The 72,089-nt window shown below is 44.7% G+C and overlaps 1 protein-coding gene, 1 long non-coding RNA gene and 1 pseudogene across 2 annotated transcripts; all 3 read left to right on the forward strand.

Moving 5' to 3' along the window:
• The first annotated feature begins 3,753 nt into the window (after positions 1-3,753).
• LOC120695163 lies at positions 3,754-5,943 on the forward strand. Its single transcript, XM_039978469.1, has 4 exons — positions 3,754-4,287; positions 4,391-4,725; positions 4,785-5,259; positions 5,713-5,943. The coding sequence occupies exons 1-4, from the start codon at positions 3,754-3,756 to the stop codon at positions 5,941-5,943; spliced, it is 1,575 nt and encodes a 524-aa protein (XP_039834403.1).
• Positions 5,944-15,619: 9,676 nt separating this feature from the next.
• LOC120695956 lies at positions 15,620-16,881 on the forward strand. Its single transcript, XR_005683958.1, has 4 exons — positions 15,620-15,681; positions 16,130-16,280; positions 16,374-16,704; positions 16,819-16,881. It is a non-coding gene; the product is annotated as an uncharacterized LOC120695956 (long non-coding RNA).
• Positions 16,882-23,129: 6,248 nt separating this feature from the next.
• On the forward strand, positions 23,130-26,744 carry LOC120695164 (annotated as a pseudogene).
• Positions 26,745-72,089: the final 45,345 nt, after the last annotated feature.

Consider the following 72,089-nt stretch of genomic DNA (forward strand, 5'->3'; position numbering starts at 1 on the left):
CTCAGCACACATACAGAAGTAGATTCAGCAAAAATTACATTAAACAGAAGGTAAACAGAGTAATCTTATCCTGTAAAAATCAAACTATTTCATGCTAATATACTCGAGATGAACACTGAGGAATATTTTCATGATTTATAAAGAACAGAAACTATTTACCATAATTAAAGTCTACTAAACAAACATTAAATCATAGAAATAACTACACATGAGAACTGAGCACGAAATTTTTATAGCAACACTATATTCATATGAGTAATTCACCATAAAAATGTCATTGCAAGATAGGGCTTCAAACAGTAGTTAAGAAAAAGATAAAATCAACTAATATTTATGCACTAGCAACACAAATCAAATTCTACAGCAAAAACTCGCAACTAATGCCTAACATATTATGATTCCACTGCATAGATATCTTCAAGAGGATTCCAAAACATCAAGATTTGCTATTTTACGAATTTTCTACGAATTGACTTTGAATTTCAAAGTTCACAGCAAATCATAACAAACAAGTCCCTATAGCACTATTCCACTGAGTCTTGGGGTTTGCAGACAGCCCCCTGGGCTTCTTTGAATTCCAACCCGAGGTCCCTGGCGGACATTGGAGAACAGAGGAGGAATTTTGGCCTGGTTTTCGGCGAGGAGAGGCTCCGGCGGTGGGGGAAAAGTTGGGGAAAAGGGAGAGGGGACTGAGTCGCACCTCTGGGTGTCCTTGGTTCGCGGGGAGGAGGTCCTAGGCAGCGGCTCCACATGTGCCGGCGGCCGGCGGCGGCACTGCGCCGCGGCGGCGGCGTTCCAGCGACTTGGGGCGGCGGTGGAAGGATTGGGGAGAACCAGTGAAGGTCGAGGAAGCTCGCTAGAGGGTTGGTTTTGGGGAAGGAGGGGCGCAGGAGGGAGTTCCACGTGGAGGCCGTGGGCGGCGGCGGTCTGCTCCATGGCGGCAGCTCGCCGGTGAGTCAGGGAGGGGATGGCTGGGCTCGGGAGATTCTCTGGGGCGAGAGGGTTCCGTTCCCGGGGTCAATCGGAGCCGGGGAAGGGCGGAAGTGGGAGCTCGACGTGGAGGCCGCGGGCGGCGGCGCCATGGACGCGACGGCGAGCTCCCTGGCGCAGGGAAAAGCTCGGCTCGGCTCTGGGGAAAGGGAAAGGAGTGGAGAGGGGGTCAAGCACGTCTGCTACACAGGCCAAAGGGGAGGAGATGGCTGAGGGCGCAGGGAGATGGAGATAGGCGCACGGCACGGCGCGTCGTCGCCGTGGCGCTTCGAGCGGCCATCCTCGGCGTATGTGCAGGGAGATGGCGCCGCGTGGAGAGACCGAGAAGCGTCGGGGAGGAACTAGGGAAGGGGCGAGGGCCGGGGCTCGGCGCGTGGCCGACGGCGCAGGCGTGCGGCGGCGAACGGCGCCGGCACGGCGTCACAGCCAAAACAGAGAGGGAGGAGATGGAGTGAGGGCAAAACTGTAATTAACTCGAAATTCTAAAGTTCAGTTTGTAAATTCAATTTTTCTCCTTCTTCTTGGCCTCAAACGAAAAACTTTTGAATACCAAAGTTGTTCAAAATTTCGAGATCTACAACTTTCGTTTAAGGAAAAAGTTCATTTGAAGCTTTGTTTAAAAGATAAAAATTTGAAACTTGAGTACATTTGAAAAGATACTATGTACTTCGAAATTCAAAATTTTCTCCCATTTTTGTGTGATAACTCGAAAAACTTTAAACACGAAAGTTGTTCGTCTTTTGAAAACCTACAACTTTGGTTTTGGACAAAAATTCATTTGAGCTACGATTTGAAATTCATTTTTAAAACCCGTTTGTTTCCATCCGAAAGACATTTTAAACATTTAAAAACATTGTTTCGAAGGACTCGTCATTTCATGCGTAAAATTTTATTTTCTCCCCTTGACATCAACTAAACTTTGGTTTAATTTCTCCTGCTTAATATTTTAAAAACCTGGGCCGTCACATACCCCCCTGGTCGCCCCCAATCCTAGGACGCCCCCTTCTCCTTTAAACTCAGTAGCTGCAGCCGTTTAGACTTGGGTTTTGTTTAGTTCTTGTGTTTTCCTTCGAGAAACAGAGATTGATTCGTTGTAACTGTGGCGACAAGTCCTTTTATAGTGATCCAGGGCCCCCGTTCTTGATCTCCTCCATTGTGTCGATTAGTCCTTTGGAATTGAATTCTCGAACCCCTCTTTGATTCGCTTCATTCATTTTTGCAATATCAGATTGCGTGTTTACATCTTCTTGCTTGTGTTCTTCGATTCGCTTGCAGGAAAAGCCTTCTCGGCGAGGTCAATCAAGTTGTGCTTGGTTGATAACCAACGGAGCAGTAGTCTTGCTTGACTTCAAATCGTGCTGATTAGAAGCTGGATCGCCAACGTCACACACTCCACCAATCGAATTTACCTCTACCTCTCGGAAGATCGGGCCTAGTTCTCATCAAGTGGTATCAGATTTCAGGTTTCCCGTGAGGTATTACCCTTCGTTTTTCCCTTTAGATTTGTTCCGTGTCACTGTTCTAGAGTCCACAAAAATCCTACCAAAATATCACTATCCTAGATCCGTTTTAGCCTTTGCAATTTCATTTCAGATTCGATTTGTTGAGTTTGTGTCCGTGGTCGAGTCTTGTTGCTGGTTTAGTATGTTCGTAGTCGTAGTTCAATCGCCCGTTGCAGTTTGTTTGTTTCCGCCGCTATCCCATCCACTTTTACCCAAACAACAAGTCGATCCACCCCATTACTCGACTTGCCCTCGCTAGCCGCCTTCCGTGAACTCTTGCCGCGCCAGCCCTAGATAGGTTGCAAACCACCTTGTTTTTTTCGCCTTGCATCGCAGCCTTTTTTGATTTCATCTGGCGATACCTATTGCTGCATATACCAGGAATACTTTGCCCTAGCTGAGATGCTTTGCTCAGTCGCTTTGTGTGACAGGGATAAGGAAGCTTTGCCCTAACAGCCGCTGGCCAATCTGCCGAATTGTGCCATTGGAAACGCGTAACTTCAGTTACCTTCGGTAAAACAGGCATAACTTTTCGCTCGGTGCTCCGTTTTGGCTCAATTTTTTACAGCAGAGAAAAGACAAAATTTTGTACATACCATAAAACCGCCTCGCTATTTGGAGCTCAAAAAATTCAAGAAAATTTAGGAAGAAAGAGTTTTGAGGCTTCCAAGTGATTTTCTTGTTTTTCAGAAACGCTCCTGATTTTCTGTAGGCCACATCCCACCTCTGTTTAAAGTGCAAATTTTTGTGATTGGAGCTTGTGTTACATCTGTTCGGTGAAAAATATAAAAAAAATAGTTGAAAAAATAAGAAATCTTGATTTCTACTAGTCCTGGAGGTTTTTCGGGGAAAAGATTAAAAATAAGTGCATAGAGTGTTGTTTTGCTTGTTTTTTGAGTTTTATCCACCGTTCTTTGTTCCAACTTGTTGTGCTATGCCTAGGACACATTTTAGCCAGCAATTGTGACTTGTACTTTGGATACTTATTGAACTTTGCTAATCTGCATTAATTATTTGCTACTCCTTGCTACATATTGTGCCTGTCCCACAGCTCCACATATAATTCGATCAGTACAGGTTCATCTTGCAACTGTTACACCCAGCTCAACAACATATTGTACCATTCTGTTTGGCTTTGGTAAGAACACTTGCAAGACGGTAGTAAGCCGCTTGAGATTTTGCTCTCCACTTTCACCATCACTCAGTACTTGTTAGTTGATAGGGATAATACCTTGGTGTTGTCTTTTGCTGTCTTCTAACCATGACAGGGTCAGGTAAAGGAGGGGAGTCCCCTACGGACTTCAGTGAATGCATCTCCAAGGATGAACTTAAGAAACTTGTTGATGACCAGCGCACCTACATCGATGGGAAGTTCAATGAGATGATGCGCAGTATCAATGGAGTTGTCACACGCCTTGAGCATATTGAACAACATCCCCCTCAACAGCGACACCGACGCCACCCTCCTGATGGTGATGAGGACGAGGATGAGGATGCCGTCCTTGATGATGATGAGGATCGTGATGCGCACCATCTTCGGCGCAATCGTCAAGGTATGGGAGGTAATCATAATCGTGGTAACAATAATTCTTTTGCTAAAACTAAATTTACCATGATTCCTTTTGCTGGTACTGCTGATCCTGAGGCTTATTTAGATTGGGAACTCGCTGTTGAACAAAAGTTTAATTCTCATTTGGTTCCTACTGAGCATAGAGTTAGACTTGCTGCTAGTGAATTTACTAGCTTTGCTTTGTTTTGGTGGAATGATCTTTGCAATGCTGGTAATGCTGCTACTGTGCCTCAAACTTGGCCTATTTTGAAACAATGCATGAAGTCTCGTTTTGTTCCTCCTTATTACCAGCGCGATCTACGTTTAAAATTGTAAAATTTAAAACAAGGTGATAAAAGGAGTAGAGGAATATTATCAGGAATTGCTTATTGGTCTAGCACGTTGTGGTATTCGTGAGGATGATGATGATACTAGTGCTAGGTTCTTTGGTGGTTTAAATCGTGATATACAGGATATTCTTGATTACAAAGACTGGACTCGTTTTTCCCAATTGTACCATCTTGCTCTTAAGGCGAACGGGAAGTACAGGGATGCCGCATTGTCCAACAATCTTTCAGGTCCAACACTGGGAGATCGTTTCAGCAGCGTTCTGATGTTGAGAAGCCCAAGGCGCGTATTGCTAAGCCACCAGCAACACCACCAGCTCATGCGCCAGCTTCTGAGGTAAGCAATGTGTCTACTGTGTAGGCCCAATAACACAAGAAGCATGCTACGCTTGAAAGGGGGTCGTCGAGTAGATCATCTACAAACATCGTGTGCCACCGCTGCAAGGGAATGGGACATGTCATGAAGGATTGTCCAAGTACTCGAGCTTTCATCGCTGCACCTGATGGTAATGGATATGTAAGTGCTAGTGATGTTGAGGATGAATTGGTTCTTGCAGCTAACTTTGTTGCAGATTCGGAGGACGAGGTTGAGGCAATTGATTCTGCGGCTGCGACAAAGGACCTTCCTAGTCTTCCTGTGCAGCGTGTGCTGACTTCTAAAGCGGAACATGAGGATGAGGAGAAAATCCAACGCAAGAATTTGTTCCACATGTTTCTCCAAGTTAAGGATTGCCGTGTTCTCACCATAATTGATAGCGGAAGTTGCAGCAACTTGGTGAGTTCAGATTTGATCAAGAGATTTGGTTTGCCCACTCGTTCTATTTCTCAGCCTTACTACCTTGAATGGTTCAACACTAGTAGTAAGATTAAGGTAACTAAATCAGCACGCATATACTTTTCAGTCGGTTTTTATCATGACTATGCTGATTTTGATGTTGTACCTATGCAATCATCTTCATTGTTGTAAGGACGACCATGGGAATTTGATAATGATGTTGCACACCATGGTAGAACTAATACATACACTTTAATGCATAAGAACAAAAAGATTACTTTGCTTCCTTTATCCCCAGCTGATATTAGGAAACATTTTAATGAGTTTGCTGCAAATGATAAGAAAACACCTCCTAGTAATGATTATTGTGATGCTCAAACTAATGGAATTAAATTGAAGGATGGTGTTTATATTGCTACTACATCTGCTGCTGCGTTATGTGATAACTCTGATGCACCTTGTTATACAATGTTTTGTCGGGATATGTGTTTTATTAACAATGATCCTATGCCACATATTTTGCATCCTGTTGTCACTAACCTTTTGCAGGAATTTGATGCTGGAATGGAGTCGAGGATGACTCCAATTAAAGAAGGGGAGGATGATGAGGACATCGCCACGCTGTACATGCACGAACTGGCCTCATCTCCAAGTTACAAGTCGACTCCAACTCAGTTTTCATGTTCATCTCAGATTCAGCCAACACCCCTGCACGGTTTCGGCAATATCTCCCTCATACGGAGTCGGAATGAGGTGATCTTGGATGCGTTGGAATCGTGACGATGAGTCACTTCTTTTGGTTCTGTTACCAGCTCCAGAAGCTTCGTGGATCATTCTATGCGACCACGGGAATGTGCTGCGACACCTGTTTTGGGCCTTTTTCAGGCTTTATATCATGTCGGGCCTTAAGCCCAAGTTGTGGGTGCCCCCCTAGTCGCCCCCAACCCTAGGACGCCCCCTTCTCCTTTAAACTCAGTAGCCGCCACTGTTTAGACTTGGGTTTTGTTTAGTTTTTTTGTTTTCCTTCGAGAAACGGAGATTGATTCGTTCTAACTGTGGCGACAAGTCCTTTTACAGTGATGCAGGGCCCCCGTTCTTGATCTCCTCCACTGTGTCGATTAGTCCTTTGGAATCGAGTTCTCAAACCCCTCTTTGATTCGCTTCATTCATTTTTGCAATATCAAATTGCGTGTTTACATCTTCTTACTTGTGTTCTTCGATTCGCTTGCAGGAAAAGCCTTCTCGGCGAGGTCAATCAACTTGTGCTTGGTTGATAACCAACGGAGCAGTGGTGTAACAGTTGCTTGACTTCGAATTGTGCTGATTAGAAGCCGGATCGCCAACGTCACACACTCCATCAATCGAATTTATCTCTACCTCTTGGAAGATCGGGCCTAGTTCTCATCAACCTGGGGCCGCAACCACGTGTACGGTTGCGCCTCCGATCAGGGCGCAGAACGGGTTCTAACGGCTTTCTTATCCTCTTTTTCCCATTTTCTCATTTTCTGGATTTTCGGCATTTTGACCACCAAAAATTCGAACATTCTCCCCTTTGGTCTAAAAGCCGATAACTAACGCCATACTTTAAAGTAGAGTTATGCGAGAGACAGTGAGTTACAATGGTGAACTAATCCCACTGCAACACAGTTGTCTACAATGCACAGAACTACTCAAACTAATGGGAGGTGGTTGTCTTACAACCCTTCCAAGATCACTGGTTATCCGATAATCTCATGCCAGCAATAAGCTCATGAAAAATATTGGGAGGTAAGCCTTTGGTTAGTGGATCCTCGAGCATTTCCTTAGTACTTATATGCTCTAACTCAATTGTATGATCTTGGATTCTATCCTTCACAACAAAATACTAAAGTCTCGATGTGCTTAGCAGTGCCACTTGATTTGTTGTTGTTAGCATAGAAAAGTGCAGCTTTATTATCACAGTATAATCTTAGTGGTTTACTTATGCTGTCTACCACTCTTAGTCCGGGAATAAAACCCTTAAGCCACACAGCTTGCCCTATGGCCTCGTAACATGCCACGAACTCTGCTTGCATCGTAGATGCTGCTGTAAGTGATTGTTTGGAACTTTTCCATTAAATCACTCCATTTGCAAGTGTGAAGGCATAACCTGATGTCGACTTCTTAGTGTCGACACATCCTGCAAAGTCGGCGTCTGAATAGCCAACTACTTCTAAATTCTCAGTTCTCTTATATGTGAGCATGTATTCCTTAGTGCCCTGCAAATAACGCAGAACTTTCTTAATCGCTTTCCAATTGTCCATACCTGGATTAGACTGAAATTTGCCAAGCATCCCGGTAATGAATGCTAAGTCAAGACGAGTACACACTTGTGCATACATAATGCTTCCGACAGCTGAAGCATATGGAATTGTTCTCATTTGATCAATTTTTAATTGATTCCTGGGACTTTGAAATTGCCCAAACTTATCGCCCTTAACAGCTGGAGCAGCTGTGCTTGAACATTTGTGCATATTATATCTTTTAAGGACTTTCTCTATATATGCCTTTTGAGATAGTCTTAATGCACCTTTGGACCTGTCTCGATGTATCTCAATGCCTAGAACATAAGAGGCATCACCGAGATCCTTCATGTCAAAGTTCAATGAGAGAAATCCTTTTGTCTCAAACAGCAAGTTCTTATCGCTGCTTGCTAATAGGATGTCATCCACGTAAAGCACGAGAATGATAAAAGAGCTCCCCTTGACCTTAATGTGTATGCAATTGTCCACTACATTTTTAATGAGGCCTGATTTCTTAATTACTTCATCAAACTTAAGGTACCATTGTCTGGACGCTTGTTTTAATCCATAAATGGATTTCTTTAGTTTGCATCCTAACTGTTCTTTGCCTTCCATAACGAAACCTTCTGGTTGCGCCATGTAAACACTCATGCAAATCACTGTTAAGGAACGCAGTCTTAATGTCCGTCTGATGTAACTCGAGATCGAAATGTGCTACAAGAGCCATAACAATTCTGAACGAGTCTTTCTTTGAGACAGGCGAGAAGGTTTCTGTATAATCAATTCCTTCTCTCTGTGTGAATCCCTTAGCCACAAGTCTTGCTTTGAACCGTTCGATTTTTCCTTTGGAGTCATACTTAGTTTTGTAGACCCATTTACAGCCTACTTTCTTGGCTCCATTAGGAATTTCTACCAAGTTCCAAACCTTATTTGTGCTCATGGATTTCAGCTCTTCTTCCATGGCCTCAATCCACTTGTGGGAGTATTCACTACTCATCGCTTCCTTAAATGAGTTCGGATCATCAACCTTCCCCATGTCGTGTCCTTCACTTAAATACATGAAATCTTCTGAGACAGTTGAATTTCTTTCTCATCCTGATCTTCTTAGAGGTTGTGGTTCCACAGCGGGAGCAGGTTCAACTTCTTGCTCTTGTTGAATCTCTGATGTCCCGTCAGTGGTCTGATCCTGTGTGACCTCGGCAGGCTCTTCCATAGTTTCATTTTGATGCTCGATATTTACAGGCACATCCTCATGCTCACTTATGGTGGGTGTTCTCTCCGCATTAACTTCTGGAGGATCAACTACCTAAGTCGATGTTGTAAAACGAGTCATAGGCACATAATAATTTTGAGTCATCGGAGTGGGCTCATGAGTCCGCATTTCCTCAAGATCAATTTGCTTAGGCTCAGTGCATCCATTTTTCTCTAAGAAGACAGCATGCCTTGTCTCAACAAACTTAGTAGTACCCTTAGAACAATAAAATTTATATCCCTTTGATTTTTCCGGATAGCCAATGAAGTAGCAGCTTTCTGTCTTAGGATCTAATTTTCCAAGGGATGGATTAAATAATTTCACCTATGCTGCACAACCTCAAACATGCATATAATTCATGTTGGGTTTCCTACCAGTCCAGAGCTCATAAGGAGTCTTAGGGACTGACTTACTAGGAACACGGTTACTTATGTGTGCAGCAGTATTTAGCGATTCCATCCATAAACTCACTGGCAATGTAGAGTTGCTGAGCATACTGGCACCATGTTCATTAGGGTGCGGTTTCTTCTCTCAGCTACTCCATTTTGCTGAGGTTCACCAGGAGTGGAATACTGAGCTACTATTCCATTTTCTTGAAGGAACTTAGCAAAGGGACCGGGGATTTGTCCATATATGGCATGTCTCCCATAATATTCACCCCCCTCTGTCTAATCTTACCACTTTAATCTTCAACTCATGCTGATTTTCTACTTCAGATTTGAAGATTTTAAACATATCAAGTGCTTCAGACTTTTCTCTTATAGGGTAAATATAACCATAACGGGAGAAATCATCAGTGAAAGTAATGAAATAACTAAACCCGTCCACTGATCTTACATTAAATGGACCGCATATGTCAGTGTGAATTAATTCTAATAATCCTAAACTGCGCTTAGCTCCATCCTTTTTAATTTGTTTTGTAAATTTTCCTTTAATACAATTAATGCATTGATCTAAGTCAAAGAAGTCTAATGTAGGGAAAATAAACAAAGTCTCATTACCTCTCTTGCGCTTATGGTTGAGACGCTCCATTCTCCCCTTCGAAATATGGCCTAAACGTGAGTGCCAAAATTTCGACAAAGTCTCATTACCTCTCTTGCGCTTATGGTTGTTATCACTTACATTCATCACAGAGATATAACTTTGGGACAATAAACAAAGCTCATCATGTAAAGGTGCATAGCAAACTGTATCACCATCACAACTTATTACACATCTATTGTTCCCAAATGTCCACGAATATCCATCTCAATCTAACTTGGAAACAAAAATCAAGTTTCTCTGAATGGATGGAACATAAAGGACATCTAATAAACGAAGAGTGAAGCCGCTGTGAAGTGATAACTGAAGAGTCACAATGGCCTCCACTTTTGCTTCAACCCCATTTGCAACTCGGAGCTTTCGAGTCCCCCTTCTTATAGCCCGCGCGCCAGACAATCTCTGTGCGGAATTAGTAACATGAATAGTGGCACCTGAGTCAATCCACCAAGTACTTAATGGAAAATATGCATAAAAGGACTCATCAACTATAGAAATTAAGTTGTCATTACCATTCTTAATGCCATTGTTCGCCTAAATGATCATTTAGCCCATTTAAACACCATCTAAACGCTACACAGTGGCACACCGTTTCTGTTTAATCAGTTGTTTTGACCGTTTAAATGGTCGTTTTTCCCGTTTAAACACCCGTTTTGCCCGAATAATGGGCTAAACGGAAGGTGACTGACTGTTTACTGTTTAGCGTTTAGGATAACACTGCTTAATGCACCACTCCTTGAAGCGGTCACAGTCCTTTGTGATCTGGCCCTCTGGCTTACAATGGAAACATAAGATGGGCTTAGGGCCATCTCGCTTAGGACCATCACAGGGTTTCCTACCCTTCTTATCCTTCTTGGAGCGGAAGACCCTCTTATTCTTGTTCTTAGGACCATCTTGACTCACATGGTTCACAAGGTCAGGGTGCTGTGAGCGAAGCCTTTGTTCCTCTTGGGCACACTTAGACACAAGTGTGGTTATGTCCCACTGCTTATCATTCCCATTATAGTTTACCTTGAAACGCTCAAAAACTGGTGGGAGGGAGATCATGACGTGGTGAAGCAGTGTAGCATCATTAAGGGGACAATCTAGGTCCTTAAGCTTATCCCGGATGTCCACCATCCCCATAATGTGATCCCTGACATTACCTTGTCCATTGTACTTAGCGTACATGAGCTGGGACAGGAGGGTACTTGCATTGGACTTTGTAGATCCCTTAAAGTACTCCTCAATGCTCGTCATGAAGCTCTTAGCACTCTTAGGCTCCTTCTCAAGAGCTCCCCTAATAGTGGGACTGATGGTCAAACCCATGACCATGAGAGCAACTCTATCAGAGCACTCCCAACGCTCCTTTTCCTTCTCATAAGCAGCAGTGCGCTCAGCAAGGGTGGTGTCATCATTCCCTTGTGCAACTGGTGCTACAAGAGCTTTGTCTCTGATGGAATGATCCTTATCCATCATGACCAAAATCAGCTCGATCTCACGGCTCCACTTTGCGAAGTTATCGCCTGACAGCTTCTCCACACCATTGACATAAGCAATGATGCTGGCGGGAGTGGGATCTGAGTATAAGAAAAATAAATAGAGTTTAATCAGTAATGATGACATAATGAATAAATGAATTAATCAGCGTTGGCCAGAATAAATCATAACGTAAAGCAATTTGCAACACTGTTGGGCAGTAGCAAATAAAGGAACTGAATAACTTATGAATAAACTTTGCATCACCGTTGGGCAGAAACAAAGTAACTTAGCATAATGAATGCAGCGGTGACTTAATTTTGCATCACCGTTGGGCAGAAGCAAAATAAACATAAATTTAAACTAAACATCTCATGGCAATTATTTAATTACAACGTTGGTCAGAAATTAAATAAATACTCAAAATGAACTAAAACAATTCTGAATAAAATTCTCGTTGGTTTCATTTACTCAGAATAGCAACTCACAAAATTCTCATAATTTTCAGTGTTAAATATGCTCAAATTAAATTCATTAAATGCTCATATGAATTTAAACTTCAATACACTGAAAATTAAACTCAGAAATGCAAAAAATGAATAAAATCGGAGGGCCTAAACTTAACTGGGCTAACAGCCCAAAAACCGACGGGCAGGCCGGCCATTCGGCCCGGCACCACCCGCCCCGCCGCCCAACCCGCCTGGGCTGGCGGCCCGACAGCCAATGGTTGGGCTGCCAATTCAGCCCACGCGGCGCCCCACCACCTGGCGGACGAATCTGAACCGTCCGATTGAATCCGACGGTTGGGAGTGGAAATCGGAGCTATAAAAGAGTCAGGCTTTCCCAAAACCCTAACCCTAACTTCATTTCTTCTTCCCTCACTTCTCCACACTGCAACCGCCGGCGCCTCACATGGCGCCGCCCTCCTCACGTTGAACAGCAGCCAAGGGCCGACGGCCGGAGCACCGCCGCCCTCAAGGCAACGCCCGCAGCAACTCATGGCACCATGGTCGTCTCTTAGCCGCGCGGCCGCAGCTCGGCACGCCGGCCTCATGCCGCGTGTCCATGGTGTGCGCCCGGCCGGCCTCTAGCGGCGTCTGATCCGCAGCTTGGTGGGGCGCGGGTATGCCGCCGGACCCGGCGCCTTGCGACAGCCATGGGGCCGACGGCGCATCCGCATCTTGCTTCGCCGCGGCACCATCCTTCTTTTTTTTGTACTGTGCAGCAGTGGGTGCCTTAGGGTTCCATGCATCTTTTGGTGCGCCATCGCGGGAGCCTCTGTGCCCCATGCGGTCTCATTGCGTCGCACCATGCGAGCGCCCAGGAAGTACATTTTTCTTAGCGGAAATCCGGGCGCCCCGTGGGAGCTATGTGCCAAGATCTTATGGCATTCGAGTCTGAGTTGGGGATTTGGTTTTCTCATGGGTGGGAACTATGGATCTAATGTTTCTTTGCATTTCGGAGCTTATTTCCTTTCGGATCTATTCATTCCTTATCTCTGACTCTCAGATCTAGGGGTTTTCATGCGAGATCTAGGCTTAGGATTGGTAGATCTACACTAATCATGAACTAAAACTTGAACCGAGAACTTAAAAAAACCGAATACTAAAACCAACCAAGATCTAAAACTTGACTAGATCTAGGGTTCTAAAGGCTCACAGAGTAGGTGCTTAGGCGAAAGATACCAAATGTAGTAAAAAACATGACTTAGTACTTAAAATTTCTAGGATCTAACACCTAATCAACAAGAGCACAACCCAAATGAAAAGACTAGTTGTAGATCTAGACCGGGAAGCTGTGGCATCGCATACGTAGCAGATGTTCCGGCCATCGTGGTTGGGGACGAGAGCGATGTAGGGGCCATCGGCGTTTTGACCACCAAAAATTCCATCAGAACGTAACCCACAACGCAAGATGGTGGTGGTCAGGATGCGGTCCAGATTCGGGCGGAGGGCACATGGTACCATCGCAAAACTTACGTCGAGGCGAAGTGAAGTTGCGAAGGTGGCATGTTCGCCCGTGGCTTCTAAAAAAGATGGATGAATTTGCCCATGCGTGGGCGTGTATTGTAAATAATTCGTGCTGACCATCTCAATCGTTAGATCTATCAACCCTAATTTTTCTTCCTCCTCCTGTCCCTTCGTCACCCTGCGCCGCCGCAGCCGCCCCTTCCGCATGTCCGGCTGACCGCCGCGCGCGGCGAGCTGCGCGCTGCTGCTGCGGGCGCATGCTGCTGCGGCGGCTGCGCGGCACTGCTGCTGCCACTGCGGCGCAGCGGCTACGGGTGCATGCTACTGCCACCGCGCGCCGCTGCTTGCATCTGCTGTTGCCGCCGCGTGCCGCTCCTTGCGCTGCTGCTGGTGCCGCGTGCCGCTGTGCGCTGCTGCTTGCTGCTGGCGCCGCGTGCCGCTGTGCGCTGCTGCTTGCTGTTGCCGCCGCGTGCTGCTGCTTGCTGCTGCCGCTGGCGCCGTGCGCCGCTGTGCGCTGCTGCTTGCTGCTGCCGCCGCCGCCGCGTGCCGCTGCAGTGCTGCTGCTGCTTCCGCCGTCACGCGCCGCCGCACCCGCATACGCCACTGCCGGAGAAGAAACGCCTAGCTCGCGGAGAAAAAATGTTCAACATTTTTATTTTAGTATATTCAACATTTTAGATTTCCAATTTCAACATTTTAAGTTTACAGTTTCAATTTTTTTCAATTTTTTAAAAGCTAAATGTTGAACGCATTTAATAAAATATTGAGTTAATTTTATCAAAATGTTAAACGTGTTTACAATAGATAATTAGACTAAAGTGGCCTTTAAAAATAAATACCTTATCTATCTTCATAGGAGCCCCCGGCAGAGGCGGCGCCCAGGCCGTTGCTGCCTGCAGCGGCGTGCAATGACGCGCACAGCACGTGGCCCAGGCGCCGGCCCAGCATTCCGAGCGACGTAGCGGCCCAGCGGGGCGGCAGGCAGCTGCACTGGCGAGCCAAGCGGCCCAGCACGCAGCCCACGAGCGCCTTTACTCGGCCCAGCCTGCCGCCGTCCTCTTAATTGCTGTCAACGGGTACAACTATACGCGTGTGTGCAGTGGCCCAACAGACCACGCACCCACAGAGGCAGCCCAGCAGGCCGCGGGGGTCACGTGCAGGTATGCGCGACCAATAAAGTTTGCAGTTTTAGCCACTCAATAAAGGTTCCCCGATGTCGTCGAGTCGACCTCTTTGGGTTTGCTTCCTCCGTGGCGTTTCTCGGAAGGGCGGCAACGACGTCGATGAGTTAGTTTCCGGTGCGATTTGGAGGCTATTTTCCTTCATCCTTTACGCGAAAGGGTGGGAGATCACAGTTTCCCCTACGACGGATTGTTGTTTCGATTCTCTCGCCTCCAACTTAGCATAAATTTAATGTGGCATTTCATTTAGCCCACCTAAATTACCTTATAATACTTGCTTTAAATGAAATGATCTGTCGCGCAAGGTTCCTCAAGACTGATGACTCCCTGCAACTCCGCGTGCGTCACGCTATGCCATCTCCCCGTTCTTTGTGATGCAATTATCTAATATTGATTAACAGTCGCATTGGATGCGATTACACAATCCACATCCACGGGGCCACATTAGAGGCTCCACACCTCTAATGCTCCGCGTAAGAACGATGCCGCCGCAGCTGCGACTTCACAACTGTATTGTGCCTGGCCTGTGCGTGACTCTCGCTAGTCATTCTTTGCTAGGCAGCGTTAAGACCACTCTCGAATACTCTCGCATGCGCTAGATTTCAAATTTCACTTGCTATTTGTTTTTTAATTTTCAAATTTCAAGAAGTATATGTGTGATATTGATTTATATCTTAATTTATGAATTTGCATCTAGAGTTTCAAGAACATATAGAGTTTGTATGTAATATTTACGTCAGATCAATAAAGTACAAACCCTGTTCCTCTAAAAGAAAGGCGAGGGGTAGAGTTTCCAAAAACAAAAAATGGCTTATCTGATTCGCTTTTTTCTAGAATCATCAAATGGCTGATCTGTTATGAAGCACCAGGCCTCCTCGCGGGCTGGACCACATACGACTATGATCCACATAACGAAACGGTACAAGACCATATATAGCGCCTTTTTTATTTTTATATTTTTCGAAAATATTTTTTACAGAAATATATTTTCAATATCACAATTTACAGTTTTGTACCCCTACCGCCCGGCAGGGGGGCGGCAGGGGGCCTGCCGCCCAGCAGCGGGGCGGCAGGGACTTATATGTAAATTTAAAAAAAAATTATTTGTGCGGGAGCTCTTGGCGGGAGCCTGCCGCCCCCCTGGCGGGCGTCAGGCCCCCTGCCGCCAATCCACTGGGCGGCAGGGGGCCTGCCGCCCGCCAGGGGGCGGCAGGCTCCCCAGTCCTGTATAAAATGGTTTCCCTCCCCTCCCCCCTCATTTGCTTCCCACGACATCAAGAGAGCGGGAGGGAGAGAGGAGGGGTGAGGGAGAGAGTTGTAACGGCGAAGCCCTACCGGATTTTGGATCATAACCGCAGGTAATAAATATTTCTCAACTTTCTCAATCTAAATTTATTGTATGTTTCATTCTATAATTAGTGTATGCAGCAGTAATGATATTTTAGCGATTTAGGTAATGTTTTTAATATAATTTAGGTAGAATTAAGATTAGTTTTTAGAAAAACCAATTAGGTTTACCAACAACTTTTGTGGTATTGATTAGTTATTTAATACGAGAAAAAATTTCGAGAAATAGTCAGAAATTGTAGAAAATATTAGAAAAGTATATGAAACATTCAGATAAATTGTAGAAAATGCAGAAAAATTTGGAAAATGTTAGAAAAATATATTTATAAAAATATATTGTAAAAATTTGTAGGAAATGCACGAAAATGTTAGAAAAGTTTATGAAAATTTAAGATAAATTGTAGAAAAATGCAAAAAAATTATAGAAAATGCAGAAAACTTATATTTTTTTTGTGTTAGGTTTGGCCGGAGATACGCCAGCTCTACTTGACGGAGTCATAGACTCGTCGCACCGGTCCTTTCTTGCTGTGGTTCAGCTCGTGAAACTTAACGTGCTGCGTCCACGTCCACCAGCGGAGTTTATTCCTGTTGAGCCACGATGGGTGCCCAGGTGATATGTCGTCGGAATATGTTTCTAAAAATATGTTTGTTTCGTATACGTTTCGTACATAATGTACTTACATTTGATCGTTCTATTTTTCAGGTTGAGTGAGGCTGGTCTTCTTACTATAGGTCGTCTTGCTGAGAGTGGTTTAGTACAGCTGGACAGGTCTCTACTTACGGCTCTAGTTGATAGATGGAGGCTTGAGACAAACACCTTCCACCTCCCTTGTGGGGAGATGACACCGACCCTACAGGACGTTGCGATGCTGCTGGGTCTTCCTATCAGTGGGGATGCCGTAGGGCCTCGTGTCGTCCCGCCTACGTGGTTGGACGATCTAGAAGAGCGTTTTGCAAATATTGACATCGCGATTGATGTAGAAGAGCACCCAAAAGCAACAGGCCCTGCCAAGGCATGGATCCTCCAGTTCCAGGTACATACCTTGTTATGGAACGATTAATGTTAGAGTTATGCTTTTTACTAGTGCAGTTATGGTTTTATTTTATAATTGATCTCGTACTCATAAATGTTCATCATTTCTATGCAGCCCGACAATTTGGCACATGATGCTGATGATGATAGCGTCACTCGATCCCTTGAGGCATACCTGTTGTGGTTGTTTGGATACATAATGTTCAACAACTCACACGGGGCCTATGTGGATAGGGTGCTTGTGCCTTACGCACTGGAGATCGCAGAGGCAGCTGTGGAGGAAATGCCTCAATACAGTTGGGGTGCAGCGGTACTTGCAGCCACGTACCGTGGCCTCTGCAAGGCATCAGTGCAAAATAAGCACAATGCAATTCTTACAGGATGTCCAATTCTGCTACAGCTTTGGTCGTACGAGAGGATAGCAATTGGTCGCCCGCTTGTCGACCACTCACCGTATGAGCTGGATATGTACGGTGACACCGAGGACGATAGGCCCACCATGGGGACTCTCTGGTACGCTCGTCAGGTACGGAAATAACTGCTACTCGTACTATTCTGTTGGCAATTCTGTTGCTTTGTTTTACCCTCTTTGTATTTCTTATTTGTACATATTATTATTAATTTTGTGCAGAATAGGTGGGCCCACGTACAGTCTCGTCGGGCCTATCCTGATTTTGTGGCTGAGTTTGATCGGTTGACACCTGAAGACGTCGTGTGGGAGCCCTACTCCGAGTTGGCTATAAACACTCGTGCACCGATCGGAATATCTTCGGTTTGCTTTCAGGACCAGGCCTTATGGATGACAACTACAGCGTTGGTGTACGACGTTTACATTGAGGCTCACTGCCCGGATAGAGTCAGGAGACAGCTCGGTCAAAGGCAGTTGTATCCTGTGCCGTCAGCATTGGATCGGGTCGAACGCCATTACCACAGGTAACAATTCATATACTATTTCAGTGACTATGCATTGTATAGTTAACTAATCATATTTGACTAAATTGTTTTCAATATTTAGTTTATCGAGGACTGGGCAACCCTTCTCCAACATGTGGGTGACAAGGGTGCAGCCTTGGGTCGATGGCTGGGACCAGGCAGAGGAGAACGTGACGCTTGCGACCCCTGCACACACGGAGGCTTCGTACAGGGCGTACCTGAGCTGGTACCAGCCTCAGACTCGTTGCCGCTTGATATATGCTGACATGCAACCACAGCCGCATGTTGCGACAGCACATGATGGGTACGCACGACATAGGGACGAAGCATTAGCTGGGGTGGTGAGTCAAAGTTATCATCGCTTTTCAAATACTTTGGATTACAGTGTTAATGCCTTTTTTTCTTGCTTGCAGTTTGAAATGTGCAGGTTGATGGACTTAGATGCCAGGGCGAATTTGATGAGGATTCGAGGGGGATCTATGATGGATAGGAACGAGCAAGAGTCGGCCTGGACCCGAGTTTCACAAAGATCCCATTCCATGCTTGAAGCCTTTGGTAGCCGGACATCGTACGATGACTCGTACGGTTCGTCTCAAGCCTCGACGTCGTTTCCTTGTGGTCCCACACAGCAGCAGTCTTCCCAAGCACCTTATTGGTCTCAGCAGCATTATCCAGGTATGTGAGGATACTTACTAACTTCCTACTTTGAAGCCAACAATTAATTCTTAGTCCATACAGGATCGCACCACCAGCTTCCTGATATGGGTCATTCCTCGTATCCACCAAAATATATGACTTATAAGATGATATTAAGATATCTTAATTGCTACTGTATAGGGCCCACACAGGATACCTTTGAGGCGAACTTCGAAGATTGGAGTCGGTTATTTTCTACACCTAACCCGCAGGCCGATATTACCTTCCAGACACCTGTGCCCACCGGACGTCCAGGGAGAGACATAGGGCCTCCAGAGCGACACACCTACTCTACAGACCACGTCCACGCTCAGCGCAAAAGAGGTCGACATGGCCGGGGTGGCCGGGGTGGTTAGGATGTGCTTCTAGTTGTTTCTGTATTTTTGTTATGGACATGTCATCATGTTATACTTATTTCGTTCTCATACATCACCTATTTCGTTCTCATTTGCGTATGTGTGTGAATTGCTAGCTTATACTTTTCATATTCATGTTCTTTATTAATGGTTTTTATTTGTATCCATATCTAAAACACATCTAATGGCCACAGCAAGTTGTCCACAGCAAGTAGCCTGCCGCCCCCCTGGCAGGCGGCAGGCCCCCTGCCGCCTAGTGGATTGGCGACAGGGGGCCTGCCGCCCGCCAGGGGGGCGGCAGGCTCCCGCCAAGGGCTCCTGCGCAAATATTTTTTTTTTAAATTTACATATAAGTCCCTGCCGCCCCGCTGCTGGGCGGCAGGCCCCCTGCCGCCCCCCTGCCAGACGGTAGGGGTACAAAACTGTAAATTGTGATATTGAAAATATATTTTTGTAAAAAATGTTTTCAAAAAATATAAAAATAAAAAGGCGCACCATATATATATATCACGCACAAAACAGACGAGCCCAGCAACAACGGCCGCGGGCCGGCCTAGTGGAAGTTGTAGGACCCTGATCTATCTATATTTTTTATATATACTATAAAGAATCGTAACAATTGAAACACATTTTATCAAGATTAGTCTACCCACTCCTCTCACAAAGCACTCCTTTAAGATCCATATATAAACAAAAAATATTTGACAGGAGGCCTAGTGAACTGAAAACCACCCTCCCGTCCATTCAATTGGGAGGCCGCACTAAATTTTTTTTTGACACCGTGCCCGTCTCTACCCCTTCATTTGTACCCGTGGAATGGTTGGTTTCAATTCTTGCCATAACAAAGCCTACCATCCAATATGCCTCGTCCTGGCAAGAATTGAGTACGCAGCAAATTAGGAAGCGCGGCGAATCAAGTGGCTGTCTTTCCACATTTTATAAATTTCTTTCCTCCTCCCCCACCGCACACCTGCCTCCGACGCCGACACGTCCTGACATACATGTATATACTTCTTAGAATAAGTATATATATGTGTGTAATCCCTAAAAGAAGTTTAGCAAAACCCTAGCCGCTGTTGCCTGTCGCCCGCCTGCCCCCTTCCTTCCCCAAGCACCCACCGCGCCGACGCCTCCGGACGCGGTTAGCTGTCACTTCAAGTGGTGAAATTCTTATTTCATCACCCAAAAGATCCACAAAAATTTTACTTATTTGTTGGTTGGGCCTCACGTACTTTTCTCATTTATTGGACTGCATGCATTCGATTGTGGTTAAAAGCAAGGTACGCATGCAGATGAGGACAAAACCCATTACATCACCTCGCATGCATCTAAATTGGAAACTGAAAAAGTTATATGTATTAAACAGTGAATCCAAAAAAATTCAATTGTACTATTATAATCATCATGATAAGATCTTTAAAACAAAACCACACTTGCCTATTTGCATGATATTTTTTTTTAAAAATATTTTCTTATTACTAAATAATTAATTTCATCTAGTGAGAACAAATATATTAAGAGCACGAACAAATGATTATATTGTACGAACAAAAAAATTAACTATAACGAAGAAATAATAATATACAACGAACAAAATATTACATATCGTGAACATTTAATTGTATAGAATAAACAATAAAAATAAATATCACGAACAAATAAATCAACGCCACGGAACAATTTAATCTATTAAATGAACAAATAATTTGACATTGCAAACAAATTATCTGCACGCAGAAAAATAATTTTATATGTAGATGAATACATCTACAATACAATAATCAGATTTTATAAGTACATATACACGTGCTAAAATAAATTAGCATATAAAGGAAATAATTATCTTCACACACCTTTATAAGTTTACAATACAAACTACAAAGAACCTAATTTGCGTGTGAAAAAAATATACTAAATAATAACAAATATGGTAAGTGTTGTAGAATTTATAATTTTCTATTAAACCCCGAAGCATATCGAGTAGCAGCTTTTACAAGCCACTAGCAGACAGACATGAGGGTCGCGATGACTATACATCGCCCGAGCGATGAAATCGCTTCCCATCACCTGAAGAGGTACAGATGGGCCGGGTCGACGTGAGATTATTTGGCTCAACTAATAAATATTTAACAACCCACTAATCTCATGTCACGCGCGCTATTGGATCCGCTTGCCAAATGCTGGTGTCCTTGGAATTCTGAAGTAGCGTAAGCTTGGCCCGAATGCATGGGCACATGCAAATTGCATCCAAAGTTGCAAAGAGAGTCGCACCTTATTTCTTATTCTTTCTTTTATGTTTCTATTCAATTCCATCTCATTTTTGCATTTTTATTCCCAGTCCTTGATAATTTTTCGTAATATGTTTTTTATTTTTCTTCTCTTTTAATTTATTTACTTTATGTATTCTTTTTTGTTTGCTTTTCTCCCTTCTATTCTTTCTTATATTCATTTCCACTTATTGTTCTTTGCTTTTTCTCCGCTGTAAATTAATAATTTGTAGTCATATCGTACTATGAATAGATCTAGTTGCATATAGTTGCATGCAAAGCTGTTTGAGTGGGTACCTGCATGCTACATGCGTATGCATGCTAACCGACGTACCTTTTCTTTCTTTTTGTTTGTTTCTTTTTCCTTGGTTTTTCTTTTGTACTAATTTTTTTCCTATCCATTTTTTTACTATTTATTTGCAATGCTCCGGTTGATATTTATTTTTCATTTCATTTTGTATGTTGCTTATTTTTTATTCCTTCTAATGTTTTCATTCATTATTCCCTATTTTATTTTTTCTATAGACTAAGTCTATGGGTGCTATAGTCTATAAATATAGTGATGCTTCATGTAAAATTATCTATCCGCGTGTATCTAATTTACATTCCATATTGACTCATTTGGTACGCATATATGCTTTGTCCTTCTTCATTCAAAATTATCTATCTGCGTGTAACTAATTTGTTTGCAATGTCAAATTATTTATTCCCTTTGTAGATTAAATTGTTCCGTGACGTTGATCCATTTGTTCGCGATATTCATTGTCCATTATTTATCATATACAATCAAATGTTCACCATGTTTAATATTTTGTTCATAGTAAATTATTATTTGTTCGTAATGGTTAATTTTTTATTCGTAGAAAATAATTATTTATTCGTAGAAAATAATTATTTATTCGTGGTGTTAAAGTATTTGTTAGTTGAAAGTAATTATTTAGTACTAAAAATATTTTTAAAAAATATTGTGCAAACATAGCCAAGTGTAGTCTTGTTTCGATAATCTTATCATAAAAAAGATAATAGTGTGATCGAAATTTAATTTGGATACAAAGTTTAAGATTTATAGATTTTTTTAATGTGAACTCCCTTTGTATGTGGGTGATATCATCGATTTGTCTTCACCTGCATGTGCGTGGAACAGTTCAAGAGGAAAGCAATACTGTATGCTTCAAAATCGGACTACTGGTTGATGAGTCAAAATCGGAATTTACTAATGTGCGTGGAACAAATCACGGTAATGGGCCTAAAATTCGGCCCAATAGCACTTGCACTCTCTCGGGACTGTCGAGGGAAATTAATCCTGCCTCATGCGATGGCTGGGGCTACTGTCTCTTGCTCCTATTAAGCTCAGCTAGAAGTGGGCAGCGGCACTGGGTGGACCATTTTGACCCCCATTTGAATGCAGAGTCAGAGTATAGACAGGGGCTACTGTCTCCTGTAGCGACACCTAGCCGCATCCGTACTACTACGTACCTTGGACCGCGAGAAATAATAGAGAACGGTTGCTGCAATGTGATAATGGGCCAAATTTATACCAACTCACGTGAGAATTCATTAGGTTACTTGTAACGCAGGTGATATATACATTGTCTCTCCGGCCGCCTCCCCCCTTCCTTACCCTTGATCGAACTAGTCCGCCGCGTCCTACCCACCATCCCCTCTCCATCCTCTGAAGATGACGACTCCCGCCGCCAATATGCCCACGCCACCACCTCCTCCACCACCTCCCTCTCCGAAAATGACGGGTGGGGCGGCGGCGATGCTAAGTCAGAGGCTCCAGTCTCCGAACAAGTCGTCGTCAGTGTGGACAAGTGGACGAGTTTTGCTCATCTCGGCGGGTTGGAGGAGGTGATTGAGAAGCTGCTAGTGGAAGTGGTGGTGCCCCTGTGCTGCCCGGAGCTGCCGCGTAAGCTTGGGGTTAGGCCCGTTGCCGGGCTACTGCTGCACGGGCCGCCCGGTTTGCGGGAAGACCACCCTTGTACATGCCATTGCCAATGTGACTGGGGTGCCGTTCTACAAGATCTCAGCCCCCCACATCGTGTCTGGGATATCTGGTATGTTTTCAACTCTTTCCCATAATCCCATCACAGATTGGGAAAATTAATTCTGACACTCCGTTCGTATTTGTTCATGTTTGATGTTTGATGCTGGAAATGATTAAAATGAGGGCAATGGTTAAGGTGAAACCTGCGATTTGGATGTTCTAGCTTCTGAATCCTTATAGTCTTCATTAGGTGCAATTTGACAAGGCTGCTCATTCTTTTTGTTGCTGTTTCTTCTGAAACCTTTTTTGTATAGTCTTCATTAGGTGCAATAGGTTGCGCATTCTTTTCATTGCTGCTTGAATATAAGCTATAAACTGCTTTTTTACCAGGAACCCAAAATTACTTCAGCTAGAATAAAATCACAAGTTAGAATGTAAAACCAATAATATATATGTGCTGCCCTTTTGGGCAACAGATGTAGCTGCAGAAGATTAGGATTGTTAATTGTCGTGGAAAGTCAGTAGTTGAACGTGTCATATGCATAGTGATTGATCAATAGAATATTGAAAAGGTGTTACCACGGATAAAACTGGCCATTGCAATCATGAAATCATCATCACACTGAATAGTTTCTCAAGGTTCACAAATGATTTGCAGTTAAAGGAAAGGATATGCAGTTTTTCCCCTCAAAATTTATCAATGGTCTCCTGTTTTCCTTCTGATAAGTTGTGATTCCTACGGCCCGCAGATCATCACATAACGCCTGTGTTCTTGCAGGAGGTTCTGAAGAGAACATCAGGGGCTTGTTTTAGAAGGCATATAGGACTGCTCCCTCAATTCTATTCATAGATGAGATAGACGCAATTGCATCAAAGAGGGAGAATCTGCAACGAGAGATGGAGTGACGGATAGTTACTCAACTGATGACATGCATGGATGAATTCCACCAGAATATTGGTGGCGACGATTCTGATGCCGGTTCATCTGAAAAGAATCCAGGTTATGTTATCGTCATTGGAGCTATGAATAGGCCTGATGCCGTGGACCAAGCTCTTCGAAGGCCAGGAAGGTTTGATCGAGAGATATATCTTGGCTTCCAGATGAGACGGCACGGAATCAGATACTGAGGATGCTTGCTTGGAAGCTTCGACTTGAAGGCCATATTGACTTTTTCAAGATAGCAAGGGCCACGGCAGGTTTTGTTGGTGCTGACTTGGAGGCATTAGTCAATAATGTTGGGTATCTGGCAATGAGTAGAATGATTAATGAAAAAAGAGTTCGGTATTGTTGGGAGCATCATGAGGCAAACATGAAATGGTGGAAGCAGCTGTCTTGGGATGCAGGAGAGAGTGTACAATTGTACATGCTACCATGAATGACTTTGAGGTATAACTTTTATATGTAGAGCTTATGCCGAGAATTCTATTTAATTTCAACCAGTGCAAGCTGGATTTAGATTTTAACTTACCTGTTTTTTCCGTAACAATATTTTTTTCCTTCCGCATATTGTTCAGTACAAGAGTTCCACTTTTAATTTTGTGTTGTGTAAGTTGATACATATTGCAAGATTACCATTTCCTTCCTTGGTGTGTTCATGTTTTGTAGACGCTCCTTTCCCTCCAATTTTCTTCTGTTATTGGAATTTTTATAAGATTCCCATGGATTTACATTTTAGCATGCATTTTCAGTTTGCATGTTTTTCTTTTATTTCTTTCCCTGACTAGATTCACTTTACTTTGCTGAAGGAAGCAACAAAATTGGTTCAACCTTCTTTGAGAAGGGAAGGATTTTCTTCTGTTCCTGATGTCACATGGGATGATGTTGGAGGTCTTGATTCATTGAGGAAAGAGTTTGAACGCTACATTGTTAGATGTATTAGGAGCCTTGAGGATTATGATGTGAGTAATTTGCACTTAAAATCCCAACGGACTTTGTTATACTCTTCTTACTTCCTGATTTGTTATGTTGTAGCCTTTAGTGTTTGACACATTAGGAGCTAAGTGCATTTCAGAATTTGTACGACAGACAACTGTGGTGTTTATTTGCTATACTTTGTAATACCTATAAATATTTTAGTACATGAGTTTTGTTTCTTGCCTATAAGGAATTTGGAGTGAGCATGCAAGATGGCTTCCTGCTGTTTGGACCTCCGGGTTGTGGGAAAACACTCATAGCAGAAGCAGTGGCACATGAGGCAGGGGCTAATTTTATTCATATTAAGGTAACTGACGTTTGCTTTTCCATATATTTATTCCACCTTATCAAGTTCACACAGATAATGCTGACATAATTCTCATTCTGGAACTAGGGGCCCGAGCTATTGAACAAGTATGTTGGGGAGAGCGAATCAGAAGTTAGGAAAATATTCAGCCGTGCACGCATTAACTCTCCATGCATAATATTTTTTGATGAGGTAAGGGTTTTTGTGTAGCCTGTCAATACTTTATATTATGTTGAGGTAAAACTGTGTCAAAAATTTTAAACAAGTCTGGATGCTTGATGCCTCTATATACTATCAGAAGCAGTAAACGAAATTCAATGTGTTGGCTGTCAAACTGTTTTTATATGTATATGTTGTTCAAGTGTTTATCCCCTTTCATTTGACAGGTAGATGCGCTGGCAACAAAAAGAGGTAAAGAGGGGGGATGGGTTGTTGAACGCCTCCTTAACCAGGTTTGAATGTTTTGGGACAACCTCTAATAAAGTCTAAACCTTCCTGTTGTTTCCTTGCCATTGCTTTTCTGATGTATGTTATTCTGGTTCTTCTGTCTCCAGTTACTTATTGAACTTGATGGTGCTGGTCAGCGTAGAGGTGTCTATGTGATAGGAGCTACAAACAGGTAACTGTCAATTGACCTATTGTTTAGATATGCATTTAACGCTGAATGGAAGGTGAACTGTAGCCCCTTTCTGGTACAAAATTGATGTGATAGATGATGCTATTCTACGGCCTGGTAGATTCGGGAAGAAACATTATGTACCTTTACCTGGTGCTATCGAACAGGTTTCAATATTAAAGGCACACGCTCGAAACAGGCCCATCTCATCAGGAGTTGATTTGAATGCATTGGCATGCCGAGAAGAGTGCAGCAATCTCACTGGTGCAGACCAAGCATTCCTGGTAATGCATACATGTGATCTCATCAAACAGACCTCTGTTTGAATATGCCCAAAGGGTGCATGAGCGCTTCTGTTTATAAAATTTAGAATCATTTTAGCTCTGAGGATGAGTCCTGTATTATCAAATTGCAGCACTATTGTATTATTGCATTCTGTCTTGATCAGTCCTTTATTATTGCAGCACTATTGTGTGTGAATTTCAGATTGATAATTTGAAAACGTTCAACAAATGGAACTAACATTGCTTTCTTCATCAGGTGGATGAGGCAGCCATGGCTGCTTTGGAAGAGAGACGTGAGTCCCTTGAGAACGGGACATCATCGATGAGTTCGTCTCCTTGTTCGATTGAGCTCGCACACTTCGAACGAGCCTTATCAAAGGTGAAGCCATCAGTATCCGAACAGGTAAGTGCATAAGAGTAACTATGGATGTTCGAAAAAAAATAAGAGTAACTATGCATATATCTTGCTAATCTTTGAGTTCATTGTGACACTGTTTGCTGTTTTCACCATGGCTCTCTTTCCTCTTGGTTACAGCAAAGGAAATATTATGAGGCATTGTCGAAGCTATACTCATCGACCTGATGGATGACATCTTGGCGTGTGTGGCATAAACTTTGTATGTCATCATTGCTACCCACTGCCGGCAATGCGGCATCCTAATTTAGGGAATCAGCGCTCATGCGGTTCAATCTGATAACGGTTTGGGTCAAAACCGGTGTGTACAGTTCAGTTTCTTCATTTGGGCCCTTACGGTTCGGTGGTATTTGGGCTGAAATGCTATTGGGCTGGTTCGGTTAGGGTTTAGGGTTAGGATGGGTCAGTCTAGTCCGGTCTGGTGTGCTACGGGTTGTCCTCGCCCTCGGCGGCGGAGGCAAGAGCGGCGCCGGCGCCTGCTTCCTTCGTGCCCCTCTTGAGTCTCGACACCAAGCTGTGCCGCTGCAGGGGATCGACACCAAGCTGTGCCACTGCAGGGGATCGACACCTCCGTACTCTCCGCTCCCGGCGGCTGCAGCGTAGGGGATCGACACCAAGCGGCGCCAGCGGCTGCAGACGAAGCCCACGCCCGCACCCCCGGCCGCCGCGCCCGTGCAGGTCTCCGTGACCACCATCTCGGTGCAGCCGCCGCCTATCCAGCGGCTCTGCTAGGTATGGAGATCCTCCTCCCCTTCTCCCATGGATCGACCAGGGCGTTTGTTTGTTTAGTGTCACATGGTGATTTGGTTTGTTTCTGGAGCAAACTTGTGGTGCCATTGACCAGTTGGTGTCCGAATTAAGAGTGAGGGCAGCAAGGAAATAGCTAGACGCATCACAAAACATTTTGTTTGACCAAGAAATAAAGCTGAGATCTTTCGGCTGCCCCTTTCGCTTGCACGATCCATTTGATTTTCATAGTGTTTTGAGCTATGTTTTCTTTGGGTAAAAAATTACGTGATGTATTATGCATATGCCGATCTGCTTTTTGTAACTCAGTCATAGCTTCTTTTGCTTGCATGTGCCGATCTGCTACATCGTCCATAGTATTATGCATTTGCGTGATGTATTATGCATGATGCAGCATTGCAGCTTGCAGCTAATACCTGCGCCTATGATCTGCTACATTGTCCATAGCTTCTTTTGTTGTTAGAAACAGTACAACAAAAGAATGGATTGATTATTGAGTTTTTGAGTTAAATACTTCTGTTATTTTATCATCAATATGCTTCAGTTATTTTATTGCCTTGCTGTCCAGATTATTTTGTTTAGTGCCTATCATTACTATTTATGCAGCTAAACATGTCGTCCAACGCTTCTGGGAGTTCAAATCATGGTTCTATAGAGGTATTCACTAGCCAAACACCGCGTCGTACAAGGTCTAATGTTTGGGAACACTTCGAGCCAAATCTTGTGAAAGTGGAGGGTGAATTGAAAGCTATTTGCAAGTACTGTGGAATACATCTAAGCACAAAATCAGGCACAAGCAGTTTAAGAGGTCACACCGCAAATGCTTGCCCAGCAATCCCTACTCCTATCAGACAGAAATTTCAGGCCACCCTCAGCAAGCAACCATCATCGGAGCTTCCTTTTGTATTTGACCCACAACTTTGCTGTAAAGAGATGATTAAGTATATCATACATGCTGAGATTCCATTTCTGAAATTTGAAGACCCTTACCTCCAACCATGGCTAAGGACCTTTCAACCAACTTTTAAAGTTAGGGGTCGTCAATCAATTCGTGATGACTGCTTGAAGAAATATGTAGAGATGAAAAGGGAGCTTCAAGCCGAACTTCGGAGTTTGGATTCTCGTGTTTGCTTGACATCTGATATTTGGACATCGTCACAGGACTTAGGATACATGGTTGTCACAGCACACTACATTGATGCAGAGTTCAAGATTAAGAAAAAGATTATTTGGTTCAAAGAGCTAGAGTATCCTCACTCAGGCTATGCAATTGAAGAAGAACTGTTGAGATGTCTAACAGATTGGGAAATACGAGAGAAGATCTTTACCTTGACTCTAGACAATGCTAGCAACAACACGACTGCATGTGAGTTGTTGGTAACAGACTGCAAGCATGATTTGATGTTTGGCGGAGAACATCTACATGTTAGATGTTGTGGCCACATACTTAACATATTGGTTCAAGATGGGATGAAGATAATACATTCATCAATCAAAATGATACGTGAGCTGTTAAAGCACATTGACTCATCGCCATCAAGACTCCAAGCATTCAATTCAATTGCAAATGGAAAGGGGGTAGCCTCAAAAGCTGGAGTTTATCTTGATGTTCCAACCAGATGGAACTCCACCTATAAAATGATCAGAGAAGCATCAGAGTACAAGGCTGTTTTGAATGCATACGCTTCAAAATATTTGGAAGTTTGTCCTAGTGAAGAAGAATGGATGAAAGCGGAAGCAATTTGTGAGTTTCTCAAAGCTTTTGAAGATCTCACTCTTGCTGTTTCAGCTGACAGGAAACCAACGGCACACATGTTTCTGCCCTTAGTTCTTTGCATCCATCATGCACTAAAGGTGGATCCAGCCTTGCAGTCAACTGACTTGCTGAAGGAGTTGGCATCATCCATGTGTTGTAAGTTTGAGAAGTACTGGGAGCCAGATGAAGCTAACCCTCGAAGTAAAGATCATAACCCCCTTAGAAAGAATAAGGAAATTGCATTTAACCTTGCACTAGTCATTGCCACTTTATTAGATCCAAGAAAGAAAAAACTCTATTTGGATTTCTTTTTCAAGAAGGTCTGCAAAAATGTAGAACAGATTGGTACTCATGTGGAATTTTCCTTGGTGTGGATGAGAAAGTATTTCACATTATATAAGCAACATAATACAAGGACAAGTTGCACAGACACAAGTACTTCACAAAGTATGAGCAGCAGCAATATCATGGGCTCACCAGCTCTAGGGAAAAGAAAAATTGATGCTGAGTTTGCTCAGTACAAATCTGAAGTGATGATTTCACAGTCACAAAAATCCGAGATTGATGTCTACTTAGAAGAAGAGCCTGAAAATAACATAGAAGATTTTGATGTTCTATCCTGGTGGAGAAGCAAAGCAGCGAAGTTTCCAGTTCTTTCAACTATAGCTCGGGACTTCCTTGCAATTCCTCTTAGCACTGTGTCATCCGAATCTGCTTTCAGTTTAGGGGGAAGGATTCTTGGACACCATAGAAGCTCACTAGCTCGGAAATGCTTGAGGCCCTTGTCTGCGGGAAAGATTGGTTATATAAGACCAAAGATCCTGAACTCTGTTATGATGGTGAAGGTATGACATCGCTGCATCTGTTTTTATACTTCCCTGTTGTTACTACTGTTCAGAGTTGTTGGTTACCTACTTGTTTTTTTGCCTGATCAATGTTTACTCTTTTACTGTTTGCAGGTCCTGAGCAAGAGTAAAAGTGTCGCCTCACTGAAGACGTGAAAATGTGAGCAGCCAACAAGTTTGAGGGTGTCTGGTGCAGGTCCTAAGCAAGAGTAAAAGCATTATGTGATCTTCTGATGTGGAACGGAAGCACAACGTGGCATTGTGCTGAATCTGCAATCTTGGAAAGACCACAAATTTCATATTATAGGGTGTGTTCTATTGTATGCCCTATTATCGATGTGTGTGTTGTCTTCCTGATTTTTTTTACTATTTTTTGGACACCCAACTGAAGCGCATCTACTCCTTAAGACGATAAATTGTTGCTTATTTTGAATGGATGAACACTGAATTACTCGTAGGTTTCTGGCAACCCAAGTTAATATCTGTGTAATGATGTCTATGGGATCGATGTGGGCCGGTTTGGTTTGGATTCAAGGATATGCCACAGTCCAGTTTGGTTTGGTCCTGGAAGTTGGTGGTTTGGGGTGGTGTAGAGTGCGACAACGATATCAGTAAAGCGGTTTGGCTCAGTTGTGGGCCAAGTTCCCGGACCATTACCAGATTGACATGCGGTGCCAACATATTTTGGTTTTGCTTATCTTACCTGCTTAACCTACAAATTCTGTCTGACTTTATAACCATAATAAATGAATGTAATACAATCATGTTTGAAATATACAGAAAACTCATTTTGGGGCATTGTGTTCTTTCCCTGATTTTGAGTTGTAATTGTGATTCTACCCTCATTTTTAGGGTTTGTGATTTTATCCTCACTTTTTGAATCTAAAGTCCCTAATCTACTAATCCGTTAGACATTTAACAGAACTCCCTATTTCCTCGTTTTGATAACATTCTTCATCCAATGGCGTCGGGTGTGGTGTAATATCATTTATATTGAAGCTCACACCCGGCTGCTATTAGGTTAGATATCACCGAAAAAACAAAGGATAATGGAACATGACGGCCCAGGCAATGGTTGTGCAGACCGCTGCTATGGAACTCGTATTTGCACGGGGTTTTTAGCTTTTTTGCCCCCATTACCGGATGGCACAGTCCCAAAAGCCCCTCTATAGAATGTCCACTCCCAAATTTCCTGTAAAAATACATTGATACCCATCCTCTTCTTCTTCCTAGCGCTTGCTGACAAAATTTCACCGCCCTTGCGCTTACTGACGAAGTGTCACCGCGGGTGCGCCTCCCCGAAGGTTTGCTGCTCGCCCCGCCTTGCTTTGCTCCTACCCGCTGCGAGAACTGAGCCCCGATGTCGAGCCCCTCCGCGCCGCGCCAAGAACCAAGCGTCGACGCTATGAGGGGGCGAGTTGGCTGGGCGTGACGAGAAAGCTCTTCTATTTTGTGCCAGTCACAAATCGATCCTCTTCCCAGCACTCTCTTAAATCGATCTCTAGCTTTGCTCTTTCCATATTTTTTCAGCCGTGTAGGGGAACCCGTCCATAATCCAATCGTTTTTTTGGATATATGCTTCAAATATTTACTTCATTTGAGACAACCTGAACTTTTCTTTCCTCTGCTATATGCTAATCTTAGTCTTGGCAACCTGGGCTTTGATTTTCAGCTGTGGTGTGTTCGATTGCTGCCAACCTGGATTTGCGGTCCGTCGCCGGCGAGCATTGTTGAAGAAAAAAGGGAGGAGAAAAAAAGCAATCTTATGTGACCAATATACCCTTAATTGTGGGGCCAAGAGTGGCATCTGGGCGAGAAAATCCGAAAGGAGGGCTTTTGGGAGTGTGCCACCCGATAGAGGGGTAAAAAAACTAAAAGCCTCATGCTGGTGATGCTACCAGCAGGACACACTACAGTAGTTTCATCATCTGATGGGATAAACTTCCAATATGATAATAAGAGTTGATTCAAAACAAGATGTAGTACAAATACGATGTAAGTTATCTGTTAAGATTGTGGAGGCCGGGCCTGCAGCCGTGAAAGCCGTGAAGTACACTGTTCACCCAGCCTCCACCGCTCACTCTTCCTCCGCAGCCTGCCATTCGCCGCTACCCCGCGTTGTGCGCAGCATGCCACCCCGCGCGCTGCCCTGCATGGCACAGCCTTCGCGCGTGCCGACCGCTCGCAGCCGCCCCGCACTGGGGCCGCCCGCCCACCGCCGTGTGGCGGAACCACCCAAAACTACTGGGCCCGGGTGCACTGATCTTTGTTGCTAAGCAACTCTGACCCAAATTGGCACTCACCGGTAGTTCCTCGAGTGAAGCCTCGATAAAAGCCACGTTATTCTAGGATCAGCAGACAACACTCACACGAAGGTGAGCCCAGAGATTACAACACAGAACATTTCATACATCTCAGAGTGATTGCAGTGGAAAGAAAATTTATTACAAACCATGTTTAGAGTAGCAAAGTACTACAGAAGTCCGAACTACACAAATTATTCAAGTCTTATTATTGCAGCGGAAAGAGTAAACAACTACTAGCGAAAAGTGTGATGCATCGATAAATCCCGTACGAAAAACGTCACTCAGCGGGAGGGTGGTCAACACCAGCTGAAGGGCCATCCCACTCAACAGACCAGCCCGGAGGCAAGGTACACGGCCAAGTAAGACTCGCAAACAGATCTTCGAAGTTAGTACCTGAAAAACAGTGCCACAAGCAAGGCTGAGTATACTAATACTCAGCAAGACTTACCCGTCACCGGATATAACATAGTCCGATAACTAGACATGCAAGATTTTTTGGTTGGTGGGGTTTATTTTGCCAAAAACGCCGCTAAGAGTTTATTCTTATTTTCAGATTTTATTTAGCCATCTTCTAGTTAGATTAACCGTTCTAAGTTTGCATCTAACTCTACACAAACATGGTAGAGCAATCATTTAACCATACAACAGTATTATCATCATCAAGTTGCACTTGTTACTCTATGTGACCGAAAACGTTAAGCAATCTCATGCCGTGAGGGGCGGACGATTCCGAATCGAATTTCAACCTGGCCAGGGGAACCTAACACACACGCATGGGGATCGACGTCGCTTTCACCCACGCAACTTTTCCCCTTTCTTTCCAGTCCGTGGATCCGGGTCACCCTCCCCGACTACAGAGTCCAACCACTCTGCACCCGTACGTCCGAACAAAAAAATAAAACCTACTTCTACCAAGAGGGTGAATGGTCGTTCCACTCGCCGGTCCAATCAGGTACTTAAGCTTACCGATTATCATATTTCTTGGCATGTGGCTAGTACTTTCAAACGCTTAACGAAATGAGCCACACACCGCGACCTTAACCATTTTCGACTACACCAGCGGGGTATCACAACTACACAACCCCGCCTGTTGTCCTTATATTTCAGCAGGAATTAAAGTCAGTCAACTCCTATAATCTCGCGAAAGGCAGGAAACCTCTCGACTTCTACCGTACCTAGTTAGCGGGACAACTAGTCGAGAAAAAGATCCGGATAACAAACATAGGTACCTAGGGACCATGCACCTAAGGTTTTCGATCAACTCCTATAAAACGTAAATGCGCAATAAAATTATTACAACATATACAAATAGTTAGATGAATATAATGCGTAAAATAATGGGATTATGCACCGGGGCTTGCCTTCTTGGGCACTGTCAGGCAGAGAAACCTTTGTGGCTTGGCCCAGGTCTTGAGATAAGTTAGCACAGTTCAAAATAACCTCCTGATCAACATGAGAGTCCGCGGGCACCAATTCGTATTCACCGTCCACGAGATTAACCGTTTCTATATGCAAATGCAAAGATGTGTTATTATGACATGATATGATTTTTCTTTCCTTCACGATAAAGTTGTAGTCCAACAAAAGTTAATTCAGTGATAATCTCAAAATTTCATTCCATGGGCAGTCATTTATGGAGAAGTAAACACAACTATGTTTCTTCATGATTGAGTGTGGGGTTTGGTTTTTATTTTTACCATTAAAACATAGCATGCTTTCACTATTTCATAACAACAAATTTACACATGAGCTAGTGATGAAAAATTAATGTAACACAAATTAGATACTCTAGCATCTATGGCATAAATTTCAGCATCTAATTATAAAGCAATTAACCATAACAATTCATGTAAATAGATTACTCTAGTTGCTTCACCTTTTTTCACAGAACTTTTGACATGGGTTCTGGTGCTACAAATTTTATGGGAGTATTAACATAGCATCTACTCAGTACTGTAATTTTTACAGATTTTATATACTCATACATCAGAGGTGACAAAAAGAACAAATTTAGTAAGCTATTAAATAAGATTAATTCTACAGAGAGTTATACTAGGGATATGGTTCTCAGATTGTTACCAGAGCCTAGCCATGAGCTAAACATATTCCATAAAAATTATCAAGCTTTATATCAACCATATAAAATTAGTTATGCATTTAACTTAACATGAGTTAGCATAATTTTTCAAAGTTCATTTGATCAGTACTGCATGTGAACTTTTTATTATGGCGAGCATATACTCTAACTAAGAACATGTCCAAAAATCGTGATCAGATATGGCTTAGTTTACTCAGAACAAAAATGGAAATTCTAACCAAGAGATACTAAGCATGATTTTTATCTAAATCAATACTCAGTAACTGTAGCTCAAAATTTTCATTCACGATGACAAAACCAAAGTTAGACTTCAGAAATAAATATAGATTTTTCTGAGCATAAAAACTATATATGATGAATTAAGTTGATTAAACAAGAATTAATCATGGTATATAGCAAATGAACTCTCATAATTCTGAAATTTATGTATTAACATGGTTTCAGTTACACATGCATGTAGTAGAAATTACAGAGCAAGTTCATGTATATGTTTTCCAGTATTAAATCGTGAATGTCATCAACAGATTTGAGAATCTTGATTGTTCCAACAAGATAACAGTTTGAGTTAGGTGCCATCTTTTTACTTTGAGCTTAAAATTCCATCAGTGATAACATATTCAAAAATCAAGGTCGTTTGTTTAGTGGAACTTCCTGAACATGCATGGGTTGGTTTTCTTATTCTTTTTCCTAGATTAAATTTGGCAGCATTTCTGCAGATTTGACTGTTACAAAACTTGTAGATCTTGTTACAAGGATTCCAGATCAGTTGAGTTTGCATTTTTACGATTTTTCTGTGATTTGTTATGCATTTTAGAAGTTCACTGCGATACTCTGGTAAACTTGCAAACACACCCTCGAGCGAAAAAAATAAATTACAACCGGGTCCTTCGCCGGCCTTCTCCGCCGTTGCATCTTGCCGGTGGTGTTTTGCTAGGCAGGACTTACCGGGGCTGCAACGGGGAGGCGCGTGAGAGAGAGAAGGTCAGGGAACACCCACCCTTGCAGACGTTCATGTGGAAGATGGCCGGAGACGAGCTCATCGGCGCTAATGGCGGAGAAGAAGTTCGGTCGCCGGTGGTGTAGGCGAAGCAGGGCACGGGGTAGAGGAACGTCGCGCGCACGAGCACTGCGAGAGCGTGAGGAAGCTCCTGGGGTAGCTGTCATGCACGGTCCCCCCTCTGGTTTAGCCGGTCCGCGGTGAGCCCGAGCTCGCCGGCGGCGGCGTGGAAGGGGTACGGCGACGGGGATGGGTTTGGGCTCGATTCAGCACGCGTGGAGCTTAACTGGAGTGTGGCGAAGCTGCTGGGGTGGTTGGATGGAGCAATGCGGGGCTGTGGTGGCTGGTCCGCGCGAGCTAGATCTCGCCGGCCATGGCGGACGGTGGGAGAAGGGAGAAAGAGAGGAAGTCGCGCGACGGCGGGGTTCTGGGGCTATTTATAGGCCGGAGAGCACCTGGGCGAGGCTATTGGCATCTGGGGAAGGTTGATTTGGTCTGGGGCGACTCGACGGTGAGCCGACGGCACGGCGCATGGCAGGGCGGCGTGGCAGCTCGTGAAGGCCTCAGGGGCGCGTGTCCTCTTGGGGAGGTGCCAAGGGGCAGGTCAGGTGCGCTGGAGAGCTCCCCTGGGTCCACTTGGCCGCGGATGCGCCGTGGACGAGGTCCACTGGCGGCGTACGGCGGGCGGCGGGCGAAACAGAGAGAAACAAAGAGGGGAGATGAAGATGAGGGCCTATTTGTGATTTCTGAAAATTCAGGGACCTCTCGGTAAACTAAAAATATCTGCTTCTTAGAGGGCTCAAAAGAAAAAGTGTTGAATACCAATTTTGCATAACTTTTCAAGATCTACAACATTTGTGTTATGCAAATTTTATTTGAAACTCACATTTTGAACTATTTGCAAATTTTCAAACTTGCACAAAAGGGCTTTGGTTTTATTCAGTTTTTGGGTGATTTTTGGCTGAAGTTCAATTGAGCACATGTCATTTAAAGTACCTCTCATGAGCCAACTAAATTTTTGTGCACATTTTTGAATTGGATTTTGAGTAGTTTTTCACCCCTTTTTCTTTCTCTTTTAATTTCTTTTGTATACTTTGACTTTTATTTGACCTGTCCTCTTTGAATTAACTTCCCACATTTTTCTTTTAAGTTTTAATTGGGTACAATGATATGTATTTAAGTGTGCTGACACCTGAGGTGTCACACGCCATCCCCCTGGCATAGCCTCCGCGCGCCGGCCGACCGCCGCCATCCACGGCCGTGGACGCCGCGCACTCCCACGGCTGCCTCTGGCTCCGACTCAACGCCGCCCCGATCCTCCACTCGCGCGCGCCCACGGAATTCTACCCGAGCGCGTCGACGTCGTAGTCCTCTCACGGACGCTGGTGCAAGCCTCCGACCAGCCACAGAGCTTCCCCACATTTGTTCGCGCCGTCCTGCGACAACGCCAGCTTGGAGCCGGGGTGGCGGAGGCCGTGGCACGGCTGGTGGACCGCTCGCCTGCCCGCTTCGCGGTGCCATTCTAGGATGGCGAGGTTATGCGCGATGTTCCCGCTGGTGCTGCACTCGAGCATGAAGGCGCGCGCCGCGGTCGCAGTCCAGGCGTCGTTGTAGCACGCCGGTACAGGGTGCTCCGCATCGATTGTGACATTCCTGGAGGCGACGCCGGTGGCGGCGTCCACGGAGGGCAGGACCGGGTTGATTGGGAGCAAGCGCTCCACGCGCGCTCGTCCGGCTCGCCTGCGGAGTGGGAGGGGGATGGGATGACGGGGTCGACGGATCACGGGAGCAGCAGCCCGTGCAATCGATGGTGATGTGGAGCAGCCGCACCGAGCCTAGCCAGCCCCATGCTGTCAGACCATGCCAGCTTGTCCGGCCGTGAGAGGAGGCGATGCCGAGGAGGAGATGGGGATGGCGCTGTTGCTGCTACTCGGTGTGCTGGTGGTGGAGAAGAGGTGGAGGGGCTGCTGAAGTGTTGCGCCGTGGCTGCTGAGGAGAGGGCCGTGTTAGAATACTAAGATCACACAGTGCACAGATCGAGTGGGGGTTTCCTTTGAGCTTTCCTTTTCATGAGTACAAAAAGGAGTTCCTAGATCTAGAACGGGAGAAATGAGAGAGTACACAGAGGGAGAGAGAGGGAGACACCATCACCACCAGAGGAGCTTGAGGCGGCCATCACTGGTTCGCTGATGAAGATCTGCTCTAGGGCAGCGGCGAGCGATGCAGCGGCTTCACGGTCGTGGTGGCGTTGTCGTGGACGACGGCGCCAACGGCGACGGACCAGGGTCGACGGCTGCGACGGTGAGACTTCCCGCTGCTCCAGCGCCCCCTCTAGATCGGCTAGGGTTTAGGAAATGTTTGTGAGGGTACTGGCGGCGCGGTGAACGTCGTACCGAGTGCCCCGACCCCTCACCCCTATTTATTTGGCGCTGTACATTGGGGGCCCACCAACCATTAAGGGTTGGGCGCCCCCGACAGGGCGCATGATTAAGGGGCCTAATAGGCCGTTGGGCCTATTAGGAAAGAGATCAATCCAATATTCTCCCCCTTGATCTCACTTTGTACTTTAACTTTGTACTTTAACTTGAACTTTTTTCCTTTAATCATTCCATCACAGATTAATGAATAGAGCATGCTTTATCGTCACGGTCCAAGACCGATAGACTCAACAGCTACCACTCATATCACTGTTTTGAAACCAAATCTTTAACTTTTGGGCCCTTTTATTCTCCAGAAATCACAGGCTTTCCCTTAAACCCATGCCGGCTATGTGTTCCATGAACACATTGGGTGGTAAGCCTTTAGTGAGCGGATCCGCAAGCATTTTCTTTGTACTTATATGCTCGAGAGTAATGGAGTGATTCTGGATTTTCTCTTTCATAACATAAAACTTTATGTCAATATATTTGGCAGCACCACTTGACTTATTGTTGTGAGCATAAAACACTGCTAGTTCATAGTCGCAGTACATTCTAAGTGGTCTTTGAATGCTGTCTACCACTCTTAAACCGGGTATAAATTTCTTTAACCATTCTACCTACCCCGAGGCCTCATAATATGCCACAAATTCAGCGTACATCGTTGATGATGCAGTGACACTTTGTTTAGAGCTTTTCCACGATATAGCTCCCCCTGCAAGTGTGAACACATAACCGGACATGGACTTTCGGTCATCTATGTCCCCCGCAAAATCCGCATCTGAGTACCCTTCTATCTCTAAGAAATCGGATTTTCTGTATGTTAGCATGAGGCCTTTTGTGCCTTGCACATAATGTAAAGCTTTCGTTACCATGATCCAGTGTGCCTGTCCTGGATTACTTTGATATCTGCCAAGTATCCCGGTAACAAATGCTAAGTCAGGGCGTGTACAAACTTGAGCATACTGTAGGCTTCCGACAGCTGAAGCATATGGAACCGCTTTCATTTGATTGATCTCATACTGGTTCCTGGGACATTGAAATTTCCCAAATCTATCGCCCTTGACTATTGGAGCAGGTGAAGGCTTGCACATATGTATACTATACTTCTTTAGTACCTTTTCTAAGTATGCCTTTTGCGATAGTCCTAATACCCATTTGTTCTATCTCGGTGAATTTCAATTCCCAAAACACATGAAGCTTCACCGAGATCTTTCATGTCAAAGTTTGAGGACAAGAATTTCTTTGTCTCCAGCAGCAGACCGACATCGCTACTAGCAAGTAGAATGTCATCCACATACAGGATTAGGAAAATAAAATTTCCACTTCTGAACTTTGCATAAATGCAATTGTCCTCCTCATTTTCTTTAAACACAAATTTCCTTATTGTTTCATCAAACTTTAGATACCACTGCCTAGAGGCTTGCTTTAATCCATAAATGGATTTCTTTAAGCGACATCCCATATGTTCTTTTCCTTCAACAACAAAACCTTTCAGTTGTGTCATGTAAACATTTTCATACAGATCCCCGTTAAGGAATGCCGTCTACACATCAATCTGATGTAACTCTAAGTCATAATGTGCCACTAGTGCCATTATTATCCTGAAGGAATCTTTACACGAAACCGGAGAAAATGTTTCGTTATAATCTATCCCTTCCCTTTGCGTGAAACCTTTTGCCACGAGTCGTGCTTTGAACCTTTCTACATTTCCTTTGGAGTCATGTTTGATCTTGTAGATCCATTTACAGCCTACTGTTTTGGCTCCTTTAGGAATTTCCTCTAAGTCCCAAACACCATTGGAACTCATTGATCTCATCTCATCCTTCATAGCTTCCAGCCATTTAGATGAGTGAACACTTCTCATGGTTTCCTCATATGAAGTAGGATCACTCTCTATATGAATCTCTTAAGTATTATATACTTCATAGTCGCTAGAAATAGCCGACCTTCTTTCTTTTTGTGACCTTCTAAGGGCCACTGCCTGTGGCACATTTTGTGCTTCTAGTACATTTTCTATAGGGGGCTGTAGCTCCTCCTTCTCATGTCCAACCGAGGGTTCAGGCGGTTCCTGGATGACAGGTTCCGAACCTCCACTCACTATTGGTATGGGTGGAGTTGCGACAGGTGTTGACACCTTAATATCTAGAATAGTTGGCTCAGCAACAACCGAAGAAGGTGCTGGCGTCACTATCTCTGGAACTTTTGGTGCAGCATCAACAGGTAGTGAGAAAAATGGCTCTTGAATCATAGGAGTAGGCACATACAACCGCTTCTCCTCAAGGTCAATTTCTCTAGGTACCATGCTCCCCCTGATCATTTCGTCTTCTAGAAAGACAGCATGTCTCATTTCTACAAACTTTGTATGTCTGTCTGAACAGTAGAAATGAAAACCTTTTGACTTTTCAGAATAGCCGATAAAATGGCAGCTTACAGTTTTGGAATCCAGTTTTCCAATACTTGGATTAAACACTTTAGCCTCAGCTGGGCTCCCCCAGACCCGCAGGTGAGTCAATGAGGGTTCTCTTCCTGTCCATAGCTCATACGGTGTTTTGGGCACCGATTTGCTTGGCACTCTGTTGAGAATATAGATGGCGGTTTTTAACGCCTCCATCCACAAACCCAATGGCAGTGTGGAATAACTCATCACACTGCGCACCATATCCATCAGTGTACGGTTGCGTCTTTCAGCTACTCCATTTTGCTGAGGCTCCCCCGGGGTGGAATATTGGGCAAGTATACCATTTTCCTGTAAAAACCTTGCAAAATGTCCAGGAACTTGTCCATAAGGGGTATGTCGACCGTAGTACTCCCCTCCACGGTCTGACCTTACTATTTTAATTCTTTTGTCAAGCTGATTTTCAACTTCAGCTTTGAATATTTTAAATTTATTCAATGCCTCAGATCATTCTTTAATTGGATAAATGTAACCATAGCGGGAGTAATCGTCTATGAATGTTATGAACGAATCATAGCCATCCACACTTTTCACAGGAAACGGGACACATATACCAGTGTGGATTATTTCTAACATTCCTGCACTTCGTTTGGCACCCTTTTTAATTTGCTTTACAAATTTTCTTTTAATGCATTCAACGCATTGTTCAAGATCAGAGAACTCTAGCGGAGGAAGAATTTCACTCTTCATTAATCTTTCAATTCTCCCCCTCGAAATATGGCCTAAACGACAGTGCCATAATTTTGATGAAGTATTTTGAGTTCTCTTTCTTTTCTTTGTTTTTTTCTCTGACAAGGATTCATTCACATTCACATCAAATATAGAATGCACTTTATCACGCATAGATAATAAATAAAGATCATTGTAAAGGAAAGCATCACCAATACAATTATTATCAAACTATAGTTCACATTTGTCATTCGCAAAATGACAACCAAAACCATCTGTGTCTAAGCGTGATACACTGATCAAGTTTCTCTGAAGCGAAGGAACAAATAAAACATCTTTTAATACAAGCATGAAACCATTAACTAGCTCGAGTGAGACATCGTCAACAGCTTCCACATCTGCTTGTACTCCGTTTGCGACTTTAATGTGTCTTTCGCTTCTTAGCGTAGTCCTTGTCGAACGGAACCCCTGTAAAGAAATTGCAACATGCACAGTTGCACCAGAGTCAATCCACCAAGTAGATTTATAAAACTTTATATACAGGGATTCAGTTACAAATGAAATAACATTCTCACCATTCTTTGCCATTATCATCTTTAAATAGTTGGGACAATCTTGCTTGTAATGTCCCTCCTTGAAACAGTAGTGGCATTGATTCTTGCCGGCTGGAGGACGCTGTTGCTGATGCTGATGTGGCATGGGAGCTTTATCTTTTGCCTGGGGAGAAGAAGCAGCATGGAAAGGTCTTTTCTTTTTATTATGCACAAAGTTGATAGACCCACCATTCTGTTTCTTGAGTCTATCTTCCTCTTGTGTACACATGCCAATTGCCTTTTCCATGTTCTATTTTTCTGGCTGCATGTTGTAATAATTTACAACAAATGGTGCAAACTCCTTTGGCAAAGAAGCAAACACCAGGTGAACCAGAAACTCCTCCTTGAGATCCAAGTCCATTGGTTTTAACTTGGAGTTCAAGGTGCTCATCCCTATGATATGATCCCTTATAGTACCGGAACCACCGTGGTACTTCTGTGTGACCAACTGCTCTATGGTCTGTGTGGCATAAGTCTTTGAAGAACCAGTAAACTGGCTCTTTATCTTTTCCAAGTACTCAGCAGCAGTATCACACTCTCCAATTGAGCCCAAAATGTTAGGCTCAATTGTGTTCTTTATAACCGCCATACATTTCTTGTTGGCATTGTTCCACTTTGCATTTGATAAATCAAATGACATCTTTAAGGGAGCATAGTCCCTTTGCTTTTTCTGCCAGTCAACATCTGAGTCATCAGTTCCCCTTACTGGAGCCGGTGGCTCAGTGGGCTTTGGTTCTTTGATTATCTCATCGACCTCTCCACAGACAAAAGCGAGATCAATCTTCTTGATCCACTTGCCATAGTTGTCACCTTTGAGAATCGGGATGTAGCTGATGAAGCCCATCAAGTTCATCCCCGCTGAAAATTTCAAAAAAATAGTGAGAACATGATAACAATAATGGCATGTAATAATTTCAATGTTGGTCAAAATTAAAACATATAACTGTATATGCAATTAAATCTATATCACCGTTGGGCAGAAATAGAAATAAATGCAAAGACCAATAAAATTTACAGTATTGCTATTAACAACGTTGATCAGAAAATAACAATACTATAATGCTAAAAAATAACTCTTTAACCATGGTCTTAAACTTTAATTGTCTCGTTGGTTCGAATTAAAGTAAAGAGCAACAATATGAACTTTGCAGCGGAAACATGTAGGAATTTCTATTTTCAGAAGCAAAACTGTGAACTTTTATCTCTAAACAATAAACACGTTGGTGCAAAATTGAATAGAGATCAAATTATAACAGAATCCATTCAAAATCTATTGAAAATGCCTCTGAAAAATAGAAAAAACAATAAAAATCGCCATTGTTTAAACGGCCCGGTCGCCAAAAGCCGACCCGGCCCACTCAGCGCCCCCCCCCCCCCGCGCGCCCAGGCCACAACCTGGGCCTATCCGGGAAAGCGCCCCCCGCGCAGCTCCCTCTCGGGCTGCTTTTGGCCTGATCGCCGCCCGCCGTTCCCAGTCGTCCATCGCCGCCGATCAAGATCGGACGGCTGGGCGCTCTTCTCGCGGGAACAAAAACTCGACGACGCGACGTCCGCCCCAAACCCTAGGTCATTCGTCCCCCCTTTCTCTCTCCACTGAACAACGGCGGCGGCCACTGCCATGGTGAGCGGGCGGAGCGGACGGGCGGCGCCGCGGCTCGCTCGCCGGCACGCGTGCTCGCCGGAGGGTGAGCGCGCCGCCGTCAAGCTGGCCGTTGACGGCGCCATGCTCTCGAGTCTCGCGCGCGCGACCCCGGCGTCTCGGACCGGCGAGCCGGCGGCTCCTCTGTGCCGTGAAGTCCGGCGAGCGGCGGCGCAAGCGCGTCCCACGCACCGGCGGCGGCGGTAGCGCTGACCAGGTAGGTCCCGTGCCCTTTCTACTCTAGGGTTAGGGTTTGGTGTTCGATTTCGTTCGAAATCCTTTCTTTCTTTCGATTTTCATCGCATTTCTTCCGATTCGTGAACGAATCCAACTTTCCTGATCTCGATCTACATGTGTGTAGGCGTTTGATACCATTGTTAGAACACTAGGATCACACAGTGCACGGATCGAGTGGAGTTTCATTTGAACTTTCCTTTTCATGAGTACAAAAGGGAGTTCCTAGATCTAGAACGGGAGAAATGAGAGAGTACACAGGGAGAGACCATCACCACCGGAGGAGCTTGAGGCGGCCATCACTGGTTCGCTGATGAAGATCTGCTCTAGGGCAGCGGCGAGCGATGCAGCGGCTTCACGGTCGTGGTGGCGTTGTCGTGGACGACGGCGCCAACGGCGACGGACCAGGGTCGACGGCGGCGACGGTGAGACTTCCCGCTGCTCCAGCGCCCCTTCTAGATCGGCTAGGGTTTAGGAAATGTTTGTGAGGGTAATGGCGGCGCGGTGAACTTCGTACCGAGTGCCCCGGCCCCTCACCCCTATTTATTTGGCGCTGTACAGCGGGGGCCCACCAACATTAAGGGTTGGGCGCTCCCAATCAGGACGCGTGATTAAGGAGCCTAATAGGCCGTTGGGCCTATTAGGAAAGAGATCACTCCAACAGGCCGGAGGCTGATGCTTGCGTGGATCTGAAAGAGGAGGCGTGTCGTGCTGCCATGGCTGGAGATGCAAGAGGGCAGGCCTTCACGGCTCCAGGCTCCGTCTGTCACGGCAAAAACGGACTTGACTAACAGACCTCACGGAATTGACTAACAGACCTCACGGTAAGGCCAAGGGAGGGATAGAAAATAAAATTAAGGCTAAAGAAGGAAGTTTGCATTTTTCAGGGCTATAGAACGGTACATACATTTTCAAACTAATTTTCCACGATGAGTTGACGGACCTGTATAGGTCATAGCCGTTGTAAAGCTCTTATCCATGGTGTTAGTGTGACAAAGGAAGACACGTACGCGTGTCTGCCATGAGATGAGCAGATCGACAAATCGTCTCATGCGAGGTACTAGGTGACAAATTGAGATGCCCATTAGCTTCTGTGCAAGAAGTGAAAACGATGACCAGACTCGTGATGACGACACATATGCCCTTTGTGCGCAGGAATCAGAAACTTTGGATCATCGAGAACGATTCCAGTGCTCCAGAGGCTTCCCGTACTCTCGTACTCCAGTCTACTTCTAGTCGTAAGATCAAATATGGACGAACGAGATCTGACAAGTCCATTGCCTTTAAAACTGTATAGATAAGCCCAGATAGCATATTTTTTATTAGCCCCCTAAAGTAGCACACTTTCTAATTGCAGGTCCTCTCTCTAGTGAGTATGATGAGCTTCTGGACCATTAGTGACTCTCACTCTCTCACCTGTTAGGGGAAGGACGACCTCCACCGGAGCCAACCTGTGAGAAATTTCCGCTGCAATTTCAGCTACTATCTATCCCTTCTTGAGGTTAATCATCAATTCTAGTACTTCATAGCCTCCTGTGCTTCCTATTCACCTGCTTGCTCTCTCTGTAGCCTCTCTGTGACACCTCGGCCCAGGGTTTAATAGGATTAATAGGATACTCATACCAACAAGTTGCAACTTCTTTTTCGGAATCTGATCTTCAAAGAACTTCGAGGTTAAGCATGCTTGGCCCGGAGCAATTTGGGGATGGGTGACCGACCGGGAAGTTATTCCCGGGTGCGTACGAGTGAGGACAAAGTGTGCAGAAAAGACATGTGTTGGTCTATGAGGATAGTCTATGTCTTAATTAAATTGCCAGATGTAAGCAGGCCCGGCCTCGAGGAGGCGGGACGTTACACTCTCAACCAGCAGCGACAAACAGGGAAGCAGCACCGCCATTTGCTGGGTCTTTGTCGGCCCTCCTCCGGCGATGAGCATCGACTAGGTGTGCCTGCCCCCCTTCCCTTCCCGGCTTCCCTTCCTGTTGTGTCAAACCGAGCTCAAACTCTAATGGAAGTTGCTCCTTTTATGGCAGCAAAAGGGATTTTCATTTTTGTTCCGATGCTTTCATCCAATCATGTCATGAGCAAAGGTATGTATCCAGAATTTAACTTTGTCACATGAAATTGCTTGGTTATTAAAGTGGGATTTGCGTTTCTTCTTAGCACAGCTATACTGCTAGAAGATTGCACAATTTCACTGTTTCACTTAGAACAATTTTATTTAGTGCTAGGGTTTGAACATGCACATACATGTGCTAAACTATAAAGGGATTATTGTATTCATGCCCTTGATTTGATTTTACCCCTATTTTCTTTCACTTTAGATATTTATCCCTACTGATTCACTGTAAAGTCTCTGTTTACCCCTATTATTAACTCTATTAGCTGCATCAAAGATTTTAGAAATTTTAAGAATAAGAAAACCCTTTGTAATATGGTAAAAATTCCAAAATACCCCTTATCACCTTACCCTTCACCCTGTGCGGTTCCTTTCTTCTCACCCCAACATTGCATCTCTCCGCAACCCCTGCAAACCCTAGCCCGCGAGATTCCTGCAAGCAGGGGCAGCTCGCGCATGGCGGGCAGCTGTGGCCCCTGGTGCGGTGGCTCGTGGCCGGTGCGACAGCTGCAACAGTTGCTTGGGCGCGGCGGCGTGTGGCCAGTGCGCGCCAGGGCACTCGGGCGCGGGCGCGGAGGCAGGGGCACGGAGAGACGGGCGTGGATCAGAGGCTTCACCGTGGTCGACAACATCACGGCCCAAGCCGAGGCCAACATCGACCTGCTAGCTCTGACCTTAGATCTTGCCAATCTCAGCACCGCATTTGCTAGGAACGTGGGCATTCAAGAGTGCACACGATTGTGCTGGTGCAGTGCCTGAATTTTTGGGGTCACATCTACAACGACACCAACGTGTGTGGGAGTAGTGTACGTAATAAGGCTGCCCGTTCTACCACCGCCACTTGTGGTGCTTGTGCTTGTAATGGTTCTTAATTTGGTTATCAACATCAAGTGTGTGAAACGATGACCGAGAAAGTGGCTTGCCTACTCATGTCGATCATGTGTCTGAAACAATGTGAATGGCCCTTATGCAAATTCTTGTTGATATTCTTATTGAAATGCTGCTGAAATATAATAGCAAACAAAGGTATGCTCACAAAGTTCTAAAAAAAGCAGAGGTATATTCGCAAGGGTAAAATTGTCTTCTTTAACACCGTTATGTGCTGCTCACAGAGTAGGGGTAAACTGAGGCTTCATTTCTAAACAGTAAGGGTAAAAATACAAAGTGAAAGAAAGTGTGGGTAAAATTACAATTGAGGTTCAAAACAGGGACAAGAACACAGTTGCCCCAATTATAGTTATTTTGCATCGAAAAAATTGGTAGAACATAGAGGTCCCTTTGAGCCTGGTTGATGGACAAAGGAAACTTATTCGAGAAAATTATCATTGCTCTGTATTGTTGTACATATATGTGCTACTTGTTTGGTGAGTTTATTTGTCTGATCCCTCCCCTAAAGCACCAAGATTTCTTTCCTAAGGACACCCAAGAAATCATCCCCCACTGAGGAAGAGAAATGTTGTGCACCTAGAAAATTCTAACTCTATAAAGATCTGTGGCTCAATGCCATCGGACGATTGTCGTTCTTTGGATCATCCCCCAGCCTCAACGCACCCCTTCCGGCCCCGCCCCCGCACGTCCGCTCCCCGCTTGCACCCATTGCTGCTAGGATTCGAAACCCACCCCGCTCGCTTATTCCAATTATTCCAAAATGAAACAAAAAATCCCACACCTTAGACCATGCCAACACTTTCTCTCCTACCTCCTCATCTCCCTGCCTCCCCTCGAGCCCTCCGCTACTCCGCATCCCGCCGTTGCTGCTAATGTATGCGCCTCCCGCCACCGCCTGCTGCGGGGTTGTGGGATTCGGCTGCCGCCATCGGAGGTGGAGGCGCTGGCGGCGCGTTGGCCAGCGGATTTGGCCGCGGCAGTCAAAGAAGGATCCCTGCGCGGCGCGGCCTCAGCTGCTGGCGGCGAGCGGTGCAAGGGCCCTGGCGGTGAGCGCGGGCGGCCTCAGTAACATGCGGGCACCATCGCGAGCGTCCTCTTTGCGTCGAGCGACGCAGCCCTAAAGATTGGTGCTGCCGACCTCAGTGCAGTTGGCCCCGCCACAGGCTACCTTTGTGGGCGGCACTGCCGACCCAGTGCCCCCCTCCTTGCGCCGACGCTCCTCGGGGTAGCTCACCCCACCAAGGCATTATTGGCTTGGAGGCCCCAATTGGCTTCTTCGGAGGTACGAATTTCTGCTCGGAGGCCCCTATTTGCTTCTTCAGAGGTGTTGATATGCCAAGATATAGTTGTGAAAGGACCTTGATGTCGCATAGAGGGGGGGTGCATAGGCGTTACCTAAAATCATCACCACTTAAAACAAGTTTATTAGAGACTTATGGAATTTTAGGAGAAATGTCCAGAATCTCTGGAGATTCCAGAATATCTGAACAAATCCTTGGAATCTCCGAGAATCGAAAGAACACGCCTTTCACAGCGGATAAAAACACACTGCCTAGAAAAAACCGCTACCACCGGTTTGCAAATCTGGTGCCACCGGTTTTTCCAGGGCAGTGAACCCCCAAACAGAAGAGTGAGGCTAGAGAGCTCCGAATCAAACCAAACTTGGAGATGATGATTGAATTGGCTTCCTTATATATATCTCCAAGTTCCTGCACTCAAAACACAAGCACCACAATATCGAGCAACTTTACAACAAATGTAATTTATGCACAAGGAAAGTCAAACTAGCGGGAATACACAAGATTTGTTTCACCAAAGTTCGAATTCACTGCTTGCTACCAAAGCTTCCACCAAAGCACAGTGAATCCTACTCTCCATTGAGGAACTCTTTAGGATACAAGTCTTTTCAAACCCATTCCACCGAGTCGGGTCACACCGGACCACTACCCTACTTCCACTAGTTTTGTTTCTTCCCTTTCGGAGGTGAAGCACGACCTTCACAAACTGTCCCATAGCTCACCACACCTTGGTAGCTCACGGGCGACACCTAGCCGTCTAGGAGGCAGACCTCCAAGAGTAATAAACACTTCACATGGGCTTGATGATGTCCAACAGTGCTCGAGGGGTTTGAGTGCTCTCAAACTGCTCACTTTGGCTTCTCTCTCTACTACCCAACTCAAAAATCTAAGAAGATCAAGCAACCTCACAAAGAGGGGTTGGGGAGAGCAAGAATGGCTTTGGCTTAGCAAGGAATGACAAGGAAGCACACTAGCAACCTTAGGAACAGCATCATGCCACTGAGGGGGTTGTGGGGGTATAAATAGCCGACTTCCCAAAAACTAGCTGTTACAGATCCATTCCAAAAACCAGTGCCACCGAAATTCAAACTAACTAGTCGTTGAGACGGCTGACACAAAACCGGTCCTACCAGTTTTCCAAACCGGTGCCACCGGGTTTGACTTATCAAGAGTGTAAGTGTGGCTTCTGTGTCTCTCATCAACTCACATAGGATACTTGAGCACTGAGACATTTTCAAGACACCTTGTGATTCATCCCTCTTGATAGTATGGCATTTCTATACTCAAGATTAAATATAAAAGCAATATCATGCACTTGAGTTTGATCAACACGAACCATGCCATACTTAGTATGTCCATCTAAGAGTTACATCCATATCTTTGTCTCTTTGAAATAAGCACTTCAACCTTGAGCTAGTGACTTGAACCTTTGTCTTTGAATGAAATCCACTTCTAGTTCAATTCACTATGTAAGCCATGGAATGATTGACACTTACTTATATGAGCACCATACATGACCAAGATTCATCAAGTTGAATCCAAAGAAAGTTTCTTCACACTAGCATTGATTTCTCGGCACAAACTAATTGCTCTTCTCCAAGCTTAGTTTCTTGAAACACTATCTCGAATTCCAACTCTTCATACTTGTGTCACATAGAGCTCCATCAAAGCTTGTATTACATTTAAATCAACTATGAAAACCATTTTCGTAATTCTTTTGCAACTTAGGTCTTCTTTTGATAGAAAGTCCATTTCTTCGTAAGAGATTCCTTTCTAGTACTATGACCTTCTCAACAAGCTTCATTATGATGTGAGGACAAAATGATTGTCATCAAACACGCGTCTCAATTCAAATAGCACATATTGCTTGCCAACATTATCACTTTGACCATAGCCACTAGTCTTCTCGAATGAGCCTTTTATCTATTCTTTCAATGTCTTTTCATCAAGAATATTTCATTGCTATGGCAATCAATGCCTGCTCATACACTCAACAAGATGATTAGTTCTTTAACCGTGATGTCATTCAATTCACTAAAACCCACTAGGGGCCTAGATGCACTTTCAATCTCTCCCTTTTTTGGTGATTGATGACAACAACGATTAAAGCTTACAAAAGATATATAAAAAAGTCTTTTAAATGTTTAGATTTTGTTAGAGCTCCCCCTCAACATGTGCATTGAATTGAATTCAACAAGTTTTGGCCTCAAATGCCAAGATGCACATTTTCATGGCAATCATGGAGCTCCCCCTAAATCTCAGCATCTGTGGGGTGCAAGATAAGTATGTGAACAAATATTACGTGATGCATGCACTAAATAAATCACTTCAACAATAAAAGTCAGAGAAACTAGTGCTGCTAACTAAATCCGGTGCCACCTGATTACAAATCTAGTGCCATCGAAATTTCTGGGCAACACTGTCAAAAAGCATACATCATCCAGAAAAAAATCACACTAACATGCAAATGAGTCTTAAAAAGATTAAAAAGGTTCAACACACATAGTAGAACTCATTACAATAGATCCCAAGTCCAAAGAAGCTAAGATCCAAATTTTCTTACAAGGGCCTGTTGCATCCAACGGCCAAAACCGGTGCCACCGGTTTTAGAAATTCGGTGACAATGGATTTGCCGGACAGACTGCACTGAGCTGAGCTTAGCTTTAATCATTAAATCTTCTCCCCCTTTGTCATCCATCACACAAAAAGGTCATGTCTTCCACTGCTTCTACTCCTCATCGTCATCACTATTGCCTTGGGCTTGACTTGGAGCACTACCGGGTGGAGGAGGCATAAAATGAGGTGGATGAGGCATAGTCATCCCAGCATAGGGATTAACTGGACCAAAGAATCCACCAAAAGGATCACCAACAGCATTACCGGAACCTCTAGGTGCATAAGGATCCACAGGTGGCATACTAGAAGAAGTGCTTTGTCCTTGTGTACCCATAAGTGGCATCTCCGAATATGAGGCTCCTCCACTTTGCATCCCACCATAAATTGGATTATAGTATGAGTTCCCAATGGCTCTATCCCAATAATCATTTTGAGTGACTGGATCCACTTGTTGAGATCCTTCCCACAAGTTATTAAAGCCCTCCGGCTCACTTTCTTCCTCATCGGACATGGCACAGAGAATAGAAGGTCTATTAGAAGGATCTTCATACATTTGTCCTATCATTCTTGAGTCTGTCTTCCTCCTTTGTCTTTCCTTATAGGCTATGTCATTTGCATTCATGCAAAACACACACAAGAAGTTGAACATCTTTCTAAGTTGAGAAGGGGGCTTGTGTAACTCATGTTGCCCACGTCCATGGCCTCTACTGGATGTAGTCCTTGCTGCCATAGAAGGAGCAGCAGCTGCAGCGGGCTCTCCGGAAACATTTTCATCCTCTACATTAGCTTGCATGTTTGCCAATTGAGCTAGGGATGCACCTTTGACATTATTCTTTATATGGAAGGGCTCATTCACATGATCATATTGAAAAGAATAGTTGCCGATTGCTTCAACGACATGCATGAGATAGTGCATATCCACAACTTTTTTGTGGAGAGTACCAATTGTCATCATCTCCTCCATATATATATATATATATAGTCTATCACACTGAACTCTGGCCTACTGCTAGGAGTCATGTACTTTAATAGATCACGTCCATAGAAGGATATGTTGGATTGATCCCCTACTCTTGGAGCAAGTGTCTTTCTAAACATGTGGTGCAAGTACACATCGAATGGAAGCATGCCATGAACCGTCCCAAAATGATGTTGTTGCCCCGGTATGTACATGTGCTTCATGTCTTTCTTGTCCATATATGGGTTAATGTGAATTCTTACTCTTTTTATATCGTCATCATCAAACTCAAGTCGAAAGGCAAATTTTGTGTATGTCACACCAAACCAATTTCCCTCAGTCCTCCAATGCACAACGTAACCCTCTCATCATCCCTAGAGGTGAAATAACATGTGGCAGAAAACTGTACGAACACCTCACTATTCCACGATTTGTCAAAGCCCATGATCTTGTAGATATTCTTTCTCTTGCACTCATGAATGATCTCCTGAATCCTTGGGTCCTTAAATTCCTTCATGAACTTCCAATCAATGTGCTGAGAGGGAACAATAGGAATTTCTTTTGTGAGAACAGCACTTTCATAGAAGTCTTGATGAAAATCGGTGCTAAACCTATAATCCAAGTAACTCCCACTAATTATATTAGAAATTTAATACTACAATTGTCTAATTTTTAACTAATGCTGCAAATAAAATATTGCTTCGTCGTAAAGAAAAGACATAGTGTATGACGCATGTACAGGTCTTGACCCGACATCGTGCGGACGATGGAAAAGACGATGGAAAAAAATTGGGTGCGGATGGTCCTCACCCGGCATCATGCGGACACAAAATTAGATTATGACACGTGTACAGGTCTTGAACCAGCTGGCCCACTCTCGGTGTTGCTGGCTCGGCTCGCGCAGTGCTGCTCCCTCGCGGTGCTCGACTCCCAGCTCGGCTCGTGTTTCCATCTTCACGCATGCACATTCTCAGGATTTGTTTTTTCCCCACGACAACTCGCACAACACCCGTCTGCCACCCGCGCTCGCTCTTAGGGCCGCGAGTTCGGCTGCCGTCGCCCCGAGCTCTCCCGCTTCCACCGCTGGCACCGAGGTCACCCGCCGCCGCTGTCCTATGGTCGTCCACCACTAGCCTCCTCACCGTTCGCTGCTGTAAGGATCACCGGGGTGCCCGACCCTAGAGGGGGAGGGGGTGAATAGGGTTGCTAATTCGCTTTCGAACCTAGGGCTCAAACTACTTGCATAAGATAAACCTAACACGTCCTACACATGCTAGTTATTACCATGGTTTATCTATGCTACTCTCTACTTACCCCAAAAGACTTGCAACCTATAGCCAATCCTAATCAAACTAACTAGGAAAGTAAAGGCACGCAAGATAGAGTAAATGCGGAAACGTAATAAGGTAAGTAAAGTGGTAAGGGCAAGAGGGATGCAAACTCCCGAGTAGACATGGTCATGTAACGTGGTTCGGCTCAAATGCCTATGTCCACGGGACACCGAGGCTCTTCTGATCACCGTCTTGCACTAGGCCACCAAGGCGCACCGGCAAGCAAAGGCAAGTGCCCACAAGACACCGAGTCTTGTGTACCGCCACCGTCTCTCTCGGTCACCCGGCCGAAATCCACTACGGAGCTTCTCCACCAAGGAGGGGGTCTCCTCTTCCCCCGTACAAAGTGTCGGCACCGCTCCACACCAAGTCGGAGGGTCGTCGACGGGAATGCTTTGCTTGCCTCGGTAAGACTTCTCTTAAGCTAGCTCTCTCAAGAACTAAGCCTATACAAGATGCACAAACCACTCTCTCAAAGCTTCTCACAAGCTACATATGACACTAAGCTTTGCTAGGATGGTTGGAGATGATGATTTGCTTGGGCAACACTTCCTTCAATCTTTTTGGCGTCCAACCATATGCAGCAACCAGCCTTGGGGGGTATATATAGCCCACACACCCCAAAAGAGCTGTTGGGAAAGGCTGACAGAATTCCTGAACGCCGGTTGATCCGACGCTCCAGTTTTGTCATCACCGGTTCAACCGGTGAATGCTTTTTCCCAGCTACTAGCCGTTACTGCTCCAACGGCTACTTGATCAATTGTACCGACGCTCTTGAAATCATCGTCGGTTTAACCGGTGAGTGCAAGCTCAGAAACACCCGAAAAATGGAGTCTCTGGACAACTGCACCGACGCTCAATTTGAGAATCACCGGTCTAACCGGTGCTGAACCCTAGCCTTAGCTTCTGGATCCGTTGCACCAATGATACATCTTTTTCCATTGTTGGTTCATCCGGTGCACTCTGTTGACTTGGTCTCTACTTGCCTCACGTCGGTTTAACCGGTTAGTACAAATTACCTCTGTCTTGGTCCTTTCGACTTGATTTCTTCGGGGTTTTGTATCTTTTCATCCCTTGGACCTATAAGCCTGATAATGATCATCTTAACACATATATTAGTCCAAGTGTTGTGTGTGTCTTCAATCGCGAAAACATTATATTGAAATATGGCATGAGAGGCCATTTTCGCTACAATCTCCCCCTTTTTGGTGATTAATGACAACACAACCAAAGCAAGCAAGATGAATTGCAAGAATAAGAAATTTATACGAAATTGAAAAGTTAGAAACTACTTATCTTGCTCGGATGACATTTCAATGCTCATTTTAAAAGCCACCGGCATTTGATTAGTCCATAGGACGAAATGCTTCCAGCTTGATAGCAATTGTGAAACAATGGCTTGTGGCCAATGTAAGACAATTGTGTGGTTTGAACCATATGAGCAATGAAAATTTTTGTACCTTAGTCCCTAGGATCATCAAATTGCACTTCTCCCCCATATTGACTAAGTACCTCCCCCTATCACCATGCATCTATTTGCATTGCATTTTCCATTCCTCCCCCTTGCTAATGGCATCATTTACTCCAAACTACTCCCTCCGTTCAGAAATGATCTACATATTTTGACTAGAGAAAGTCATTCGAAGTAAAGTTTGACTTTTATTAATCACTCAGAATATAATGTCAATTACGAATAACTCAATGTCATATCAAAACCTCTTTGAATACATATGTATTGACATAAATTTTATAAACTAATTATACATATAATTTAACTAATTATTAGTCAAAGTTTATAAAGTTTGACTTTTCCTAGTCAAAATACGTAGATCATTTCCGAACGGAGGGAGTATTTGCTTGCTTTTAGGGTACATTTCTTCCCCTTTGTCATCAAACACCTAAAAGCTTTATAACCACTAATAGCAAGGAGCATTAGTAGCAAAAGGAATTTACTAGTGATAGAGTGTTATACCCACTAAATTTGTCATATCTCCCTTTGTTTGAACAAGCTCCCCCTTTTTCAAAGCTTGTGGCACTTCGCATCTTAACACCAATTGTGATGCCAATTGTGACTTGTAGGGGTAGTGTTCAAAAGAAATTTGAACTCATGGAGATAGCTCTAGGTGACTACAACAAATAGCACTTGTAAAGCATATTAGTCACACAAACGTAAGTTATAGAGTTAGCTCCCCCCTAAATGTGTGCATTAGTGTTTGAATCACTTTAAACAAAGGGTCAGTTGGATCCATGCCACTCCAATTTCTTGAAATTGGATCTCATGTTGAAATCCATGCCATTGAGTGGCATGATTTTCAACATGACACCCAATTTCACGGAGTTGTGGTGGCATGGATCGAATTTTCCCTTAAACAAATGTATGCACTTGTAATTCACATAATGAGGATTTAACATCATAACTTGCTAATCAAGGCATCATAAGCAAGCAATTGATATCAAAAGCATTTTTACCACGAATATGAGAGATATCAAATTGCAAGATATGCTATTGAAGACATATGCCATGTGAGAGAATCAATTAAGCTCATGTAGGTTACAACAAGATATGAATAAAGCATGGATAACCTACCATGTGAAATTTCTAGGAAAGCATATCAAATGAAAGATACCAATAGTAAAGATAAGATCATGCAATCCTAGAGAGGCATTGAGCTACAATGATGCATGAAGGATATCAAATGAATTGAGATCATCCTTTTACCTTGCTCATTACCTCATATGTAGGGGAGGGGAATTTGGGTCACTAATCTTTAATCCATAACTTGGCTTTAATTCAACTTTGCATGATACATCCCTACTCATGCATCCCAAACCTTGCCAAGCCTCCAAATTCCCCGTTGTGCTTGTTTGGCGCCTAAGTTTTAGGGATCCAAACCTTTTGAGAGCCATCCATGGTATGAATAATATCCTTGGGCACCCAAATAGGCCGGTTCCATCCATATGTTCTCCACCCTATGACATGAGCTACCACCTTGCCATTCTTCTTCTTTTCAAGTATGTAGTGGTTGCTCTTTTACTTGTTCTTGTGGGTGGGCTTGGTTTACATGTATGACGCCTTCAAGTTTGGAGATGTGTTTTTCTTGATCTCCTTAGCCTTCTTGTGTTCCTTCTTGCTCTTGTTCAAGTTCTTGGGCTTGCCATTTTCTTTGCCCTTTGCTTCGCCCTCTTTCTCCTTGCATTGGTAGGACTTGTGGCCTTCTTTGCAACACTTGAAGCAAGTCACGGTTTCTCCCTTCTCAAGCTTCTTCACGCCCGTGAGGGGGTTATCTTGAGAAGGTTGGGCTTGCTCTTGAGTGTACTTTCCTTTGAGCCGCCTCAAGTCCGCCATTAGCATTTCTACCTCTTGTTTGAGCTTATCATTTTCCTTAGCAATGAGATCATCACATGTTTCTATAATCACATTCTCATTGCAAGGGGTTAGATCACAAGAGGTAGACGCATCTACCTTGACAATAGGAATAGCACAACGAATATTGCAAGGAAAAGATTCATCCGATGATGATCTACTTTTAGATTCAAGGCTCTCATATTTCTTTTTAAGCTCTTCATGCTCATTGTCTAACAAATTGAATTTATTCAGCAAGTTCTCATATCTTGAGACAAATGAGGCATGAAGTTTTCTTTAGCTTTGAGAGCTTTGATTTCTCTATTTTGTTTAGTGAGATGTTCTTGTTGATTATGGAGTAGTGTCATCATCTCACTAGTTTCATCAGTTTCAACATCGGATTCATCATTGGGGGAGGAGTCATCACTTACATCATTATTACCTAGTGCCATAAGATAAATGGGTAGTGGTGATGTCCTCCGAGGGCGATGAGTGGTGGAGCTCTTGGAATTTTTGTTGTTCTTTTTACTTGAGCTTTCTCCATCTTTCTTGGGCTTGTAGATGGCAGAGAGAGCTTGGGGTCTTGACTTGTTCTTTTTCTTCGCCATCTTCTCCATCCCAACCGCACTCCCTCTAATGAGTGTTTTGTACCCAAGCTCATAGAGCTCATGTACATGCTCGGCAATCTTGCGGTGGTGGTATAGCACGGCCCTTGGATATTCTTCATCACTTGAACTTGATTTATCATCACTATCTTCCTCGTCCTCTTCTTCTTGTTCACTTGAGCTTGATGAGTCTTGTCGCCTTGGTTGGTGCTTGCATGAGTGCTTGGTGGCGAGACTCTTGTGGCTTGAAGAAGAGGTGGACTCTTGCTCCTTCTTCTTTGTCATCCCCATACTATATTCATGGGCGATGATTTGATTGCTGACTTGGTTTGGTGTAAGCTTGACCAAGTCTTCTTTTTGCAAGAGTGAGTTGATGATGTCATAGTCGGGCTTGCGAAGGCTTCGGAGGATCTTTCGGTTAATCTCCCAATCCTCAACTTGATTGAGACCTAAGGCATTAATTTCATTGACAAGAATATTTAATCGTGAGTACATGCCATGAGCATTTTCATTTGGAAGTTGTTTAAAGCTACTAAGCTCCTCGCCGAGAATATGATATTTTTGATTGGCAACATCCTTTGTGTCCTCATGATTCTCGACAATTTGCGTCCATAGCTTATTAGCATCTTCACAAGCATAAACACGATTAAACACACTATCACATAAAGCGGACAATAGAATTGATTTTGCAATGGCATCATATTGTCTCTCGACCTTAGTCTCATTTTTCTTGCCTAATTCGGTGACACGCCAAACATCAAGCCCACGGGCTTGGAGATGTTCTTGCATAAGCAATTTCCATCGAGGAAAACCTGTGCCATTGAAAAACGGAGCCCTATTGGTACTCATCCCTTCCCCGGACATGATACTCACTCGACGGTGGAGTCGACGGGTCTCCTACGAGCTTTCTCACAAATTTACCAATGGAATTGGCTAATCCTCATAAGAGGTGTGAGACCAGGCTCTGATACCAATTTTAAGGCTCACCGGGGTGCCCGACCCTAGAGGGGGAGGGGGTAAATAGGGTCGCTAATTCGCTTTCTAACCTAGGGCTCAAATTACTTGCATAAGATAAACCTAACGCATCCTACACATGATAGTTATTACCAAGGTTTATCTATGCTACTCTCTACTTACCCTAAAAGACTTGCAACCTATAGCCAATCCTAATCAAACTAACTAGAAAAGTAAAGGCACGCAAGATAGAGTAAATGCGGAAACATAATACGGTAAGTAAAGTGGTAAGGGCAAGAGGGATGCAAACTCCCGAGTAGACATGGTCATATAACGTGGTTCGGCTCAAATGCCTATGTCCACGGGACACCGAGGCTCTTCCGATCATCGTATTGCACTAGGCCACCAAGGCGCACCGGCAAGCAAAGGCAAGTGCCCACAAGACAGCGAGTCTCGTGCACCGCCACCGTCTCTCTTGGTCACCCGGCAGAAATCCACTACGGAGCTTCTCCACCAAGGAGGGGGTCTCCTCTTCCCCCGTACAAAGTGTCGGCACCGCTCCACACCAAGTCGGAGGGTCGTCGACAGGAATGCATTGCTTGCCTCGGCAAGACTTCTCTTAAGCTAGCTCTCTCAAGAACTAAGCCTATACAAGTGCACAAAGCACTCTCTCAAAGCTTCTCACAAGCTAGATATGACACTAAGCTTTGCTAGGATGGTTGGAGATGATGATTTGCTTGGGCAACACTTCCTTCAACCTTTTTGGTGTCCAATCATATGCAGCAACCGGCCTTGGGGGTATATATACCCCACACACCCCAAAAGAGCCGTTGGGAAAGGCTGACAGAATTCCTGAATGCTGGTTGATCCGACGCTCCAATTTTGTCATCACCGGTTCAACCGGTGAATGCTTTTTCCCAGCTACTAGCCGTTACTGCTCCAACAGCTACTTGATCAAATGTACCGACGCTCTTGAAATCATCGTTAGTTTAACCGGTGAGTGCAAGCTCAGAAACCCCTGAAAAATGGAGTCTCTAGACAACTGCACCGATGCTCAATTTGAGCATCGCCGGTCTAACCGGTGCTGAACCCTAGCCTTAGCTTCTGGATCCGTTGCACCGATGATACATCTTTTCCCATCGTCGGTTCATCCGGTGCACTCTGTTGACTTGGTCTCTACTGAGCCCATTGCACCGGTGAGTGTAATTTGCCTCACGTCGGTTTAACCGGTGAGTGCAAATTACCTCTGTCTTGGTCCTTTCAACTTGATTTCTTCAGGGTTTTGTATCTTTTCATCCCTTGGACCTATAAGCCTGATAATGATCATTTTAACACATATAGTAGTCCAAGTGTTGTGTGTGTCTTCAATCGCCAAAACATTATATTGAAATATGGCATGAGAGGCCATTTTCGCTACAGCTGCCGCCGCCGCCACCGAGGGAATAGAACTGCCGCCCCTCCGCGAGGCGGGAGCAGCTAGAGGAGATCGGAGACAATGCTCCAACCTCCAAGCGACATCTGTGCTGCGCTGTAGACTAGATCGAGATGGGAGTAGAGAGGAGAACGGAGCCGTCCGGCAAAATGATCTTCTTAAGCAACTCGAAGTCGTGCTTCCCCGGGGCATCGCTGCATCAAATCCATCACCAACTTCAGGAACGATCAAAGCTTGGCCAATTTCATGAACCACCTATTGTACAATGCGATGTGGATTTGCCAACATCTCTAAACCTGTGGTAGAACCAGTTTGAATTACACCAGTTCGAGTGCACTAAACATCTATTGCACCTCAACCGGTATAATCATTGGTCTGTCTGGTAATATCCCGATGAAACCACTTGATATCGGATCGTAACATAAGTATACATCCCGCACGAAGGCGAGTCAGAGATACAATAGTTCCATAATATTTTACATCACATAGATAAGAGGTGTAATTTACATCAGAGTCTGTAAAGCTAGCAAGCCGAAGCTTTAGCTTTTACAAGTTTTATTCTAAAGGAAACCAGAAAAGTTTGACAAACTCAAAATAAGGAAGATGTTCTGCAGCGGAATGGTAAAACACGATATTACACAACCGTCGTAGGATAGATGTCATGGTAAGCCCAAGCATGACATCATTCTGCCAAGTCATTACTGGTCGGAGACGGTTCCCATTCCATGGACCAACCAGTAGGTAACACACTAGGCCAAGTCAAGCTAGTATTTGAGTCTTCCACAGTCATTCCTGAAAATAAGGCCACAAGCAAGTCTAAGTATACTAATACTCAGCAAGACTGACCCGTCTTAATGGTATGTAACATCCCTTTAACTAGACATGCAAAGCTTGTGAGGGCTCTGGGGTTTCTTTTTGCTGAAAAGCAACAAAGAGTAGGTCCTTAATTTCAAGTTTTAGCTTTCCAATTCTAGTTTCATTATCCATTCTAGGTAAGCACCTATCTATACAAACATGGTAGAGGAATTATTTACATTCAACCAGATTGAGTATCATCTTTGTTCCACTTCTTACTCTATGTGGCAAAGAGATCAAGCAGTCTCAATATCCGCGTGAAACGGACGATTCTGAATTGAATTTCCAACCTTGCAAGGGTAAACCTAACACACACGCTTGGAGCACTGACGAGTCACTCCAAAGCAACCGTTTGCTGGTCATTCCGGTTCATGGATCAGTGCCACTCTCCCTGACTACAGGGAACAACCCACATCCCTGCACCCGTGGTGATGCATCATAATTTAACTTTCAACATAAATTAACTTCCTATCTCTAAGAGAGAGTGGAGGGTATGTTCATTTGCCGGACTTGATCAGTTACTAGGCTTAACGCGTATCATATTTACAGCTTGTGGCTAGTACTTTCAAATGCTAAACCAACACTACCACACACTGCGGCCTTATCAAATTTATCAACACAGACGGACTTCAACAAATCCTTCCATAATCCTTATAGTGATTGCAAGAAAGTAAACAATCAACTCATATAAAACTCGCGAGTGACAGGCAATCACTCGACTTTTACCAGTCCTATTAGCATAGTATCTGACCGGACTCAGATTCTAGTGTTCAATCAATAGGAACCAAGAATTATGCATCTAAAGTTTTCATTCAACTCCAATAACTTAAATGCACAAGTAAATAATAATAAATTGTATAATTTAAAATAATGGGATTATGCACCGAGGCTTGCCTGCAGAGTTGTCTATAGAGTCAGTGAACTTTGGCTCTTCCGAATCAGAGTTCGGAGTTTCAGTAAGTTCAACAACGTTGGCCTTAGCTTCGGAAAAATCTCCGTCTGGTTCCTGGATGAGCTCGTAAGTTCCGTCAGCTATCGGGGTTACTTCTATATGAGATACAATGATTGAAAATTAGCGAAGTGCTTGAGTAAAGCTTTCCTTCACTATAAAGTTTAAACCAATAAAGAAAACATTTAAAATTAAACTTAAAAGTTGTACTTTATTGGGCAATTGTTTATAGAGTAAAAGTGAGCACAAATAAATTCCATGAAATAGCATGGAAAAGGGGTTTTTTTATTTCCACACAACAATTAATAAAACGGATTTTTTAAAAGAAAATCCTAAAGAACATAAGTAAGACATTAAAACAAATTTTTTTAAAATATAATTTAAAGTTTGGTAAAGTTTTTACAAAAATTATAAGGAGCTAGATGTACTATATATAGCACATGGCTTAAAGCTCACAGGAAAAATAATTTTGGAACATAGGATATAAGTAAAATGGGTATTAAAAGAATCCTATTTTTAGAATTAGCTACACAAGAGAACAACTCAAACTCATAGCATAAAACTGTAGAGCTAAATACAAGGAACACAACAAAATTAATTTCACATTTTTCTACTAATTACTACGAATTTTGAAAGTTCACTGCTTAAAATATAAAAGTGTTAAACAGTTTTACAGAAAAGACCCTAGAAAGAAAAAGGTTAAAGCAATTGGGTCCTTGACCCATGGCCGGCGGCAGGGGAGGGGATGGCCGGCCGATCCCGGTGGCGTGGGTCGCCGGCGGTGAGGGGTGAGCAGGGAGGGAGCATGAGTGGCTCACGGTAGACCTGGTGGAGGGGTCGAGGTGGTCTGGGGTGGTCGGAAACGACTCGTCGGCGGCGAAGCAGAGGGTGGCGGCGGGGGCAATTGTCGGCGACGAGTTCTGGTATGGAAAGAGCGGCGAAAGGGTGCAGATGGGCTTCATGGGTGCTCAGCGAAGCTAAGTGGGGGTTTGGGGTGGTGGGGAAAAGATCGACGGTGGCGGTTCACTTGTGACAGGGTCACCGGAGTTGGGTACGAAGGGGAGGTCGTCGGAGGTACATAGGAATGGGTTTGATCTGGCCCTATTTATATGCTGGGAGGAAAGAGGATAAGGGAGGGAGTGTGCTCGAGGGGTTGGCTCGCCGAGGGGATGAGTTCGTCGGCGATTTCGACGGCGGCCGACTGGAACCATGGGTGACGGCGCGGCGTGGCGAAGATGGGGAGCGCCAGCAGAGGCGGTGGAGCGGCAGCAGGGCTAATGCGCGACGCGTGGAGGCGGTGGAGGTGCCAAACAGGGGCAGGAGCGGCTTCCCTCGGCTAAGAAACCACGGCGGCGGCGGCCCTGTGCATAACCGGCGAACTGGAGGTAGGGGATGAGTTGGAAGGACTTGGTTGTAAAAACAGAAAAGTTCAAGGGCTTCACTGTAAACGAAAAATTCCCACTAACTTAGGGCTCAAATGAAAGAGTGCCCAAAATGAAAGTAGTTCAGTTTTTCAAGACCCACAACTTTCATGTTGTGCAAATTTTTATTAGATCAAAGGATTTGGAAATATTTTAAAAAGTTTGAATGAACTTGAATTAATAAAAGAAAAACACTTTTTGATGGCAAAATTCAACAAATTTGGGACTTATTTGCAATAAAGCTGCCAAAGTAATGATTACTAGTATATTTGCAAGAAGGCCCTTCATAAAGTTGAATTTGCTCCCTATGTTGAAAACTTTTACAAAAAGGGACTTGTAATTTTCCATAATTACAAAAATACCCCTAATTTTGCTTTGAAAATTTAAACTTCTACACAAGAACAAACACAAATTTCATACATTATCCTGTGTTCTAATACTTAGACACCTGAAGTGTCACAAAACCCTAAACCCTAAACATCATCTTGTGCTTTCTCTGATATCACTTCATGCACAATCGTGCTGTTGTCCTCACTAGAATTTTGTGGACTCTAGCATATGGCCACAAATCAGTGAAGGGTACATAACACATAATCAACAAGAGATGCCTGTGAAACACTATGATGATAAAAGAACGATGCATCCTACCTATGTTGTTTGCTCCAAGTCGTTTGCTAGGGCAGGCACAAACGGCACCATTGGTGACGATTGGAAACCGCTTTGTTTCGCCTGTTCTCCTACTGGCATGGCGGCTGCAGTGGTTGGGATGTCTGGATCAGCTTCTCCTACCATGGTGCCTGGCGGCTGCCCTTGCTCGCTGCAATCAAAGATGGAGACGCCCATGCTTGCGGCGGCTGCCAAACGTTAGGTCTCCCGACGTAGTGGGCGGTCTTGATCTGATGGAGACGCAAGCCGAGGCTGGGAACCAACAACCGAGTGCCGCGAGCCGAGCCAGCAGGCGAGCATCCGTGGAACGAGCCTGGAGGTCACGAACGAGCCTCAAGGTCACGATTGTCGGATCAAATCTGCCGCCACGCGTTGATCATCGGGAGCGGGTCCTCACGGGAGGCTGCGTGTGGACGGTCCGCACCCATTTTTTTTCCCAAAGACGATGCTAGTTGTTTATGAAGAAATAAATACGTTTCCTCTTTATTTAACGTGTGCAATAATGCAAGTGGTTTTTTTCTCTCACATTGGCTCAATTTAATGGCTCAATGTTAAGGAGCAGCACGCCCAAGGTCCATTATTATTCTTAGAAAAAGTTTCGCTGGGGTCCATTTGTAAACATTATTTTTCTAAAAGGCCGAAGTGAAAAAAACATCGCTATGCAATATATATGGATTCACATGGCCTCGACAACCATGTCCACAAATAAAAGGGACAGCTTTTTGTTTGTTGCTTCAATAATACCTTGCCATTCCCATCCACTCTCTAAGACCATAGTAATTAGAGTTTGCCAAATACTGCAGCTAATAGGCTAGCTTGCACAACCCTGCCTATGCAAGTTACATATACTTTGTGGGAACCAACTAGCTAGAGATGGGAGGTATCAGCAAGTTTGTGATAACGAGCATGTCTCATCATCTATGCTATCTATCGTGGTGAAGCTCTCAGGCCGATCCATAGTGGACCTGCGTATATAAATTTGGTCGCTGGTCCCGTCAAATATCCCAAGCACAACATCCAATTCTAGCATCCTAGGCTTAAGCACCTCTTCGTTCTATCTGATAACGCATAATATAAATATCTATCATCACATCTATGTATGCATCCAATACACCCACAATAACAACGATCTATCTAGAAATAAATATCACCAAGTGATACAAAAATTCACATGATTTTCTTGCTTTCTCTTGGGATCGAAGTCGGTAAATATGTACACTTACTTCCTTGTGCCATGGTGGATGGTCCATGGATGGAAGCCGATTGAACATGGTTGGATACAGATCCGGGCATAACTATTTTTTCGTACCGGGTGGTAACATTAACTGGTACTAAAGCATGTCACATCAAAAACTTCAAAAAATATTTCAAAACTAGGAATAGGAGTTTTTTCACGCAAAATAGGCGTGCTTGCGGTGGATGTGATTTGAACTTTGGGGCCTCGTGCCTTGCGCATACCATATTTTACTATCTCACCTACACAGCAGTTATGATCAGAAGAGAGACGCTTTTCTTTTGAACTAACATGTGGAGAACCCTTTAATACCCGTTGGTAATGATCGGGGATGGAAATGATCAGAAACCGTAAACGAGAGTGGCCGGATCGGAATTTTCCCATATATATGAAATTAACAAAATCAAATACGGTGAAAATGATTATAAAATTAATTGTAAATGATACAGTCGGAAACAATATCATAATACAAAAAATGATATCGGGTTTGCTATGGGAATTTCACGTCCCACTTTCACTAATGTGGTATTACCAATTGGTACCGAGTGGTATTACCAATTGGTACAAATGTGGGTAGAGGCATTAGTATAGCGTGGTAACCCCAAGCGATACTAATGTGGACGTTTTTAGTACAACAACTGGTACCAAAGGTCCCCATACACTTCATCCATTCCAAGGTGTGGACTGTGGACCGATAGCTTATTTTGTAGTAGTGTTTATAGCATCGGGAATCATTTTTCCAATAAGGCGATAAAACTAGTTATTTATGATGAAATAAATTATTTTCCTCTCACATGTGCATAGCATTAAGAATACATGTGGCCTCAACTAACCATCCCATTCTAGTCATTGTGTGCTGCCATAACCACAAACACAAATGAAAAGGAATCTTGCATTGCTTCAATATATACCTTGTGCCGCTCCGCTCCCATCCACTTGTGAGTTTGACCGTATATATAGTATATATAGTTGTAACGAACATGGCACCATTTATGCCATTTCGAGTGATTTTGGTGATCGAATGACAACACAACACTTGGACTAATATGATTGTTAAGATGATCATTCTCAGACTTTTAGGTTCAAGTGATGACAAAGAGAAAGAGAAAATAGGCGTAGCAAGGCCCGAAGGGCAGCCCCTCGCGGGTCTCAGGGCAGCGCCCTGAAAGCTCTTCGGATCAGGAGCACCGGAAGAACCGACGCCAGGGGCACCGGTGCATCCGATGCTTGTCGGAAGAACCGACGCTACGATGTTTGGTGCAGGAGGAAATCGAAGCCAAGTCAGCCTACAGGCACCGGTTGAACCGACGGGTCAAAATGGGGCATCGGTGCATTGGCCGTCCTTTGTACCAGAGGCGATGTCAGTGCCCAGGAGAAGTGTCTTCAGCACCGGTTCAACCGATGGGGCATCGGTGCATACCACCGGTGTAATGACGTCAGCGTCCAGGAGAAGATTCCTTCAGCACCGGTTGAACCGGTGAGGCATCGGTGCAAAGCATCGGTTCAACCGGTGGTCTCTGCGTCAGTCGTTAGGAGTCCAACGGCTACTTCGTGTTATGAGTGACCGGATGAACCGACGCTACCCTGCCAAGAGGCATCGGTTCTTCCGGTGGTACACAGATTTTCAGCTAACCGTTGGAGCAACGGCTACAAGACTTGGTGGCCTATATATACGCCTCACCCCGGCCATTTGAAGCTTGCTGGAGTTGCTGGACATCCCACACACACCCAAGAACATCTCCAAGCCATACAAAAGCATCAAGATCATATCCTTAGCCCTTAGCACACTTTGAGAGTGTTGTGTAAAGGATTAGCTCTTAGTGAGTGAGTTTGCAAGGCTTAGAGCCTTTGTGCTGTGGTTCATTAGTGAACCAAAACAAGAGCTTGGTGCGCCGGCACCTTGGAGCGTGGAGCTCGCCGGCAACGTCATCGACCCTCCGACTTGGTGTGGAGCGGCGACGACACCTTTGTGCGGGGGACGTGGAGACCCCCATCCTTTGTGGAGAAGCTCCTTAGTGGAACCCGGGGCCAAGGTGACCGTGATTGTGTTCACGGAAGAGACTTGGTGGCCGAGTAGCAATACTCTTAGTGAGTGCTACAACAACGTGGATGTAGGTGTGCCTTTGTGGCTAACCGAACCACGGGATAAACACCCGCGTCAAGAGTTTGCTATCTCCTATCCCGCTCTTTAAGCTTCCGCATTTCATTCTAGTAATTTGTATGCTTTTACTTTCATAGAATAGTTTCTTGATAGAAAAGGCTATAGGTTGCTAAACTCTTTTGGGATAGGGGTTTTACACTAGAACAACCTAGTTGCACATCTAGATAGCTTGTTTTAGTTTAAGCTTTGTGCAAACTAGTTGGAGCCATAGGTCTAAGTTTTTATTAGTGCCTAATTCACCCCCTCCCCCTCTTAGGCTAGAGCACCCGATAACTTTCAATAGTCGATATGTTGCAGCTAGGTATCATGTCTAGTCTAGCTGCTTTATCGCTGCTCACTCGCGCTGCATGTCTCCGCAAACCCTACCTAGCACGTGATAGGAATCAAAACTAGCTAGGAACGGGAGGTATCAACAAGTTTGCAATCAACGACATGGTCGTTCTCCAAGGATTCTCGTTGCACCACCTGATGAACGTAGATGAGTAATCCTCCGTCATCAAGCTGGGCCGTCTCACACTAGATGCTTGGCCGTGCGGGTATGGAGTCTGCCGTGCCGAGCGCGTGAGGCTTCCAAGAGGAGTCCTTTGGCAAGCTCGCCAGGACCTGCTCGCGGCACCTGGCGACTTCCTGCCGATACGTGCCTAAGACGCTATTGGCCAAATGGCACGAACAACTTATTGGATAATTAACTGATCTGCTGACAGTCAGGAACATTTTTACAGCGGTATCTCATACCTCTCAATATTAATGCTTTTGTCTACTTGAATGTGTTGGCGCCTATTCAGTGCCAACACGCGATCACGCATGATCGCGCGGCGAGCAGCGACGCTCCTTGCAGCGCCGCGGCAACAACCGGTCAGACCAGTCTCGTCGGGGCAGCCCGACGGGGATCCAACGAATGTCCGCCCGGGAGGGACCCCGTCGGGGCAGGCACACCTTGGATTGCCCTAGGCTTGGCAGGTCAGCTAGGGCGTCTTCAAACGCCATGGAGACGAAGGAAGAATATCATGTTGGGGTTGGAAAAGCTAGGGTAAAGAGAAAAGGTAAAAACAATAAAAAGTAGATGTATTTGATAACTTCGATTGGATTGTATACTCAATCGGTCGTGGCCTTTTATATTTATAGGGTGAAGTGGACTTATCCCGCAAGAAATCCTATTATAAGATCTAAATCTATGAAAAACTCTAGTTGTACTACGACTCTGCCTTGACCAGTCAGACTGTCAAACCCACCGGTCAGACTGGTTGGTCGTGCCAGAGCGGCTACAGCATCACAGACCGGTTGGTCTGGTCTGCTGCCAATTTTGGTCGTCAACAGAATGAACCTTGTCCGCCGGATAATCCATGTGTCAGCATTATCTTGACATTCCAACTATAATCTAACTACTCATCTACCGTGCAACCGAACACAGGCTGTGTTTGTAGCCCGATGGTACTAGTTCAGTAGTCATTTCTTCAGTGATGAACCACCATCGAAAAAATGTGTTTGATCACAATAGTCTCCAGTAAACTACAAAGTAGCAGACCACGTAGCGTTACTCCATTGTCGAATGTCAGGTAGACTTCTGTAAGGAAGCTTTTGTCAAGATATCATTCACGGCTTTTTCTTGTACCTCTAGGCGCACACAGCTCCATTATATTGGATCCGATGGTTGTTAGATAAGTCTCACAATAGTGTGTCCCTGTATTTGCCTATACTACTAGATAGGGCTAGGTATACCCCGGGGTGATCTCGATCATCGATGGGATCACACGAAGATTTTTCTAGCCTGATGTGGCTGCTTAGGTGTCTATTAAGTGTCTAGGAGTACATTCCGTAGAATATGCTGCCGGTGGAGTCTAGATATATGTAAACTGCCCTTTGGGCTTAATGGGTTGAGAGAAAATCAGATTGTTGGGCCAACAATGGTGACTAGCGAAGGTAAAATTATAGCTAGTATAGTGAATTAGAACATTGCATTGAAGTGTCTAGCACTAGCACTCGAAATAAATAGCAAGTAATACAGTGAGCCAACTATGACGGTGCAGGCAATAGCAGATACATACTTCTTGTTGCAAAAATAATTAAGTTATTCCCTACTTACAGATGAAATGATCATAGACCTAACACTTCTTAGCTTGACGGGCGTTGTTTCCCAATCACTCGCATGACACATTAATTTGGAAGAGTTCAATGCAAACTGCAGACCAGAACACAGCTTGAACTCTTGAATTAGTAAGGCGAAATAGCCAAATTCGTCCCCAAACTATCGCAACCGGCTCAATTTCGTCCCTCAACTATCAAAATGTCCAATTTAGACCCTGAACAATCTATATTGGTCCGGTTTCATCCTTGTGCTGAGATGGTGTGCCACCGTGGACTGCCTCGTCAGCGTACAGTCAGATTAGCCTTCCAACTCACATTGAAATATCAACATGAGTTGAAAGCCTAATCTGACTGTGTGCTGACGAGGCAGTCCACCGTAGCACGCCATCTCAGCACAAGGATGAAACTAGACCAATATAGATAGTTTAGGGACTAAATTGGGTGTTTTGATAGTTGAGGGACAAAAGTGAATCAGCAGAGTCTGCATGTAATTTGGATGGTTTGGACCTTGGTTACTGGCAAGTTTGCAGACAAGATGTTCATTTTGGATGTTTATGGATATATTTGAGAATATGGATAAATTTAAGAATCACCGTTGAATTTCACTCTCAAATATGAATATTCGTGTTCACCGTGTAGTAAGTGCCACTACTACAGAACACGACATTAGTCCCGGTTGCCAAGTGACTTTTATCCCGGTTTTACAACGGGATACCGTGTCCGGGACAAATGTGCCCATGTCTTTTGTCCCCGCCTCTATTCAACCGGGACAAATGTAATTTTCCAAAATAAAAAAAATGAGTTCGCCAGCTCCCGAGGAGCCAGCTTCCCCAAATCCAAAAATTGGACCAAAATTGCAATATCAAAATCCAGATCTAATTCACAATACATTACACATCACATATCAAGATCTAGTGCACACAAGTAAGAAAGTACAAGATCTAATCCACAATAATGAGATTAATTCACAACATATGAGATTAATTTGATTCACATCACATATAGATTCAACATCAAAATCACAAACGAAAAAAAATCGAAAAAAACCACGCGGCGGCGGCGATTCGCCGGCGCCTGGCACGCGCCTGCCCGCCTCTTGCCCGAGTCCTGCACGCGCCTGCTCGGGCCGTGCGCAGCGGCGCGGCTGGCCGGGCTTGCTATCCTGCCGGCGCCTGGGCAGGCTTGCTGTACCGCCGCCGGTGTCCACACCCCTGCCCGTGCCGTGCGCTTGGCGGTTGGCCGGTCCGCGGCGGCGCGCGCGGTCCCCACCGGCGCCTGGCCCGCGCTCGTGCCCGGCCGGTGCTCGCCGGCCACTGGCCCGCGCCGGGGAGGGAGGAGGAAGAAACGAAGGGGAGGGAGGGAGTGGGCCGTGCGGGAGGAAGAAGATAAGGTGGAGAGAGGAGGAGGCAGAGAAATGAAAGGGGCAGGAACTAGCGCCCAGCTGCGACTTCAAAATATCAAATGAGCTAGCACCAGCGACTTCAAAATATCAGAGGTCGGCCACGTTTTTGTCCCGGGCGGTTGTTTCAACCGGGACAAAAGCTCACCAAATGGTCCCGGTTGGTGGCTCTAACCGGGGTCCTTTGATCCCGGTTGGTGGCTCCAACCGGGACAAAAGGTCCCTGTCCTCCTGCTGGCCCGGCTAGCCGTTGGACCCGGGACAAAAGTCACCTTTTGTCCCGGGCTCAAAGGCAATCGGGACAAATGGCCTGTAACAAAGGTCTATTCTGTAGTAGTGTGCCAGGGTATATAAGAATAATTTACATAGAAACAAAGGGATTATTTGTATAATGGAAAGTCATTTGTGTAGGCCAAGTACCAATACGACGACACATGCTGATTGGTGTATCAAACTCTGCTGATTCACTTTTGTGGTGTGTTGCACAGATCCTACTTCCTTTACCCGAACATGAGCAACACATGCGGAGAAAATAGTGGATCCAACTGTTAACACAAGTATTGCTTAATTGTAGAGAAATATCCATTCTGTATTCTGTTGGTCCTGGTCCTAGTATTTTTATAGCCATCTTTGTTCCTAAGATAATGCTACTAGTTATTTATGAGATGAAATAAATCGTTTCCTCTTTATTTAACAGGTGCAGGGCAATAAGGATTCATCATGTGGCCTCATCCAACCAACCATCACATTCTGATCTAGTCTTTGTGCTCCAATGCCCAGAAATACACATAAAAAGGGACCCCGTGTGCCGCAGTCTGTTGCTTCAAAACCTTGTCCCGCTCCACTCCCATTCTCTTGTAGCCATATAGAGTGCACTTCACATGCTGCGGCTAGCCTTGCTTGCGTCATCGTTGTATTGCGCACTACTACACCGCATATCCGCAGGAATCAACTAGCTAGGAATTGGAGGTATCCGGAAGTTCCCAGTCACCGGCCGGATGGTTATACGAGCATCCTCATGGCACCAACTAGTGAACGTAGATGAGGAATCCTCCATCTTATTTTTCGAGTGAGGCTTCCAAGATGCTCACCACCTCCTGCCCGACGCCTGGCCACCTGCTGCCTGGCTGCTGCGCCCTGATAGAGAATAAGCTACATGCTACCCTAGCCGCTCGGGATCAACTTCCGGCTGTCCATGTTGTTGATTGAAATATTGGAGAGATGAATTGGAACGAAGGGACAGAGGAATGGAGGTGGGCTAGACTGTCGTGAGCTGTTATGGAGATGTGAGGAATGTGAATTACTCTATCTTGCCTGTGATGAGTGAATTGTCAACCGTGCGGCGTGATCGTGTGCTTGGTCTTTGGTTGCAGGTACACGGGCGTCGAGTGTCGACGGAGAGTTGCCGTGGAGGAGCTCAGGCCGGGCGGCAGCTGTGGCGTCCACTCCTGGATCGAGGGCGCAAGCGGCGACGGAAGGCGGGTTTCTTGGTTTGTGCCACAAAACCAAGGAAGCGGACGGCGCTTGAAGACGCCAAGTCGTGGAGGCACGGGCGTTGGTCTCGGGACTGACGGAGGAGACGGGCGTTGACAGCGTCTAGGGCCTCGCTGCGGGCGAGGAGGTGACGGGCGTCGGGCGGTGTCTAGGGCCGTCAGAAGGCCGTGGCAGGAACGGCGTCCAGGGCCACGGCGTGGAGGCGGGAATCTTCCCGCGAGTGTAGTTTTGGTGGTTTTCTCAAAACTGGCCACCTACTCGGGTTTCGTGGACCCCCCAAAACTGTGAACCGGATCTTTATCGACATGGCGTCATCGCGGAGAAGACTTCGATCTGAGGAAAGAACCTCGGCCGTCGGATGAGTCCTTGTATCTTTTTCCGGTTTTGCCCCTACGGACTTTCTAGTATCTAATTGAGTCTAGGGGTAGTTTAGTCTTTTAGTCTAGAGTTAGTGGGTTAAAAACTCCCTCACCCTCTCTCTCTCTCTTGTTCTTTTTCCTAGCGCCAGAACAGAGCCGTCCCCACTTATCCCGTGCGCCCTCTCTCTCCCTCTCGGTTCTCTCCCTCTCCTCTCTAGGACTAGGGTTTTTAGCCATGGATTCTTGAGTTCTTGTACGGGAATTGATTGGGAAAGGAGGCCCTTCCCTCCTTTTGCCCTCGGGGCTTTTGGTGTGAAATTAATTTCGTGTATTCTTGGAGCTTTCGGTGCTTGGATCGTCCAAATTCTTGTGCTCTTCGGTTTAGGGTTTCATCCACTAGTTGCTGTGGTCCTTGAGGCTCTTTTATGCGACCTGAATCATCCTAGCCAAGTGCTAAAACCCTTAAGGGTCGTGAGCCTTCAAGAACAAAGCTTTTCGTAAACCTCCAAAACCCCGTTCTTGGTCGCTAAACTCTTGATTCCTCCCAAACTATGGAGTGATTTGTCGATTCCTTCCGTGAACATGTTCACAAGTCCGTTGTGACCATGCCTACAAAATTTGGTGAGATTTGGACATGATTTGGCCCTTCGATCGTTGAGTTCTTCAAGAATTGCGGGCTGGAAA

The sequence above is a fragment of the Panicum virgatum genome, chromosome 2K, assembly GCF_016808335.1.
Source record: "Panicum virgatum strain AP13 chromosome 2K, P.virgatum_v5, whole genome shotgun sequence".
NCBI lineage: Eukaryota > Viridiplantae > Streptophyta > Magnoliopsida > Poales > Poaceae > Panicum > Panicum virgatum.

Excerpts from the sequence above, each read along its gene's own strand:
- LOC120695163 (XM_039978469.1), top strand. The coding sequence starts at position 3,754 with ATGACAGGGTCAGGTAAAGGAGGGGAGTCCCCTACGGACTTCAGTGAA. Across the intron at positions 4,288-4,390 it reads ATGCTGGTAATGCTGCTACT|GTGATAAAAGGAGTAGAGGA; the intron begins GTGCCTCAAACT and ends ATTTAAAACAAG. Across the intron at positions 5,260-5,712 it reads ACACTAGTAGTAAGATTAAG|GAATTTGATGCTGGAATGGA; the intron begins GTAACTAAATCA and ends AACCTTTTGCAG.